Source organism: Centroberyx gerrardi, chromosome 1 (genome assembly GCF_048128805.1).
Source record: "Centroberyx gerrardi isolate f3 chromosome 1, fCenGer3.hap1.cur.20231027, whole genome shotgun sequence".
NCBI classification, from domain to species: domain Eukaryota; kingdom Metazoa; phylum Chordata; class Actinopteri; order Beryciformes; family Berycidae; genus Centroberyx; species Centroberyx gerrardi.
The window spans coordinates 7,684,801-7,756,889 of record NC_135997.1 but is presented as its reverse complement, the minus strand read 5'-3'; the positions used below and the strand labels follow the sequence as shown (position 1 = coordinate 7,756,889).

The window sequence follows — 72,089 nt, the reverse complement described above, 5'->3', positions numbered from 1 at the left end:
GCACTCAAGTATGACTCTTCTTCACTTTTTTTTGCTCCATGTTTTGCACTTACTTTATCACACGTGTATAAAGGATGGGATGTTGGAGAGTCATGAAAGTCAAGACATCCATATCTAAACTATACCACAATTCTTGGAGAAATGTACAGTAGGCCACAGTTTGGTGTGATCTTGTGCTGCGATTGGCCAAACAGCTGAAGAGAGACCCATCCAATGAAATACTGCAGATATGACACATTATATATGCTAGTTATCTTTTACATGTACATTGTAAGATTAACATGTTCTTGCCACACAGAAGATAGTGCGTTCACACATGACTGAAAGAATCCAAGGAATTTTGGTGATCTTTTCACAGGAATTTTCTAGACGTGTGTCATTCCTGCTGCACTTTGTCCAAACTTTACTGAAGACTCTACCTTGGTCATAGCGTGAGCATGCAAAGAATGACAATTAAAGCACTTTTTTTCCACATTTATATCACATACTCAATCACATAAATTGTAACAGTGATCCAATCTTTAACAAGTGGTTTATACACAAATGCTCGTTACAGCTTTTTGCAATCTTGTGACTTTCTCAACTTGTTTCTTTTATAATATGACTGAGATTAGAAGTAATCTGGTGGCTAATCCCAGGAACAGAAAATTGCTGATAAAAGAGCACATCAATTAGAATCACAAAAAACAGTTTAATCGTCAGGTAGGTTACGGTACATTTTAGTTCATGCTATCCATCCTGGCAAAAACTGTCTCTGTTTGTTGGGTTTTGATATGCAAGATGTGAAATTAAATTGCAGTTCTGGAAAATAATAATTTGAGGGTTAGTGTTAGGGTTAGTCTTGACGTTATATAATCATACATACATAGGCTACAAGTTATTACACAAAGTATAACAGATGTTATCAAATGGTATGAAATAAAGACAATTAACTTTATACACTTCATCAAACGATCCGTTTTTTTGCTTAGCTATTTTTAATAGTTTGCAATAATTTGAAAGAATACTCAATTTCTTTCTTCAAGGCACAACTTTCTGCAGGTTGGCTGCATTCTCGCGCAATGAATCACGGGAGATTTGGTGTGCTACCTGCACTTAAGAAAAGTAACTTCAGTCGCTGTTCATTTTCTTTTTCCTTTTTGCTAAATTACGACCCTTTTTACCGTAATGTAGGAGATTTTCAGCAAGTTGTAGCCCAGTATTATCGGAGAAAATTGTATATTTCTTTGACAATATCTCGACTGTAGCGGATCAGGACGTGCCGTCACTGAACTTGAGCTCTGTAGGCGCCATCTTTGCTAGCTGTTATGGTCTTACGTGTCGCCGCTGGTGACCCATCTCCTCTCGTTATATAATCTCTGCCTCTACTTGAAGGCAGACCTCGTTTTTTCACCTGTTCTTCTTTTGTGTTTGGCAGGAGTACAGCGCCAGACTGCGCCCAACAGGAGCCAAATCAATTACCAGACAGTCCCACCACACCTAGTGCTGTCTGAGTCAGGGATGAACTGCAGGGTAAATACACCTAGACTTGGGTTACTCACCTTTATAGGCTGATATCAATCTTTATGGCCTTAGTAAGGTTAAATACTGTAACAGTGGTGTAAGTTATATGAGGATAGTATCTTTTGAGGAGAAAAGCACAAATACATGTGTTTAATGTTACTGATTTGTGTTTATGTTTGCCTTATGGTGATCAACAACTGCAGGTCGTAGGCTATATTACCCACTTTTATTAACCATTACTTAACTGGTCTGAGTTTGGGAACTGTAGGACCTGTTGGTTGTGGGCATGACAGGTGGATTTTAATTTTGTTTGTCTCTAAGTTTGAGGTGTATGGATAAAGGAAAGCTATATGAAATTGTTAAAACTGACCCTATGGGCTGGGATTTGGGGTAGGCTATGAGTGTTGGTAGGCTATGAGAAGTTGAAAGTTGTTATATTTGAAAAAAAAAAAAAAAAAAGAAAATCTAAAAATCTCCTCATGAAGGCTTTTCAAATAAATGCATAGATTCTCTTCTCATGTTTCCATCCAATTGCATAATCTAGATTTGAATTATAAAAGTATGTATACTTTTATGTATAGGCCTTCTTTTTATATTTATTGGTTCCTTTTAAGTCTGATTTCATTGCAGTATGCTGAGAGACTTAAGCTCTAAAACTATATTTGATGTTAAGATACCCCTGGAAAGAATCACCTCAATTTGTCTTTCAGTGTCAATCATGCCCACACAACCCAGTGAGTTTCAGAAATATAAAAGAGAAAGAAACAGTGTCAGAGATAAAGGATAGTTTACCCATCACACTCTGTCTGCTGCCCCTCCCTGCTGCTCTCAGCTGCTCTGAAGCAGGCAGAGAGACAGGCAGGCAGAGCGGAAGAGACAGACAGGCAGGCAGAGACAGACAGAGAGACAGGCAGACAGGCAGCTAGACGGTCTGGCTCCAAAGGATGGCTGGACATACACACACAGCCAGACATTCTGTCATAGCTTCACTTTCACTTCAGACACATTAAGTACCCCAGTGTCTTAAAGAGGAGCACACACACACAGACACACACACACACACACACACACTTGCATACACACACACCTTAATTGGTAAAGAAATGCACAACATCATTCATGTATACAAACCTGTGCAGACATACTTGTCTGATGCCAAACCCAAGGGCAGATAATTTTGAGTATCAATAATAGATGAGGTAATTTGTTGATAAAATCTTCATTTATGACTAATTGATGACAGCAGAACTGGACAACTCAAACAATTTGAAGCTGTGGCTCAAATAATTGTCTTCATCTCTTGAGTGTTATGTGTGGTGATCAGACTGGTTCCTTTTATTGTCACCATAATGGGTTTTTACTGCCATCTTCTGATGAAAAGGTAGCAAGACATGTAATATCTGTCTGTTTCTTATCTTTGTGTGTACATGAGCCTCATTCAAGAGGGAGTAAGAGCAGGGAATGTTGAGGAAGAAATGCATTCCAATGTCTTCAACAATATGGATTCTTCAATTCAACACCCACTAAAATAAAAGTCTAATTATGAGTTTGCATGTTTGTGTCAGCGCATACACGCATGTATGTGTGCACACATGCTTGTAAAACGTATTGGCATTTCATGAGCCTGAATGCACATACCATATGCGTTTGTGTGCACATGTTGGCGCAAGTACTCGATCAAGTTTTTGCGTGTGTGTGTGTGTGTGTGTGTGCACGTGCAACCTCTTGGGAAAGAATGACTGTAATGGTGCATGACCACTGGCATAGCTAGTAAACTGAGTCACGTAATAGGTTCATCTCCAGTGAGCATGGCTTGCCAGATAGAGCCAGAGTGTGAGTGACAGCTCCATTTAATCTGCGGAGGATCAGGTTTCACTGGAGGTTCATGACCGTCTCTGATCCAGCACCCCCCGCAGAGAGCATCTGATCATGTGTGGTCCCGTGGGAGCATGTAGAGTAGGGTGGAGAAACACACACACACGCGCACACACTCACACACACACACACACACAGACATTAAAAGTGTTGGCCCGAGGAAGGGAGATGCTGATAAATGAGACATTGTAGCTTAGCCAAACAGAAGAGCCTCAGGGGAAGATTTTCTACCCCTGCTCACTGTACACACCATCCCCACCACACACACACACACACACACACACACACACTCACACATTCACACACACACCACATGTTAACATTAGCATGTTTAGAGAGGTTGAATGTGTTTGTTTACATTCCGCTGGCCCCGTGATGAAACCTATTCAAAGCAGATGGACCTTGGAGGAGATCGTTGCTCTGTGATGGAGCCTGGTTTAAAACAGCTCAGATACTGTATTTAAAAAAAAAGATGAGTCTACAGAATAATAGTTTTATTATATCATATTATATATTCATATGGAATATTCTAAAGCTGATCCAACTGTATTCCATTATAATGATAATATGATTTGTTTCTGATTTTTTTTATTTAACAGTTTGTGTATGGGTGCATATGGGTACTTTTCTTTTCTTCCCCTGTTTTTAGGAAAACACAATCCTGCTATTCCTCTTTATCTGAAAATGACCAAATGTCATTGCAAAATAGAGAAAAGGTGGAATAATTTGAGATGAGATGTACCAATAACAACACAGGACAATAATACAATAACAATACAGGACTCTCATTTCCAAACAACATTAGTCAGATCGCATATATCTTTTTGTTTATGCCCCCCACACTATGATCAGTTGCAACCATTTTTAAAGGCTCATGGAATTTGATAACAACACGAGCAATATTAGTGTTCCTCTCACTCATATTGTTCGAGTGCAACAACACAATGGTAGCCCAGGGACATTATTTGCATATTGTCAAGGGGTGTGTGAATAGGGCTTAGGAGAATGAGAAATTATATCAGCCACAGAGAAAAGCAATGGTCTGTGACCAAATGCTAGATCTTCTATGCATATGTTATCTGAGATTGAGGGGTTTTATTATCATATAAATGCAAATGGAAGACTAGTATGCAGGATATAATGTGCAATTATGGTTCAAATAGGAATTTTACTCCATCTAATCAGCTTTAGTGTTCTGTAAAGTATGATGTGCAGTGGACAGTATCATACAAATCCTACACAGTAGTATGATTTTGTACATCGGTTACCTGATGGACATAATTCATTTTACATGGCATGTAATCAATAATAGTCACGGCTCATCATCGTGGATCATCAACTTCAGAAAAACAGAATTGATCAAATCTAATTATTTGGTTTGTAATGTGATAGCATTAATAATGTTTATTTTTGTCCTTAAAGACTGTGTTAACTTGCACTGTTCCCCTCAACCACAAGGGAGAACATTTGGTAAGTTTTAATGTTTGGTAACTGTAATAATGCAATAATACCACTGGGAGGCGCTACATAACTGTTTTACAAAAAAACTTTAAAAATTATGCAACTTCAAGGTCTATCAGGACACAGTCTGCAGAATGTGTGAAGCTAAGCATTCATCAGGAATAGACAGATGTGTGCAGTGTTTACTGAAACATCTTGATGTGAGGGGCGATGGTAGCCCAAAGATTACAGAAGTCTGTCTTAAGACTGGAAGGTTGCCAGTTTGAATGGATCAACTGGATCGACTGGAAAAATCTGGGTAGGGAAAGTGAATGAGTAACGCTCTCCCTTCCATCCACACCTACCATTAAGATATCCTTGAGCAAGGCACTTAATCCCCAACTGCTCCAGTGGAGCTGCACACTGGCCACCAGTAGAAAACTGGGCAGTTCCCAGCTGTGTGTGAGTGTAACTGTCTGACTGTGAAGCAGAAGGAAACAGCTAGGCTCAGCAAAACCTTCCCTGGATATATAAAAGAGCAACAACACTATATATGTTTAACCTTTACTTATCTACACTATATATATATATATATATATGTATATATATATATATCGAGGGCTTGGAGCCAAAGGGGCGTAAGTGCGTTATAGTAGATTTTACAGGAGAGCCAAAACAATTTTTGATCAAACTTGGATCAGCTGCCGTTACCACATACTAAGCACAATATTTTAACTTTTTCTGTTATCAGATTGAGCATTACTATAAAAACAATATTGCTACAGTTTAAGTTGAATTATATTTGTTAACTTTTTTAAAAATGGCAAAAGAGTGAAATACGCCTTTTTGGCACAAACATTGTCCCAATACAGCCATGCAGAATATGGGCGTATGTACGGTAAGTAAACAATTGTAAAACACATTCATTTTAATACAAATCTAGCAATTACACTTCAATCAACACTGAAATATAAAACAAGATCAGAATGAATATCTTTATCTTGAAGTAATGCTCAGCAACTTTCACCAAGGCCTTTAAAATTGTAGGCTACATGGAACATATCAAATTGATTGATACATTTTTTCTGTTAAAAACTTTTAATAAACCTTTTTAATAAACCTCTTTAGACATAAGAAACAACTTTTGATTCTAAACTACTACTTTTTTTTCCTTTTGCTAGTATAATACATTTTTGTATGTGTCCCAGGACACATCACTTATTGATGTGTCCCGGGACACATTCAAAGACCTGTAAAACTCCTCATAACTCTGAGGGAGAACTTCAGCTACCAGCAGTCTTACTACCAGAGCTCATCTTGACCAGTTCACACTCCTAACATTATAAAATAACATTTTGAATCTATAGGCCTAAGTATTTCATGGCAATATTAACATATTTACATTCATCTAGTATTGACCTAGAATATGAATTAGGATATGAATAGGATACTAAAAATGATGTGATCATGCTGCCATGCTAGCATTACTTACGTCAGCATGCATTTTGAGTTGACCTAAGTGCTGTTAGAATCCTCTACCCACAATGCTTGTTCAGTGTCAAAAGTGGGGTTTTGCTTGGTGGCAAAAGGGCGTAAGTGCAGTTATGCCCTTTTGGCAGCAAACAAAACCCTATGTTTACTGTTATGGCTTTCAGTTTTTGTTTAATTAAAACGTATGGGTCATGATTTCAGTTGTGTCCTTTTGGCACTGAAAAGATCTCACTGAGACTTTTCAATTGATATATAATACTCATATTCACCCAAAATCGCATTTACGCCCCTTTGGCTCCAAGCCCTCGACATATATATACATATATATATATATATATAATATGAGTGTAACTGTATGAATTTACACTTATATACTGTATATGTACTGTATATTGTGTTGTTCTTTAACTTTAATTTATCCAGGGAAGGTTTGCTTGCTGCTTCTTTTCACCATCATTCTGCTTCACAGTCATGCAGATACAGTTACATACATACAGTTACAGTCACAGTTGTTAGAGGTTAACTCTGAAGCAACTGCATTAATACACTTTGGATAACAGCCTCAGTCTTTCAACTGTTGTGTTTAACTAGAGTCATACATTTTAAGCACATTAACACTCTGTTGTTGTTACAGGAGTTCAAAGGTGTTTTCAGATAATAACCAACCTATTAATAATGTAAATGGGATGTTGCAATAATTAATCTGCACAGCTCTAAAGTCGATTATACTGTTGTTATATTAATACAATGTGTGAAGGCCAACCAATGTGATGGAAATCAACATGAAAACTTTAGTTAAATAATTGTTTGCAGTTTGGGATCTACAAAACAGGATCAAAACCGCTCGGCCTTGTTTGGCCCTGATAATGGTGTAGTCCTGTAAACAAGACTTGACTTGCTCTCCTCTGTTTCAATGACACAGTTCAAGTGATGGTGGTGGTTGTGGTGTTAGTTTAAATGGTAGCCTTCTGTTGAGGAAAATGCATAATGACTGGGTGAAATGAATTGATGATGGGTAGATAGGAATTCATGCTACTTTATTATGCTTCAGGTAAGTGGGTCTGCTCCCCAATGGGCTTACTCATACATCTCCTCCCTTCACATGAGCTTCACATGTTCAAAAATGATGTGAGGAAAACCTCTCTTGACTGTCTTTCTGTAATGAAAGCTATGTACATTAACACTAGACTCCTTAGTGAAAATGCTGTTCAACTAATGTCAGGCAGGTGTGAGAAGGGTTTGATTATTTCTACATAACAGCTAGAAATAGGGTCAGGTCAGGGTTAGGGTTGGGTTTAAAAATGAGGTCAGGATTAAGAGATGCATCAAATAGGCAAGTGACACTTTACTGAACATCTATTTCTTGTCACCTGATTTGGGAAATTCTTGGACCCTTATTGTATACTACATCAGGTTTTAACACATCACCCCAGTTTTGTACAGGCGTTCTAATAGAGCAAAAGTTTTTAAATGATACCAAATGACAATCTCATATGTGGCACAGGCCAAGTGGTCTCTGCTACTCCCCTCATGACTTCACCTCAATATCCTGTCTGCTATCAATGAGATTACGCCGGCATGCTAACAACAGGAAATTTGCTCTCACAGGGATTGACCAACAGCCATTTATGGTGGCTCATGACTCATGAGTAAGATATGACTATACGACGGTTCTGACTGCACTGTGAGACCAGCTTGTATTTTATGATCATGTCTTGGTAGTAACAAGAATTTATCACTGGGATTGTCATTTGGCATGACTCAAAGCTCAAGTGGAGATAGGTTTTGTAAAGTTTGTACTACAGTTAAATTATGGTCTGCATGACTGTACAGGAGAAGGGAGTTTGCCTACCTGTGCTGTGACTCAAGAGTTTATATTTGCCCCACAGCACACACAACACAGCGGAGCAGTCGCATCAGCAGAGTCACACCGTCCTGATGAGCAACAAACACATGACTTTGTTGTGTCAAGTGTTAGGTCTGTTACTACAGGATACACACCGTGACCCATGTTCCTTCTTTCAGGGTTGTAGTGCTGACTGAGGATCACTGATAAAGTCTTCTGACCCATTTCGCTATTTGAAAAACAAAACTCATTTGAAATCAGCAATTCTGACGCTTGCCAAAACTCGGCAGATACGTGAGTGAATTGTGTTTTCCATCTCAACATATTGGTCTCAAAATGTTTCATAATAATTTCATGATAAGCCCATCATGCTAAGACTGACTCCATATAAAAGGAAGGCAGACTACCCTCAGAAGCTAAGAAAAACAGCCGTGTTTTTAACTTGATAACAACACATTTTGTAGTTTATCCAGTGGGTTTTGAAAGGTTTTCATTTGTCCGAGGCTCATATAATTTACTCAACCCACAGAGAAGCATGCAATCTTTCAATTTATGTTAAATCGTGAAAATCACCAAAATCACCAAAATAAATTATGAGATTTTCATCCGACAACAACGATATCTTTATCATTTGGAATCCACTTTTATCCAAAGCACCATGCATACAGTATGTTATTTTAACACTACCTAGTTGTATGTATGTATCTACTATATTTATGCCAGCTGCCACTGAGAGGTTTGCTGAGTGGCAGGCAATTACAGTCAAAAGAAAAATATGTCTCTTCCTGTTATTCATAGCAGAGTGAATTGTGCAACAGCCAAGTTTCTAAAGATTCGTCACCAAGGATTGATGAAGTGAGAATTGCTTCCTTTGCTCAAGTGGATTATCTAATATAAACAATAGCCACATATCATCCTCTGCATCTACAGGAAGAATTTTGCTTATAATGGAGAACAAGAGTGTGTTTGTGGGGGGAGGGCAAACAAACTAAGGTTATTCGAGAAACAGTATGTGAAAGAGAGAAAGAGAAAGAAAAAAGATAAAGAGAAAGAAAAATTAATCAGAGTAAGAGCAGAGTGAGAGAAAGAGAGTGCAGAGGAGAGAGAGAGAGAGAGAGTGTGTCATCCAGAGAGTACTGAGGCGAGAAAGGAGGGGCTGACTGCATGGAGGAGGGGTGTGTGTGTGTGTGTGTGTGTGTGTGTGTGTGTGTGTGGGTGGGTGATGTCGAGCCTCCGGTACACCATGTGCTCTCACAGTCAGCGGAGGAGCTGTCAGGAGCTGTTGAGCGATTGATGGCTTTCTCAGAGAGAAAACACAGTGTCATGCGATTTGCCAAGGAGATCCGTGAAAACACTTTTATATAGTTCCCACCAGTCTGCCCTGAGCTCTGTTCACTGATAAAAACGCCTGAAAACACCCACTTGTGTCTTACAGGTAAGGTCATGAAAACACACGCAAGCATTTGCAAGCAATCACACATATACACACAGAAATATTGAGCTAGGGTTTATAAGAATATAAAGCTTGAATGCGAATATTGAACCTGTTGCCAAGGCAGACTATTAAAAGGTTTCCTTGTCTGAGAGTGTGTAACTTAAAGATCGGCTAGAAACAGTCTTCTCCACTAAAATAGCAAAAAGAGTTCACAACCTTTTGAAATACAGCTTGTTAACACAGTGAATCTTTTATTTTTTTGATAAACACACCACTTTTAAAATGTGATATGTTCATCCAACCTAATCTTAATTTCCCCTTCAATGTTAGCAACATTGGCCTTCTGTGCTCTTATCTTATCACACCCTTACAAACCTTACACCCACCGGTGTCTATTCTTCTTGCCCCCTCATTCTCCATTGGGACGACAGCTGACATCACACACACCCACACCCACCCACACACACACAGACAAACAAACGCTGGACCAAGTCCCCTGAGGTCGGGTCCAGCACAATGTCATTATCACCCATCGGATTGCACGTGGTCATCGCCCATTCAGTCCTGCTGACGTGCCTTTTGTGCTCTGTAATTCTTCTCACAGAGACCCCCCCCCCCCCCCCATAGTTCCCCTTCCACCACCCCCACCACCCCCCCGGGCCTACTGCAGCCCATCTGTAATCCCATCCCCCAATCTGCACCCCCATATCCGCCCCGTCTCGGCCTGCACTTCTCCAAAACAAACCAGCTGTCTTGGCCGGTCGTGTCCCCGGGGGCGTAAACAGGTGCCGAGAGGCTCGAGGGCCGCGGGGCCTCAGCATGTGACACATGGCAGCACGCTCTTCCTCTCCTCCAACCTGCCAACACACCACTGCAGAGAGAGAGAGAGAGAGAGAGAGAGCTTGGTGTGGTTTACAGCTGCACTAGACTTGATTGTTACCACAGACTTTGTTGATGGCTAATAATACAAAAAACCACTACATGTAAAACTCATCCTTAGGGGCAAGACACCACCACACAGTAAATATTTGTTTTAATACAGATTAAAAAATGCACTGTATCCAATTGGGTGCTTCATTTCAACAATTGTCCAAAAAAAAAAAAAAACACTGATAATTTCCAAATGCAGTTATGGAAAAGACTCACATGACTTTTTCATTTCAAGACAAAACTTCCTGTGCAGTTGTGAAATGAATTCAAACAAAACTGAAACCATAGCTGCATGGTACCGGCTGGGACACCATTTTAAATCTATTTATGAAAGATCTTTTGATTGTATGAAGCATGAAGGAAGAACCTCGCCCCGCCTTTAGCGGATATAAAAATATACATTGCTGTCTCACCAAAATAGATAAAAGGAAAGGGGTCTGTCCTGCTGAGCCTGAAGCCAGCTGTATTTTTAGCACAAGCTACACACTGTGCACAGAGAAGGGGGGGCTGCTGGACAGAGGTCAATACGCCGGTACACACATACCAAAATGGTAACCACAGGTCGACGTTACTATTCTCAGATAACTGTGAACTGTCAATGGAGGCATTGATTAAAGGTTTGCACTTCTTGGAAAATAGGATACGGATACGATTGGCCAAATGGACAATAGTCTTTTTAAAAAATAGGAGATAATGGAGAGTGAAATTGAGTTTACAGTTAGGTTAAGACCATTTAAACTTGCTTTTCAGTTGCTATTGTAATGCATTCTTCATCATCGATCTAAAATCAACACACAATTCAGCCCAGTAAATGGAAACAAGCACAAAAAGACAGGGACTTCTTCCTTTTTGACATGTTGCTTTCAGGAATTTCATGAATTTTATTGCCATTGCACACCACTGCGGTTTGAATTTCTAAATGGAAACCCAGCAAGTGCACCTACTGTTTTTGTGCAGAGTATTCACATGTTTTACAACTCTTTCAAGTGCTTGCAAATAGGGCACTCAAGTTTTGGAAACCGTCCTTGAAGTCTTTCTTTTGAAGCCGGAGAACAAAGGCAGCCACACACACACACACCAAACTGTCCGACTATCACTCTCTCAGCGGAGAGCTCAGCTGTGCTACACACTCCATTATACATCTGGTACTTTGACTCCTTTTGCCATGCACCCGTCTCTCTGCTCCTTGACACTGTGTGTGTGTGTGTGTGTGTGTGTGTGTGTGTGTGGGAGGGAGGGAGGGGGGTTGTGCGTGCATGTGTGCAGATGTCTGTGATTGTGATTGTGTTTTCCAGTTAAGGACTGAGCCGTGCTGCACACAAAAACTGACATCTTGTTGAGCTATACGTTCATACTTCTTGGGCTGACAAGCTGAGGCAAGTTGGCTATGTGTGTGCTTGCCTTTATCACCTTCCTACTTACAGCAGCTCCTAAGTTATTTCCCAGTGGCGGAGACGCAGACCCCAGTAGTAGCAATTACTGGAAAGTCTTCTGCAGGAGGAGCTCAGTGTAACCCCATAAGTCTTTGTCTAATATACACATAGGCCCACAGGAATGTATCCTTATGCAATACCAATGGCATGAATTCCCTTGGATATGTAATCAAGAATGTGTGGATTTCCATTTCAGTCCAATAATAGATGCTGTGGAAAAGAAAAAAATAGTAGATATGATCCCTAAAGTAAAAAAACTCAGCCCTCATCATCCTGTGGAGGGCAATAATAACATAAGGAAATAAGGACATCATGACCCTCACTGGACTGCCCATAATTATATTGTGCAGATAAACTGAAACAGATGGATGGTTTTATTCGGGGGAGGTTTCAAGGTGGTTCGCAAAGAATAGGCTAAATCAAGTTTCCATGTTTGTGAAAATGTAGCCTACTGTTTTTCTCAATTTATGGGCAGCAGAACTATCTTTTTCAGATGGATTAGGTAGCAGAATGTTCCAAACAAAAGGTCAGTACCACAAGAGCAAGGAGTTGATTTCATAAAGCCTTCAAGGATCTTGGCACTCAATTGCATGTTTTTTTTCCAGCAATAAACTGTATTCCTCAGTGTTACATAACTACATCAAGAGATCTGAGCGTGTGTGTGTGTGTGTGTGTGTGTGTGTGTGTGTGTGTGTGTGTGTGTGTGTGTGTGTGTGTGTGTGTGTGTGTGTGTTTGTGTGTGTGTCAGCCCATTTATGCACAGCAGCATGCAATTTAAATAGCATGCCAGGCAAAAGGCAGGGATTGTGCAATGTAAACGCAGCACATTTGGCCAGCTGCTCAGACTGGCCTTTCACAGGTCTGCTGTGCAGTCTGAAGTCTGAATGGAGACTCTCAGCAGAGGCTCCTGCATTTGCATTTGATGCAGACTTCTAGCAGACTTCAGTCGGCGGACCTAGCACGGCGGATGACTCTGAACTTAACCAAACTTTGTTGATCGAAGACTACAACAACCGGCGAAAAACATTAAGAAAAGTACCAATAATTGCTGTTCATCCTTCGTTCGAGCCATAAACGTTATTTGGGTTTAAGTTGGATTCAGTGTATTTGAAATTATTCCGGGCAGAAGAAGTGCAGACGGAACTAGGTTTCTTGGCGGAGTATTACCAAATCTACAGTGCAACAGACTACCGGCGCACAGTGCGTTCACTGCTGAGCTCGAGCGAGACAGACTGTGCGCTAAAACTGGAGCGATTAACTCTGGGATGCTTCTGTGTAACCGACGAGTTTATCAATCAACTGTTTGTTTATAAACAGCATTCCCTCCCTCTGCCTCTTGGACTGTTTTAAAATATCAATTTTGCCTGTGTTTTGCAAACCGACGGACTTTTCCATACTGGAAGGACTTTACTGAACTCAAGATGTCAATTTTGCCTTTCACTCCCCCCATTGTCAAAAGACTTTTGGGCTGGAAGAAGGGAGAGCAGAACGGTCAAGAGGAGAAATGGTGTGAAAAAGCAGTGAAGAGCCTGGTGAAGAAGTTGAAGAAAACGGGACAACTGGACGAACTGGAGAAAGCCATTACCACTCAAAATATAAACACGAAATGCATCACCATACCAAGGTAACGCCAGAGTTTGAGTGCAGTGTTTATGTTCTCTGTGTCGGCGCGACATTGACAAGAAATCACTGGAGTGTGTAGCGTTTACATTTTGCCAGCATCCAGCTAAGCTAGATAGTTCATTCGCAGTCTATTCTGGCATTTTTATTACAGCGTTGTAACTCAAAATGAAATTTCACAGTTCACCCGACGGTGAACCAGTTCTTGCTAACTGTAGCTTGCTCAACTGACATATTTTTGGCATCCTTACTCAAGTCAGAAGTTGTCATTCCAGCTGGCCAACAGCCTTTCCCCTTCTTGCCCTCCTTGCAGTGATAACCAGCCAAATAAGATTTCTAACTGGTTTGCTCCACATCTTTCTTGTCGTGGCTAAGGTTATGTTTAACAAGCTAACGTTAGTCAACGGGGAAGGCTAGCAAATCATTGCTCAAATATACGCTTTACTTAGCTGACCTCAGCCAATTAAGCCATTTCTATCCATTTCTTGTCACTAAGTTTGACTGGTTGCTTAACGTTACTTGCTTGAATTTAATTGATTCATTCACTAGAAAAGGGGTGCATTCTGTGCATTGACTAACGCTAGCCATTGCTGCACAGCGACGCACATGCAATACAAAAACACAAATGGAGTCCAAGTTATATAACTTGGCCTTAATCTGGGACGCTTTCTAGCGTTGTGTGTTAGTGTTTGTGCGTAGGCGAGGCAGTGGAACTGGGCTCTTTTCTCTCCTTACCATGCCCTGTTATGCAGTGCAATTACTTGCATATCGACACACGGTAATCAACACTGGCATTCAACATAAAATTGCAGCCCATAGTTGAAATCGTTCAGTGCGGTGGTCAGCAGTCTCTCTCCTCCCATGATGAATTGCTGTACTGTCAAGACAGGTGAAAGCCTGCCAAGGTACTGTTTGTAAACACAGACCATGCCTGTACTGCCAAAAATTTAATTTAGTGGACAGTTTTATATTCCTGTGGTTGTGTATCTATTTGGTAATGTGAGATGGTGTCCTCCACCTCAACACACTCAAAAATGTGAATTGGGCAGTTGTTGCTGTTTTATAGTTTTCCTATATATATATATATATATATGTATATTACAGTGTTACTCATATTATGCTCACAACTTTTTTGTGGTGGACAGTTTATCCTCTACAATTTTGTGAATAGCAAGCAACAAATCAAAGGCCCCAAACCTTTTCCTGTGTCCTTAAAATCTCACTTCCATGTGTTGGCACTAGATTTAACAGTATAGCTACTGCATGTCAGATGAAATCAAATCCAACATGCGGCGCTCCCACATTCTTGAATGCCACAAGTGTTGTGCATAGTGTGCACAGGCCTGGGCCGGCATTCAGAGTTAAGCCTACCCGGAAAGTTAAATGTTTGCCACACTCCAGTTTCATATTTCCACCGCTAATGCAGAGGGGAAGAGGCGGAGTGCATTAAGATGACCCCAGATCAGAGTTGGCTGTCAGTGTGGGCTAACAGTGTCCCCGGAGAGCTGCCCTTGTGGTACCTGCGGCCCTGTTTCTATTAATTTCCTCATGTTCTGGCTGGCTGACAGCAGCTGCCTGCGTGTTCAGGCCTGTCCATGGGGAGGTCAGCTCCGCTATCTCTCTGACACATGAACTCCCCACTGATTCTCATCACTACCCCACTTGATGACTGTTGCCATGATGCTGAGCGCTGTAGGAAGCAGGCACTGTTCAATGAGTCAATGCATGCAATTGGCATACGGAATAACAGGTCAAGTGTCTGTTGAGGTAATTTAAAGTAGGATTTTTGACATTGGAAAAGGGGTGAAAAGGGTGATTGATTGTCCTAGTGAGATTCTGCAGCCATCATAATTGCTGATTCATATATCACTCTTGAAGGTGCTATATGGTATGAAATAGTATAGTATGAAAAGGCTAGTGTATCTTTGTAAATGTATTTAAGTTGTTTCTAGGTTTTATTCAATCACAACACTCTGTAAGTTGCCTTTGGAAGTGAAACTTCTTGCTCTGATCTAACCTGTAATCTAGTCCTCAATAAGAGATAAAACACAGCCATACCACTGTTCAGAGCCAGGCTGGTTCAGTCAGGGCAGATTGTAAAACTGAGATGCCTAGTAGTTGTGGATAAGCCCACTGTGGATTTAGAAGGGCCTTGACTTGTTAGATAACATTGAAAATGGATTTAACAGCAACAATCTCTGGTAAGAAGCCATGGTATCACAGGGAATTATATTGCGTGTTGGGTTTGGGTGAGTCACAGTTGTTTTTGTGTGTGTGTGGGTGGGAGGGGGGGGTGTCTTGGTATGTTTACTTTGCAGATAAAGGCCCGTATCCCATGAAAAAACATAGTCACAGTCACTTTGAGTTTAATTCTCATTTTTATTTGGAAACAAAGGGCTTAGCCTATATGTCAGGCTTTGCCTATTGGTGGGGCAAGGCTACTGCTTTACTTGCCTCTTAGTTCACTGTGGTTTTGACAATGAGTAATTTTACTTTTTGAACAATAAGCAAAGTGCATGCCAAGGCTCCTGGCCAATTCCAAGCCTTAGTCATTCAACAACGAGCAATTGTGGCTTTGTGGTATTGCCCTGCCTTCCCTCTCTCTTTCTCTCGCTCGCGCTGCCTCCATTTTTTTTCAGAGGCAAAGGATGACACGAACTTTGGTATGAAAAGCTTTCTGAGTTGTGCACTTGCTTCAGTTACAAACATTGGTGTGTTAAGTGCGTCAAGTTAGGAGAATGTGCCTCTTTCAGATGTTCAAGAGGTGGTTGTGAAGTGCTGTTGCCTGCACTAGTTGAAGGTGACAAGATGACTAATAAATTACTTCCCTCCTGTTGTTGTGAGCCAAGTTTAATGAGACTCTCAAGCCAAGTCCATCTCAGTTATGCCTATTCAGGGATATATGTCAGTTGGCTATATTTAAGCAGAATTCTTAAAAACATTTCATTTAGCGAGTTCAGTATCGTTGTTCAGGCAATGTCTCTTACTACTATTAAGTATAAACTAATGAGGCAAGCACTGGCCAACTTGCTACTGCAACATTAGCTGACTGTTAAACTCCCATTTGATTATCACTGTAGTTATGCTACTTATACTTATTCATAGTTTTCTACGTCACCACACGGCCATTTTGGTAGGAAAATAACAGGTGATTGTAATAAATTTACAGGTGGTTATAATCAAATGACAGCCACAGCCAATGAGCTGTAAATGTGGTGAAGAAGCATATTGCTAGGAAATGCATGTGACATCATGGGAATAGATACATATGGAGCAAATTTTACATACAGCAAATTACAAATGGGTTACCTTCTCAGCATACAGTATTAGGTCCATCATTCTTGGAATCGATTGAGTAGAGGAATAACGAACATTTCATGCACAAGCTGGACAGGAAACTTCACCTCTCTATTCAGTTCATGATGACACAGACACAGTGTGACTTGAAGGAGCACCAACTGTTAAAACCAAAGGTGACCAATAACTACATAAAGTCATTGTAGTTCACTGGCATGATTTCAGTGCTTGACAGCATTCAATTTGTGTTGTTTTTTTTGTGAACTACTTCAATGAGAAATGCCAGGTTTGAGCGCCAGCTTACATCACAGCACTCAAATACATATAGAACAGAAATGTACTTCAATGTAGCTGGAGAGGCCACTAAAATATAATCAATATATGGGAAACCCTGAGATTGATATCTTTATGACTGCTGACATGCACACTGTATCCTAATAGAAGATACTTGGGTTATGAATTTTCGGACATAATTGGGAATAGTAGTATAAAAAATTACGGCCCTCACTAAGAAAGTTGTTTTGTGAGTGTTGAAGAGTTTATAGAGCTTATAACAATATAGGATTCTCTTAGCAATCCGCTACTGGGGGAACAGCGGTGGTATGATGAAACAGACCGTCCAATGTGTGTGTATATGTACGAGTGTGTGTGTGTGTGTGTGTTCACAGAGCCCGGGGCAGTGGATTCCTCACACCTAGCTGCTCCTCACTCCTCTCAGACTGCTTGAAGAAGTCTTGACTCTGGGTCCGGGCCAGAGCCGGGGAACGCTCTCATCTTGTCCACACACATCCCGCTGGCAGCAAGGCTGCAGTCTGATTCACACTGCTGCATGTCAGAACAGGAAGAAGGCAGAGAAGGAGACACGAACACACAAAAAAGATGGGATAGAACAAGAAAGACGGAGGGAAAGGAAAGGAGGGGGATAGATGGGAGACAGGGAGAAAGCGGAGTACTGGGACGGGGGCACCGAAACAAGAGAGAGGGCAGAGAAAGCCAGCGTCTGATAGATGGGGAAGACAGAGGGCTGATGACGAGCTGGGGATTCCCAGTGTAGTGTCTGGTGCTGAAGGGGAGGCCCTGTCATGATAGTGGGAGACCAGCATTAATGAGGGAGCATGACAGATAAATTATAGACTGTGGGAGGCACAATAGAAAGAGAAGAAGGCGACAAAAAGGGGAAAAGATTAGAGCTGGGAGTGAAACTTGAGAGGAGCGAAATGAGAGAGAGGGGTGAAAAAGAAAGCAAGGGTCTCGATGATGAAGAAGCAGAGAATATTTGGCAAGAAATGGTGTGTTTGATTCTCTGGCTTGTCAGAAGGAGACTGTGGTTAGTGTGGCTTGTATGCAAAGAAAATACTCTGGCTGATAACAGAGATAGAACTGGTTTGTTTTCCAGACACACCGGCCCTGTGGGGAGACGTTTTTTTACAACATCAATAGAAGCGCGTGTGTCTGCGTGTGTATAGATGGCAGACATCATGAAACACACACACACAGCAGCTTCTGTGTGAAGAAAATATTGTGTACACCTGCACTGCTTCTTCCTCCACCTGCTTGAACGCTCTTGAACCACACACGCACACACACACACACACACACACACACAGCCGTCCTGAACATCCTGTCATTTAGCATAGTATAGTTACAGACGCAGCAGCTGTGTGTGCATCCTGTGTTTATCAGTTCATATTGTTTGTCTGAATGTTGCGTGTGTGTGCGTGTGTGGTCATGCTTATCACGAGTGTGCTTGTGATATATTCAGACTCATTTTGCCAGTTTACCCATCAAAAAAGTCTGTCATCACCCTTACACACACACAGACTCTCACTCACTCACTCAGGCCTTTTCAAGGAGGTACACACATCTGAGTCATTCGAGACAGCATTGTTGTACAGCGATGCGATACAAGCCAGGTCACTGAGAGTTTATGTGTGTTGTCTGTCTGTCTGTGTGTGGTTTGCTGCTCTAATGACGGTAATAAATTGCCCTCTATAGTCTGGTGCTGCTGGATTTTTTTTCACTGTTTGATTTGTCTGACAGAAAGAGGATACTGCTGTGACTCAAGTCAGGTGGCGTGTGTGACTTTTGCGTGCGTTATGGCTCTCACTTTATTGGAACCGAACGGTAAACAAGAAACAAGTTTGAAGTTCTTCAGACCCTGTCCTCTTCAACGATTGAATGAATCAAAACTCATTGGCTTGTTTGATAATCGTTTGGTAGGACGCACCAAACAGCTACCAGAGCACCACATTGGAAATACATTTTGGAAACTTTATGTGTTATGATTGATTCTTTTTTAATTAATGCATGACTGATGGCTGTGCATTATTTTTGATTATCAAACAAACAAACAAACAAATACCATGCGTGACAGAGCCCCTCCTAAAACTGTTTACTGAATGCAGCTTACAGATCATCAACATCATGAATGTATTCACTGCATTCACTAAACCTGTGTAGTATGTGGTTAGATTCAAAATGATGTGTTAGATTTGTTGGGATATACTGGAATATTCAACATTTTGATTGATTTTCATAGGTGGACAGAGAACCTATGATATCAAAACGGACTTTATGTCATCATACATGCTTCTGTGTGTGTGTGTGTGCGTGTGTGTGTGTGTGTGTGTGTGTGTGGTTAGTCAGCCCAGAGGAATGCTCTCCCTGCCTGCTGGGGCCTTGAGGAGGGCGTGGGCTGCTGTTTGGTTTGCGGTTTGCTCCAGGGGTGGAGGGGGTTAGAGTGCCAGAGAGACAGCGCTGCCTCGGCTTGGCCCTGGCCGTCTCACTATCTGCGGGGGAGTGAGCGTGCGCACACGCACACACAGACACACTCACACACACGCAGACCCGTACACCAGACAACAAGCCTGCCTTTGTGCTCCACACTGGCCACTACCACCACTACTGCTACGAGTGCTAGACTACAGCTGGATATGTGTGGGAAAACAAGTTGACGTTAAGGAGGAGGTTGAAGCAGAGGATGAGAGATTACTATTAAGCCGTCAGTACAAGTGAAAGTCTGTTAATGCAGGAAGCAAATGATCGATGGCTAAGAGGGCTGGATGTTGTCAGACAACGTTGTGGAATAGAAAGTTAAGTGCAACATTACGGATGACCCAGTGGCCCAGGTTTGCTAAAAAAGTCTCAGCAAACTAATAAGTACATGAGCAATTTGAAAATAACTGAATGAGTAAAGTGCTGTAATAGGAGAATCATTACCCTGCACTACTCAGGACCAGCACACAGGCTACATTTTGGTTAAAGAGCCTGAAAATCATCTGTAGAGCATTTGTTTTATTAGGCTATCTGAAACATTTGTCATCGCAACTGCTCTTAAGGCAAGAGCAGAACACCACTCCAGGCAAAATATGAAAACCAAAACTTTAGTCTAGCTCAGGGGTTCCCAAATGTTTTCATGTCAGGGACCCCCAGTGTAGAAACACATTAGACCACGGACCCCAAATTGGTAAGATTTTGTCCTGAGGAACCCCATCTGAGACGAGTTTTACAGTTAGCTGTGATTTAGTGTAGAATTACACGATTGTACTGTCGGTGGGGAAGGGGCAGTGAAACCTATGGTCAAAATAGTCATCCTAATACAGAAGTCTCTCATTGCGCTAACTTATGATGAGTCAAGTAATAGTTAATAATTAAACTATTCCTCATTTTGCTGGTGACCGCCTGAAACCCCCTCAAGGACCCCCGGAGGCCCCTGGACCCCACTTTAGGAACCACTGGTCAAGTTGGATGAGATTTTATCCCCTGACAGCAATCAATCCTAAAGGGAAATGCCATTTAGTTTCAACTGTCTGTTATTACAAAGCCTTGAGAGAGATTGATGTGTATTAATGAACATTCGCTACTGTCTCCGATAGCAACAAGAGAGAAGAGTTTGTCCTTGTTCACAGAAAATTTGTTGGTAAGGACAGGAGAACGTGACTGTATAGTAGAGTACAGGATGATTTTCTGCTGATCTGTCGACGATAGTAGACTTTTACAACATTTAACAGTCTCAGGTGTCATTTGAGAAAATATAGCCTACTCATTTTTGTCAACTCAACTTTTTACATCTGGTCATCAGTTTTCCCCAGCCCTCTAATTATTTTGGCCTATATTTCAGCTCTCTGACCATCAGCTCAGAAAATAATCAGTGCAATACACTGACGTATGTTGTGGGCCTGACCATGAGACCATGAGTTACAGAGCAGATGACCTGAAAATGATGACCTGGGTTCCAAAAATCATAGAAACTCTGGTTCTCATGCCTGGAAAACTTATGTAAAATGACAAATGTCCCACAATTAGTACGATAAAATAAATAAATACCCAAAGTTTCCTGGAAATTTGTTTTCAATCTTTTTTTTTTTTAACTGGTTAAGTGTCTAATGGCAAGCTTGGTTGCTGGTAGATTTAGCTACAATTAATAAAACAACAAATTGCCTGATTACATGAGTCCCAAGTGATCCGGGATATTCATATTAGCTATTCAACAAAAACAATTAGCATTGAAACATAAACACTTGGAGCTTTGGTGAAGGAAATGCCGTGGAATATGATATCCAAAGATCCCCGATTATTACTAGTTTGTGCCGGTACACCTACCTAACGTCTGACCTACTGTAGGAAAAAAAACTAACATTGAACCGTTGAGGGAAATCTGTTGATGTCTCACACCTGGACTATTTTTCAATCTTCATTTATCATTTTTGACCTAAAAGAGAGGCAGGTGCTTCAGTTCATTGACTATTAGCAATAAAACTAATGACTCCCAGTCCTCCACCCTCTAACCAGTTTTCTGAATCCAGACTCTGTTATGGGTAGTTTAGCCTTGCTGGTTGTCTGGCCGCTGGTTTCTTATTTCACATTAGACCCTCCTTCACTGGTCCAAACACACTCTCCAGCCCTATGATATCACCTGTGGTCCGCAGTCAAACTTGCTTTTCTCTCACACTCTATTCTGGGTTCTCTCCTTCCACCACCACCCATCCCCCCACCCGTCTTTGTAAGAAAGAGAGAAGTCTGATGGCTTTTCCAGAGAGAGTGGGAAGTGTGTGTGTGTGTGTGTGTGTGAGCGCACGTGTATGGAATATGTTCCTCTGTGTAGGTTGCACCGCTGCTGGAATACACTCACAAGTCATTAAACAAGATTTAAAACCGATCCACACAAAGTCCAAATTTTTGTGTGAAAAAGTTGCTAGCCCACAATGACAAAATGTGTGTGAGCAAAAAAAAGTATTCAAAACCAAATCTGCATGTGAAAATATAATTGACCAAACCCAGTGATGTGTTGATACACCTACAAAGTTAATAGACAGTTACTTGGTAGGAGCTATCAGCCTTGACTCTGCATCACCCTGTATTGACAGGTCTGGGCTACCTGACAGAAACCATTGTTAAGCTTTCCATTTGCTCACACAGCCCCTTTGCAGCCCCAAGTTTGCACAGCCCATTCGCACGCAACTCACACCATAATGATTTTTGATTGGCAAAACTTGTGCGTTCCCCCTCTTTCTTTCTCTCCATGTTTCACGTAGGCCTGTACAGTTCAGATTAAATTCTAGTCATTTACTTTTCTGTTGCTTTCCACATTAGAATTGTGCCTTGTGTCATAGGTGAATTCTAGTCAGTTTATTTTCACATCTGAATTATTGTGTATACATTTAACTCAACATTAAGTCACATTGATTGTAGACCACACTAACCCTAACCCAACAATTACGTTTTTAGTAGAAGTCATAATTTAATAACCAAAAACACTTTAACACTGTTTAAAAAAACAGCTATTAGCAATTTACGTGGAATTTTTGGGCCTGTTTTGTTTTGTTTATGTATTTTTCCAAACAGATGACGAGACATTACTGTGATTTCCAGCGCAACTACAATGGCGTTTGATAGCATGAAAAATTTCAGCTCTTCAAAACATCAACGGTAAACGTCAGGTTTCTGTGACAGTCACTCGGAATCAAAGGTCGAGGGTTTCTTTCTAGACTCACTATTTTGCACCGACGTTCAACAATCATACAAGGAGAAATCCATTGTAGAAGAGGCAGAGAGACCAATTTCTCCACCAACACTCGTCTCATTAGACCACAATGCAACGCAGCCACAAGACATGTTGTGCTTTGAGTAAAGCCAAAAACACACTGGCAGCGTTAAACGCGCGTTTTCAAGTGTACCAATTGTTTGCAATGGCCAAACGTGCACTCAAGGCGTCCTGTGGAGCGCCAAACTGCTTTCACGCGTCGGCCCGAACTGGTTTGACTTTGGGAGAGTCAAAAGAGAACCAGCATGGCTGTTATTTTTTGTGGTTTTAGGAGCTACCGTGCAAAAGGAAAAATGTTTTTTTCCAGGAGGCGATATTCTCAACTTCATAATTATCTAAATAGGCATGTCTGTGTTATGATGCATATTTTTTTTTTTTATTAGTTTCTAATTTGCAGTCATATATCACAGGCTGTTTTCCTTCATTAGGACCCTTTGGCAGCTTGTCAAGTTGGCTAGTTTGTAATGTTTTATAGAATACAGCCTATAATATGTAATTTTGTAATTTATGTCACGCTAAAATATTACCCACATCGCAGTGGTGAAGTGCAGATGCCGGTTCCTTGGTGTTGACACTTCATGTCTGCAGCGCGCCATTTAAGCATCAAATGACGCACGTCAAAAGTTGCGTCCAGTACATTAAGGGCAACTGGAAAAACATGCTCTCTTGCCTTTACTGTGCTATTGCTAGTGCTCCTTCCCACCTACACGTATAACCAACAGTTGAATGCAAGTTCATGCTCATTCTCTGGGGGTCGTTGAAAGTCATTCTGGGAAATGTAGAAAATCAGTAACTGAAGTAGAAGTAGACGAGGCAGGTTGAGGGAAATTGGGTTCACCAAAAAGGTAAATTACATCACAAAATAACCCCTGGAATGCATTGAACATCACGGATTGATGATATATATCAGTGTGTCCGAGGGTGGATTTCTCTTTTTAATAAAGTAGCAAATGAAGTGACAAGTTGATGGAAGTGTTTTGACTGTTGGATGTGTCGGTACTGAAAGACGGCGTTCCTCCGCTTAACGCCAGTAGACTGCACCCCGTTGGTCATAGATAGATAGACCGGCCACAGACTTTTATGAAAAGCACAAAGGCCCATTCCAGCCCCCTCTCTCCCCTCCCATCTCACTCGATGCTGGGACGGAGGCAGGGCAGTCGGGATAGTGGGACAGAGGGACAGACGGTGGGGGAGAGGGGGTTTTTCGGGGGCCCAGTCACAGACACTCTGAGCTGCCCTGAGCTATTGAGACAGTCTGTCAGCCCTATTGTCCGGCAGCACCCTCCTCTTTCTTTATCCCTCACCCACTTTGCCCTCCCCCTCTCCGTACTGTTATAAGACAGATTCGGATGTTTACATACACTTGTCTACCACAGGCACTTAACTTTTCCATTTGAGATGTTTTTTGTATGGCTTTTAATAATTTGATTCAAAGACGAGGAAGTCTAACTTTCTAAATAAAGCTCATATAGACGAAAGCCTATTGAACAACATTGGTAGATTGTAAAAAAAAAAAAAAAAAAAAGGACTATAAAAGGCAACAGTGATCATTGACATGTTTTAGTGAGCTCAAACTTTTATTTGAACTCAAAGCTTGGCAGTGAGTTGTAAAAAGTCCATGCCAGAAGGTCTGTGCCCATAGAGAGAGAGAGAGTGTGTGTGTGTGTGTGTGTGTGTGTGTGTCTGCTCGGACCATAGCCAGCTTGAACACACACACATTGTGTATGTTTGTGTCTCAGAGTGCAACTGGGCATGCCTCAGAGTGTTTGTTTTGCCCCCCCTCTCCCCTCCCCTCCACACAGATCAGTGAAGCTCAGCCTCGTCTGTCTGAGTCTGTTTTATGAGTCACACGCACGCATACACACACACACACACGCACACACTCGCACACACATCCAGATTTTGGATTCCCTCTCTCCTTCACCCTCACTCACACACCCCACCATCAGACACCTCCTTTACACCGATGACTACCCTCTAAATGTGGAAATCCTCCACACACCACAACCCTCGGACGTACAGATATTTTATCCCTCGCGCTCTCACACACCGTACACACAAACACACACGGACATGCATAGTTGGTTGGGCATAAGGGTCAGGTTGAGCTTCTGCTTCGGGTCATGGAACACAATGATGTCCACTCAATTTCCCCTGTGGCAAAAAAATCAATACCAATTTGTCCCATTCATTTTGGACATCCATTCTGCTCTGACTGTCTCTTGACAGCAGAACTTCGGGGCTTTGGCTGTTGTCCTGAATCAGGAAAAGACTCAAGATGGGCTGGAACTGGAAATGAATAGCCTCAGGGAGCCAAGTAGGCATCCAGAGTTTTAACTAGCCTTACATGAGGTTAGTTATCTAGGGATGGGAAGAAAAATCAATCCAGCGTAGTATAGTGGAGGGAAGTGGGGATGTTTCAATTCAGTTTTGATTCTTTGGGTAATTTTTTTTTCATCAGTTACCCAAGACATTTTCTATTGTGATGTTAAAAATACAGCTATTATTTAGGCTAACACATCTTCAAATAATGTTTGTCATGACTGTAGGTAAATATGCAAATTGTGGTCTATAAACTGGAATAAGTTGTCTATTTAACTTCATATTCAAATGTTTGAGAGATTTGAGACACAGTTATCGACAATGAGTAATCCCATATAGCCTACTATATAGCCTACTGCATTACTGGATATAATCTTGGTTATCTGTAAGTCAGCCTTCTCTGTCCATAGATTATCCAGTATGGATTAATTTGGGAGGATCACTGGTCAGCAGCACTGTATAGATTTGTGCCTTTTTGAAAGGCAGATTTTACAGACTCTTGCAAAATATAGCCTAAATAGTTCACATTTTCAGAAAAACAATACTGGTGGTGGTGGAAATCTCTAAAATTAAAAAAATGAGGCTACTCCTTCGTCATCAGTATTGATTCAAAATACTCAGTAGAGTTTGGGCCTTTACCGACAGTAAAAAGTCTGTGACAATCTGTGTTAACCAGATTTTGTGTCTGTGCTGCTCTGGGGAGGAGCTGAAGGGGAAACTGCTGGCCTGGATTCTTGGAGGGCTTGGCGTGGAACAGTCCTGCAGAACCAACCCGTTTGGCTTCGTCTATTCCCAACACACACACACACACACACACACACACACACACACCAGCCCAGCAGGGTATTTGGGGTCAGAGTTCTTCCCCCTCTGCCTCCCCCTGCCACATAGCTGAAGCGCCCAGTGCTCCAAATAATCATAAAGCGTTTTGCAGAATCCGAGGCTGACTGTTTAGGCAGCGCTACTGGTCTCTTCTAAACAACATTAAGGCTAAACAGGACAACATCCAAGCCTAGTTTAGCCACTGCAGGCTGGGGCTTAGTGGCATGGTAGGAATGGTTTTTGCTGCCAGGGGGGCGTTTCTCATCAAAGTTTCACTCCTCAACGCTGTCATAAATCTCTCCAATAAAGCGGGTCGTTCTGATTGAGGAGGATACAGTGTGTGTCTGGACTTGTCTCTGCATTTCATGTGCACTGTGTTTTGTCTATAGCTGCTGTGCTTGTTTTGTCTTGCTTCTTATGCTGTAGAAAAGATAAAAAGCAAAATAAGTCTCATGGTATTATCATATGAGAGAGTATACTGGCATGGCCTATGAATATTTTAGAATTCAACGATCAATCTGCTGGCTGCCCAAGGACTGGTGTTGTTGGTCATTGTTACTGCAATCCTATGCATCATTTTGTACTGAGTGTTGATTCACAGTTGAAATCTATTTCGCAGTTGCCTTCACCTCTTGAATGAATCATTTTGGCTCAGTCCCAATCCAAATATTGTATAGCAGCTTCCTCCTTACTGTAACCCTTTCCCTCATAAATACTGACTGGAAGGGGCTTTGGAAAAGGCAAGGACAGTAAGTAGGACACAGAGTAGCTAGTAATGACATAGGGGTTTGTTCATTCTGTTTCTGCCCACGCAAAGTCTAGCTCCACCAAACACCCACTCAGCAGCAGGGACCTAACGCACATACCAGCGACATCAACTCAGCTCAGTCAGGCCATATGACACATCTGTTGTCCAAGAGTTTTTTTGTTCCTCTCTTTTTCTCCTCCAAAAGAAAAACGTATCCCAGTTGTGCCTGTCTGAGCAGCCAAATCTTTCAATATTAATTCTTATGTTTCGCTCAGCACCAAGATCAAAAGCTGACAAGTGGGCGAGGTATTGTCATTTCTCCTGATCTGAGAAATCTGAGAGCTCTAAGTTATCTCTAGCTTCACGCACTCTTTGGTCAGACACTCAACATTGTGTCATCACAGCTGTGAGTTTACTTACCATATCCGGACAATTATTTTTTATCTGGTGTGCCTAGCCATGATATGATAGATATCATGGCTAGAAACCCACAAATTCACACACAGTTTTTTTTCTTCTTCACCTTCTGAGCTTTACCCGCTTTCCTCAAGTGAGAGCGTGCTTCTTGAACTGTATGCTTGCATGCACATACATACTCAGACACCATTTACAAATTAAAGCCCCCCCCCTATCTCTCGCTCTCTTTAAAATACCAAGACAGTGAATGAAAGCCTCTGTCATGAAAAATTAAAACGCCATGCTTTGCCTGCTGGATGCACAATGGTTGACCCAGATGGGGTTCTACTGGGCTTTCACCAGTTGGACAGAAGGCCTTGTTTTTATGTGGGCACTGACATTTGTCCTTCTAAAGGGCTTTAGCCTAAGCCTTTGACCCTTACTCTCTACGTGTGTGTGTGTGTGTGTGTGTGTGTGAGAGAGAGAGAGAGGGAGAGAGAGAGAGAATACACACATGGTCATTGGCTCTTGCATAAGATGAGTGTTTTTTGTTTTTTCTCTTTCACGGGTCATTGGGCCCAGAGATTACAGGGAACAAACCCATGTCAATCTCTAGTGTCTAACCACCACTCATTACTATCTTGTGGCCTAAATCATTATGCTACCCACTGTATTGTATACCAGATGAGTATATTACTTAGTGTGATGGGATTGAATCTGTTTATATGTTCTCTACTCCCACCTCGCACGTGTTCTCACTTCTCACGCACTGCAGGGCTGTTTGCAATATGCAGCTTCGCTTTTTTAACTTCCTGTTTTACACACAGTAATCTCATTGCTGCTGTTTATTATTAGACATCACCTCATAGCCAATCCATATACAGCTGGGGCCCCAACAATAAGAGGTAGTGTCAAAGCCCAGGCTTAAACAGTAACAACAACAACATGTCTGATAATGAAAATTGTGTATTGTGAGTTGTAGTATGCAAAATCTTACAATATATAGGTAGGCTCAACAAAGACAGTTTTCTTTTAATTGTGCTGGACTGATTGTATGAAAATACTTCAGCTGTCAGCTTGTGAAACAAAAAGTTCTGGGTTACTGGGCAGACAACATCAACACCTCTATCCCTTCTTTACCTCCTCCTCATCCTCTCTGCCTCTTCCTCTCCTCCCGTCTCCAGGTCTCTGGATGGCCGGCTGCAGGTGTCCCACAGAAAAGGTCTGCCGCACGTCATCTACTGCCGTCTGTGGCGTTGGCCCGACCTGCAGTCCCACCATGAGCTGCGGGCGGTGGAGCTGTGCGAGTACGCCTTCCACACCAAGAAGGACGAGGTCTGCGTCAACCCCTACCACTACCAGAGAGTCGAGACGCCAGGTATGACAGCGTGGATGGGGTCTATCTCTTCTTGAGTACGATTTATGGTTGTAAAGTAAATGAAAAGTAAGTAAAGTAAATTAGATAAGATTTGCAGTTCAGTAGGTTGCAGTAGGTTTAGAGGTGTCCAGATTCATTTTACTTTTCCTGTCTCTGATACTATATTCTGATGACTTCTGTTTGTGTGTATGTCCATCATGCAGTACTCCCACCAGTGCTGGTGCCCAGACACACAGAGATCCCCAGCGAGTTTCCACCTCTGGACGACTACAGCCATTCAATCCCTGAAAACACCAACTTCCCCGCTGGCATTGAGCCACAGAGCAACTACATACCAGGTACCAGCATGCCTTCAAACCAGACTCCCCCCAAGCCTCTAAAGATGTCTCTACACAGAGCATTTATATCAGGTTATTGGTGGATCTGACCTGGGTTTAATTTCTGTGTAAAGATGTCAAACTGGTGAAAAGGGGTTTAAAAAAAACAGGTCTGACCCACCTCACCACCTGAGAAGAAAAGCCAGACCTGACCTGGCATTTGTTCTGTGTAGATTTAGGCAGGAGAAATGCCTGCACAAATGCCATGCTAACCATCTCGCACCACAACAAGCCTGCATCGCCTGTGCGTAAGGTGCGCATGGAAGTTGGGCTATCAGCGAAAACTGTGGCAAAACTGTTGCCGGCTACTTGAGGTGAAGAAGAACCGCCAAAAATCAAAATCTACCAGATGTATAAAGGGTCTAGTTTTAAAACTATATTTCACAAAAATCATCCATGAGATAAAGTTTATTGTTGCACAGGATGCACAAGTTCCCACAGATCCCCCTCCCGCAGTGTAAAGATGATCATACTGGGTAAGAGGTGGATAAAGAATGCTTGTGGAAATTGATTGGCATTTTTAGCCGGATCAGCTGTGTAAAGCTGTGTAAAGACAGCTTAAGAGTGCTCAGTCTGACAAGTCTTCAAAGTTCTCTGGTGAGTGACGAAGAAATCAGGTCTTGACAAATTCAGAGTCGCTGAAGACTTCATAGAGCAGCCCTATAAGCTTTGTTACTCCAGGTGAGTTGGACAAATAGTTGCTCAAGAGGTTTGGCACAGTCTTCACACAGTCTGCCATGTCACAGCTGCCTCTCTGTCTTCTCCTCATCTCCCCTCTCCTCTCCCCTCTTCCCATCTCCCGTAACAAATGGGATGCCTCAGCAGACGAGTTTAGAAAATGCCACACATTCTGAAGTTAGAGGGATGATGGTCATTCCATCCTGTCTGGCATCCGCGGCGGCCAACCGTGGAGGGGCAAACACTGTGCCTCATGCATAAGAGCTGCTACTAGCTAACCGACTTCTACATTCAGAAGTTGAGCACTGTCTCAGCCTCTGCTTGTACTGCATATATCATCTCATTTGTAAATTCCGAGAACAGTGAATCGAGAAAGATCGAGTGAGACTGTACAGAGTTCAGAGTATTTGATTGGCTAATTATGTCTACCAGGAATTCTCCCAGGAAAGAAGTTAGTGGAGGTGCTAAGTGTCTCAGAGGGAGAGAGGACCAGCAGCAGTGCAAATCATAAATAATCACAAATGAGGAGCTTTGCTAAATCAAGCAAAGCTGGGTAATTGGTGTGATGTGCAGTTTCATATTTGATAAGCCAGTAGAGTCATCTAATGCCACCAGTGATGGCCACATACTCCATGGGAATGGACAGATCAAATGCATCCAGGCTTGGGTCATTTGGAATAAGTACAAAAACCGAAAGAAATCCCTATTGAATTTGCTAGAAACATACACACACACACACAGACAAATATTGCTGGCTATTTGTACATCTCAGTTCAATTAAGAAAAGTGCCATTTCATTAAAATAGCGCATACTTGTAGTTTTTAAAGTTGCGAAGACAACAGAAGCCAAGTAATGCAAAGTCTTCATGTAGCGATTGAGGTTTAGCCTGCTTATGAGTATGGGACAAAGGTGTCGCGGCCATACCTTGCTTTATTCTCTGCCTGTGCGTCCCACAGTATACAAAACATCCAAGTAAAATCAAGGGGTTTTATACAAAAGCTCACAAACAAAGAGTGTTTTAGGAGTTATTGGAGATTTCCCTACTGGAAAAAAAACTTTAATTAAACTTTGCTGGTTTTGTCCACATCACTGCCTTGAGGAAAATCACTGTGAACAAACATGTGATGGGTAGGCCCAACCAATCATTATTAACCTGTTTCCTAATCTTAGTCGCATACCACACACCATTCGGAGCATCAGTTAACTAGGCTTGAACAACAGCCTAACACACATTAAACATGGCCGTTGCTGGGTGAACTAGAGCCTCTGTGTCTTTTTTGTTTTTTCTGGAGGTCGTCTCAGTCTGATGTTTCATGGATAAAAAAATGTATACAATTTTGTGACATTAGAGTCACTTGGGAATTCAGCAGGAGCGCTACACCTTTGTTTTAAATCTTTGGGGTAAAATGCTGTATACCTAATATACTTGATTCAAAGCTTATTTTATTTGTCAACTAACTGTCAGTGTTCTGTGTGTTTTTGTGTCAGAAACGCCACCGCCAGGCTACCTCAGTGAGGATGGAGAGACCAGCGATCACCAGATGAACCACAGCATGGACACAGGCTCCCCCAACCTGTCGCCGAACCCTGTTTCACCCACACACAGCAACTTAGGTGAGGACTCTGTGTGTATATGTGTGTGTGTGTGTGTGTGTGTGTGTGTGTGTGTGTGGTGTGTACTTTTTTGTCTCTCTGCCTTACCTAACAGACAACCGGTCCACCGCCACATCTCCCCAATGGGAATTCCCTTTCTGAAGTGCTCTCCATTTTTGTATCAGAGGAAGTATCAGAGGAAGACACACCAGACAGCCCGCGCTAACATCAATAATAATATCCTATGGTTATTCTATCAGGACGGAAAAACACCAGGGGGCTCGGCGGCCAAGGTACTGGTGAAATAACAAATTCACACCAGTTTCACTTGGCTCTGCCGTCCAGCACTGTACGGGACCTCAAAGCCAAGGACAAAATGTTGAAGTTGTTAGAGGAGAGAGATGTTGAGCGGAAAAAAAGAGCAAATTACCAGAACCGGTTGAATTTACTGAAAACGATCATGGATAAGCCTGTAATTTGACCATTTTGGCTCCGGCGTCCCACCAGTGAGGGTTGAGTTTCCACATATTGTCTGGTAGGAGCTTCTGGGAAATGGTGTATGGGTTTGACATTTTGTGACGTAAGGTCAGCCTACTGTCCTCTCCGGTTGTTTTTTTCCCCCTCTACATCCACCCCCCCACCCCCCACCCCCCTTCTCCCCACTCATTTCCCCCATTTTCCCTCTTCCTCGTCATCCTCGATGTTTTCTCTCCTTCCATTCTGTCTTCTGTATTCTGTGTATTTCTCTACCCCTTAGCCACGTCTTACTCATCTGTATTCTATATTATATTATATCTAATCCTGGGCCCTATCTCCTGTCACTTGTATTTTTCCTTTCTCTTTTCTTTTATCTCATCCTGTCATCGTTCAACCATTTAATTCTATTTTGTCTTGCATAATAAAATCTACTCACAGTCCCTCTATCAGCTATTATACTCCTCTCTCTATTCTCTATCCACTTTGCATCTCAGTTTGATTCCAACAAACTTAACAGAGTCTCCCACCTCAAGGCGACCCAGTGAACCCAACGCGTCTCTCCCTCTGTCTCTCTGTCAGACCTTCAGCCGGTGACGTACTGCGAGCCAGCCTTTTGGTGCTCCATTTCCTACTATGAGCTGAACCAGCGGGTAGGGGAGACCTTCCACGCCTCGCAGCCCTCGCTGACCGTGGACGGCTTCACGGACCCGTCCAACTCGGAGCGCTTCTGCCTGGGCCTGTTGTCCAACGTAAACCGCAACGCCGCCGTGGAGCTGACGCGCAGACACATCGGTAGGGCTCACGACTGCCTCCGCTGTGACAGCCATTCATTCATAATCATGTACTCACTTGCTCCCTTACCCACTTTCTCTACACTCTTCTGTACTACGCTACATATGCGTTAACTGCTCACCTCTTCAGTGTGGTATGATTTTAATCTGAGGGGTGTATTTTTCTGTCTGTTGTTCCCTCAAGGCCGGGGAGTGCGGCTGTATTACATCGGAGGAGAGGTGTTCGCCGAGTGTCTCAGTGACAGCGCCATCTTTGTCCAGAGCCCCAACTGTAACCAACGCTACGGCTGGCACCCTGCCACCGTCTGCAAGATCCCCCCAGGTGTGTGTCTGGCTGAGAGAGAGAGAAACTGAGGGACAGAAAGAGAGAGGGAGAAACAGATGGAGGGAGAGAGAGAGAGAACCAGAGGGAGAATGAGAGAAACAGAAGGAGAGAGAAACCAAAGGAGAGAGATGCAGATGGAGAAATGGAGATAGATGCAGAGGGAGAAACGGAGGGAGAGAGAAATGGATGGAGAGAGATAGAGCGAAAAATGGAGAGACGCAGAGGGAGAAACTGAGAAAGAGGGAAAAGGGGAGGGGGAGAGAGGGAGGCAGAGGGCGAGGAACAGCGAGGGAGAGAAACACAAAAAGACAGAGAGAAAGGGAGAGAAACACAAGGTATGGAAGAGAAAGATAGAGGTCAATATACACAAACACAAATTGGTTTGAACATTCCTGTACATACCTTTTTACACATGAACATTAAAGGCAAACCCAGGAGTGTGATCTCACCTATGAAAGCTGACTATTGGTTGCGATTGGTCGTCTAATGGTGGTGCCTTTATTGGTCGCTCCAGGCTGTAACCTGAAGATCTTCAACAACCAGGAGTTTGCCGCCCTGCTGGCCCAATCGGTCAACCAGGGCTTTGAGGCGGTCTACCAGCTCACCAGGATGTGCACCATCCGCATGAGCTTCGTCAAGGGCTGGGGAGCCGAGTACAGGTAAGCTCACCAACTTCTTAACAAGACTAGGTCAAAACCTAGTATATGGCTGGACCGTGTATGGGTGTGCCACGTGCCACGGCCAACCAATGGTGTAACTAACTCCGCTGTAGACTGTTAATACAGAATAATAGTCCATACATCCATACCGATCTCCATTCCAGCGCGCCCCGTCTCCTCTCTCCGCCGCTGTCCTCTCCACCGCGCCCACGGCCCGCATTGATCCTCCCGATCCAAGCGCCAGTCGCTCTGGTACCCATCGGTGCCGAAAACGGTTTGCTGGACACCCGGTGACGCATCAGCGTCGGGACCCCCGCCGAAATCTCGGCCGGATCACCGGGAACAAATCGGCACCCAGCTATCGGCACTGGCCGGGACCGTGCCCCTGGGAAACTCTGGGAAGCGTCAGCCCTTGGCGCGCCGAAACCTCCATGCTTGTCTGTGTCTCTCTCCGCCGACGGAACAGAGGGCTGTCAGGTGGACTGAGCTCGCGCATATGCATCGAAATAAACGACGATATAATATAATTGTATAGATTCTACTTAAGCTGCAGTTAGCTTCAGCTTACATGCATGATATTGGTCAGCCTGCTTACTGTGTGGGAGAAACGGGCTCCTGATCTCAGCGGAGAAACAAGATGGCGGAGAAAACGAAACTTACATTTCTGGCTCTATGATGTGCCACGTGCCACGGCTGACCAATGGTGTAACTTCATCACTCAGTCAGTCACTCAGTCACTCAGTCAGTCAGTCAGTGAGTGAGTGACAGACATTGGCGTTTATAGGGCTGGCCCCGCTGTTGCGGTCCAGCCAAAAATGCTAAACAGATCGCACACACAACTTGTATACAAACAACTTGTCACATTGAGGAGAGTCAACGGTTTTCCGAAAATGTACTCCTGTCAGCTACACTATCAGCTCTGTTGTCCAGAGGTCAAGTCTTGAGCAAACTGTATGTAAACACAGACAATAGATACCAACACAGACTGTGAATCACGTCCCACAAGCCAGCCGCCCCCGCTCCCAGGCATCTGCATGCGCTCGGCAGCGTATGACGTAGCCTAGACCTCATCAATAGAAACAGCCCCGGCTCGGCACACCAGACTATTTTTAAACAAACACACATGTGCTCTGTCAAAGGGAGATGTCAGACTTTCCCTCTTCTACTCCCTCCCTCTTTTCCACACAGTCTGACTCAACTGATAGTAAGAGAGGAGGAGAGGGAATAAAGGCCTGAGGGCGTCTGCAGGGGGAGCCCGTGATTGGCTGAAAGTTCGCTTTGCAGTGGAGGTTTCCACAAGGGAGAAACTTTTGTACTGTGTGTGTGCGCGTGTGTGTGTGTGTGTGTGTGTGTGTGTGTGTGTGTGTGTGTGTGTGTGTGTGTGTGTGTGTGTGTGTGTGTGTGTGTGTGCGCGAGCGAGAGACAGAGACACGGAGACTGTGTGAGAGAGAGAGAGAGAGCAAGTGAGATAGAATGAGTGATGAGATCCAGAGACTATTCACCAGTCCTGTCCAGACCAGATGCTGGCATGTGCAGACACTTAGGAACTGGCTTCAGGTTACCAGACCAGCCAAGTCCCATTCCTCTTCCTCCACCCACACCTCGCTCTCTGTTTCTCTCTTTTACACACGCCGACTATCAGTTCTTTTCTTACTCTTTGGTTCTTTGTACCGCCTGCATCTTTTCTTGTGACTTTTCCCATCCGATATAGAAGCTTCCTCAGGCATTCGCTTTGATTTTTCTTACCCCAGGGCTCAAGATTAAGAATTGGCCCAGCAGCCAACAATGAAAATAGACACACTATCATAAAATGTATGATACTGACAGTGAATGTACAGCATTACTGGAAAATAAATAACAAAAAGTAAATAATTTACTGTTAATAAATTTGAAATTAATGATCTGTCACAACTTTAGAATTCCAAAGTATAAATTGACCCATATTGCACTTATTGTATTCATAGAAGAGCTCATAACTAACTGATAGAAGCTTTTCTGAAGTTATATCATGTAGTAACAAAAACAACATAAAGCATAGGGGGAAATCATGTGGCTGGTAAGTCTCTCCATTCATCCTTCTTGCCAATACATAAATCAGACCTGATAAGGTGTTGTCAGCTAGCTGCTTTAACAACACACAAGTTACATGCTGCCTGCTCTTGTTATGGGCATTGACTGTGTGTTTACATTAACTGTTGGTTTATTTAAAAATGAGCCCACTCAATCTGCCTTACTTGGACACAAAACGTAGGGGTTGATTTGTCATTTTCAACCCAAGGGAATGGTCAGTCTTCAGTACCTGCTGCCCTGTCCGCTCCACACAACTCTCTGACTAACTGAGCTGGTGTCTGATCTGATTGGTCAGAAGAAAGCACAACACAGAGGAGAGTGGGCCAGTGGCAGAGCAGAGAGGCAAAAGAAACAGGCTTATCACTGGGTGAGAAAGAGGTGAAACCAGAAACCTTTTTCGGGCATCGGCCCATCTTAACATAGCATTCAGACTGCACTTCTGTCTGTATGGTGTCTTCAGCATGTTGGTCTTTCACCAGTCACTAGAGGCTTTTCAAGTTGTCACTTAACTCCACCTACACTCGTATATTATATTACTTTCAACACCTTTTGCATCTCCTCTCCTCTCGTCTCCTCTCCTCTCCTCTCCTCTCCTCTCCTCTCCTCTCCTCCCCTCTTCTCTCCTCTCCTCTCCTCTCCTCTCCTCTCCTCTCCTCTCCTCTGTGGGAATAGAAATAAAGGTTTTTAAATAAAGGCCGTAGGGAATCACGGAAGAGCCAAAGGATATGGAGATCAAGAGCCTCAGTGTCTAGAAAAGTTTTTTTTTACACTTTCTGTTCAAAGCTCTTCTTTTTCAAGTGCTTCAAGGCCTGGAACAAAGGAAATAATTTATTCTTTGAAAAACTATTTTTGAAAATTGAGGAGAAAGCTTAACGTCTCTTTCTACATTTTAATATTTTTCATCAGATTTTATTTTAAATGCATGTTTTAAAAACTATTGCTTAGGGATGTAATGTAAGTTGTGCAACAAAATTTCATAACACAAAAATTGGATATGCATCGTGGAGTTGAAAAAATGTTTGCGATTTCAGCTGCAGTCTAATATCTAAGAAATGAAATCAGAATGGTCTTTTCCCTTAACATTGAACACTAAAAAGCATCTTCATCAAGTTTTAAATCTGCTGTGGCAGCATTTTGGGTTTCCAATTCCAGTGGAGTAAAACGGAAAAAAGAGTGACAAGATAAAGACTGTTTGCACGTGTTGTAAAAGAGCTATGCCTTACACCACAGGTAACACTCTTCAGGCTTATTTGGGGATGAAATTGATCTTACGTTTTATTTGAACTGGCATTAAAAGGTCTTAAAAGTTTTAGTTTAGCTTGCAGAAACCGGTAGTCACCCTGCTTATGGTTTGCACTTTTGTTTTTGTTTTCCTTCAGATATATACAACGGGATTTTCTCAGTCATAATTGTCTTAACTCAGATTTTGTTCAAAATATTGTGATAGTATTGAACCATGAACACAGTATTTAACCAAACCACCGGATGTATTGTTACATCCCTACTATTGCATAACACTTTACTAAAAGCCTTTTTAGCAACGCATCAGTGATATTTATACATCAGTAACAAATTCCTTTCTCATCACAGGTTGACCATGTCTTGTATCTTAACATAAGTGTTTTTAGCAGTTGAAGTTGCTGCAGTAACTGTGATTTTCCTGAAATGTCATAGTTCAAACCACTCACTGCACTAACTTTGACACACAAAGAGATGTTTTATAGGTAAAGAATGCAGGAAAGAGGGTGTGTGTGTGTTTGTGTGTGTACTCTGTGTGTGTGTGTGTGTCTGTGTGTGTGCGTGTATACTGTGTGTGTGTGTGTGTGTGTGTGTGTGTGTATGTGTACCATGTGTATGACTGACTCTACTACATGCTCTGTCTCAACCACGTTAAGCCAAGGCCTGCTGGCGGCTCCAGATTGTCTGCCTGAAAGATGAAAATAGAGTAGTTTTACATTGCTTAAACTTGACTTTGTTGGTTTATTCATACAAACTCTGTTGTAAATTGTTTTCAGTCTAACTCTGATCTATTTCTGCTGTGTGTATTGAAAGCTCTGTCCTCCTGTGTCTCTCCCAGGCGACAGACGGTGACCAGCACCCCCTGCTGGATCGAGCTGCACCTCAACGGCCCCCTGCAGTGGCTGGACAAGGTGCTCACACAGATGGGTTCCCCCAGCATCCGCTGCTCCAGTGTGTCCTAGGGAAACCCTTCCTCCACCCTTTTCCTGCTCACCTCATCTCCTATCGATGAACTGACTAAAAAACACACAGACTGGATACAGACAAGAACGGCTCTGTGTAGAAAGATGATGAGCCCCCCGACTCAGCCAATCCTCAATCTGCAACTTACTCCTTCCTCCCCACCAGCTGTTGGTAGCACTTTTTATATACATGTTGTTTGTGGCAAAAGGGGACAAGTGCATTAAAAGCAGTACCATGTTAGCATGGTCTCCACATTGTGTCCATATCTATTTTGATGGCAATTTTTTTTATGTTTGATATTGTTGGCATCTAAGTGCCAAACTGGCTGTAGAATGGGAGTAGGGGTTTTAAAAAAAAAAAAAATCAAGAGATTCTCCTTTTCTTTCCTCTTTTGTTGAAAATTCATTTTCATGTTTTTTTTGTACAGATGCTAAAAATTAGTAGATGAGCAGATTTTCAAAAGTATGAATTTTAATGTCTTTTTTAAGCGTTAAGGATAAATTTGTATAGCATGTGTAAGATCATGTTAAACCCATTTCAGTTGATATTGTTTCTGTGTTTGGGCATTTGATAGGTTATGAAGATATTTACAAATGTGACCCAGTGAGATGGATTGAAAATGCATGAATTAATGGAGATGTTCAACTACCACTTGTAAGCACTGTGTGAAGGAATATACTGTAAGCCTAGTAAGACTATTAGTTGAGGTTTTCATACAACTCTTAATCGTTTTATACAGCCCTTATTACCCCAAAAGCCCTCTTTCAGTGTACAGTGCATAGGACACAGTGTTTGTTGGGAGGCAAACACACTTCAGATGAAACTTCAGATCGCTGTAAACCATACATGGAGCATAGTTAACTAGAGCAGAGTCTCTCCTATAAGTATTTGACCTGTCGACCAGCGCCCACCTCTATTTGTATCATTATTACTGATTAGAAGAGCGCGGTCATCCCCCCACCCACCCACCCACCCAAACCTAATCCGTCTCGTTGGAAGCCGGCCAGATCTCCCGCCTGCCAGTGGCACAGTTGTTTGGGACGTAGATTTAAATCGTGGGCCAGATGTCTCTAAGCAGTCTGACGCTTCAGTGAAGTTCTCAGAAAGGAGTTGGGATCTCTTGAAACCCTTATATCAGTAGTTATGCATCAGAAAACATGCTAATTTACACAGTAACATCGGACATCATTAGGAAGATGATGCGCTGGTTTAAAATCTTGGCAACTGTATTAGATAATGTTGACAGACTGCAGCTCTTAGGTTGGGGTTATGGTTCATAGGTGGACTAGTCATCATGTGAAATTGATATCCTGTAGTAAGTACAGGAAAGCTTTGCCAATTTACAATACACTTTTGCAGTGTGGTAGTGTGAAATAATAACCATACAGTAGGCATTTACACACACCTGTAGACCCAAGTTCAAGTTTGTTTCTATAGGCCTTTATCACATGCATGTCTCAGAGGAATTTACAGAGAATGAGCCTTTAGATCTAACTGATCAACCATCAACCACAGAACAGATTGATATAGGACAAACATCAGGAAAAGCACAAAGGCAGATTACATACTATCCTGGAATATTCTGGAAAATTGTTAATTGAGCACACAGCATACAGTTGTTGCATACAGACAGCTTCGAAGTGAACAGAGTGCAGGAGCCTTTGCTATTTAAATGTTCAGCCCCAGCAGTCCATAACACTACTCTTATTTTCAGCCATCGCTGATATTGTCTTTTTACACACTCAGGACCGGCAAGACAAGCTGAATTATGTACAGAAATCAGTGGAAAGGAAAGATGCATGCTTATCTTCCCGGACTCTTTAGACCTCAGAGTCTATTTTGCTACCAATTATTTTTGTAGGACTATAAGGGGATAATGTGTTGTTGATGGCATCGTCTGCTCACAGTGTTCTGTATTACAATACAGAAAATACTGCTGGCAGGTCTGGGGATGCTCGTCTTGTATTTTTCTACCCGTGAAGATGAGGCAGTTTTAATACAGAGCACAGCTTTTTTTACAAAGGGAAATGTTTAGATAGATAGAGGTATGTACATAACGGTAGCTCCTCAGAATATAATGTCCCTATTTTTTTAAGTGTCTGTGTGCACGCTTACATGTAGTACATACATGTGTTAATATGTGACCCTTTGTAATGTCGATGGTTTTGGCAGCAGGAGAACAGTAGAGAGGAGGCCCGACTTTTTAAAAAAAGGTAGAAAGACCTATTGCTGAAATTGAAAAGTGAAGTCTTAGCTTTGGTCCCATTACCGGTCACCCTTCCTGCTGTGGAAGTGGATTGATTTCCTTCAGGTGCCACCAAGTTCATAACACCAGTCAGTGTCACAGTGGGTAAATATGGACGATGTTTTGACTCTTTTAACCCTAACCCTTACAGTACTTATTTACATTAACCCAGCTTCTGATCATAATGCTAGCCCAGTGGTGCTAATCTTTAACATTGTAGGGACTCAAGAGAACTGTACAGATAGGAAATTGTACATTTAAAGATGGTTGAATTTATCACTGTTTAACTATGATGACTCAAACCCTCAAAATATAGTGCCGCTTTGTTTCAGAAAAAGTAGTATCTACCAATCTGAAACAAGTTTGCTCTTTTTGAGCTGTCCAAGTGTCCAAGATAGCAACAATCCTAATCCCAATGGGCCTTTTAATCCCATGGTCAATGTATTTACCCAGTAGGGAATATTTTGCAAGCAAATTTGTCCTTTTTTTTATACACTATTCAAATTATAGTGCTTGTGTTTTTCTCTCGGTTAAATTGTTTACTGTAATCGGTATTAGTTGTGATTTGTGCTTTTGTGCTCTGAATTGGTCTTCTAGATGTCTTTTGTACAAAATTATATCCTTATTTTTTCTCTGCCTATGAAATGTTGATGTGATGCATTGTATTTTTGTTTGTTATCGTTGGTCTATGAATAAAATATATATCTTGTGGTGATACTGAGGGCCAGATGTCAAGTACTAAACTAAGGCTGGACAGCAATGATCTCAAATGTCAAAGCAATTCACTTAGTTAAGCATATGGGATTAGTTATGGAAATAATTTATCTTACAGTTTACTAACTTGATTTTAATGTAACTGTGAACAAATTTAGGTATCATGAAATGAAGACCATAGACTTACTAGAGGCATTTCTCACAGGCCTCTACATTAAAGGGTGTGCTTTGGAGGCACTTCAAGTTTCAGAGTCTTCCGCGTGCTTCCCTTTGTAGCTTGGGGATTTCCTAGTCTATGGTGGATAATTTGGCTCTGTCCTCAGAAGCAGACAGAAACAGTACACCTAATTACAGGCTCAAAGCAGACGCTCTCTTGTTTCTTCACTTATTGCTGCGTTACGGACTAATGCGAACCATACCCATTTCTGCTGTCGCAGAGGCACAGTCTGGGTTGGACCATGAAGGCAGGCTTTGTTCAGACGCCCTTAAGGTAAAGAGGACCGAGGAACCTGCCAGGCTCCAGAAACCACTTCGCCGTGGTGACACATAGTTTGGGTGCACAAGAAAATCAATTTTAGAAGGGGGAGGGGGGGCAGGACCTGAGCCAAATGGAGTTTCCCTCTGCTGCTGGCTCACTCTTTGATATCTGTGGAGTCTGGATGAAAAGCAATTAATGGAGTAAGAAGAGTGTGTATCATGGACTTTTGGGGCATTTTTGTACTGTATGAGATAGTTTTAGCCTGCGTCGTACTACAGTGTGATGGGATTAAAGCTAAAGCAGCAACCGGTGCGTTCTCAGCTTTACACTGCATCCCCATTTCTAGGAGCTGAGATCTGCCTGAGCACCATTCCAGACAATGGTGGCCTTTAATAATTAACTCTGTGGTTTGAAGGCGAGTCAAACACAGGGCAACTATGAATCATTGATTGAGACTGTGTGTGTCTGTGTGTGCATCAAAACTGTGATGACACATTCTGGAGCTCCTCCAATTAAACCGGATGAGAGGCAGATTTTTTTTTTCTCAGAACACTGAGACAGAACTCAAGTTAATTTTCTGAAGATAAATTCATATATTCTCATTTAGAGCTGTTGCTATAGAATAAAGCTAATCAGGTCGATCCTTATATTGTGAATAGAGGAGTGTCTGATGTTTGCATCCTTCATAGTTAATATTGCATTTACAGAGATCTATTTGAAAAACTGATGAAAATGTTTTAATACTGTTTTTCAAAACAAAACAGCACTTAAAAACACTAATTTGATTTTGTGCTCTAAGTAGGACTAGACCTTAATCCAAAACAAAAAGGTAGCCTCGCCACAAAAGGCAAGCTGAGGCATAATTAGGGGAACATAATAAACAAGACATCTTTTATTTTGAAGCTGGTATTTTTTGGAAACATTGACACAAACTTGAAATAGAAATATAATGGAAAAAATAATAATACCACCAAAAATGCTGAACTGAATGAACCCTGTCCATTATTTTGTACAATAAACAATGTTTACAGTCTTAGGTGCCGTGAGATAGCTTTCTTCAAAAACTCAGGGAATGGTCCTGTCTGAGCGAGCAACAGTCAAAGTCATGTATAAATCATGGCCTCTTAAGACTTGTTCCATAAAGACAAGAGCCAGGCGTCTCTCAAGACATTTCAAAGGGCTGGGGGGGGGGGTCTATCTCGGTTAAGTGCACTTTGCACTATAATCATTTTACCTTTTAATTATTTTCATCTACAAATTTCTCTATCAAATCCCTCATGATCTCCTACAGTATCCTCTGAATAGACCCATCCCGGCATTCAGTAATGTGCAGCATCAGGAGCAGTATCAGGAGCAGTAGTAGGAGCTGTAAATGTAATGCAATGTGCAATGAGCCTGGAAAGTAAACACTAGTTTGTTGGCCTGCTGTTATGATTTGGTTGAATCACATAGTGGGAGCCAAAGTGATAACAGCCATCATCCACATGCAAGGCCTGTATTACACACAGCTCGGCTCATGTCACCAAGGAGCTGCCTCCAGAATAGTCTTTATAATTTCAGTTAAAAAATAAATGAATCCATTTTTTACAATATAACTGACTCAGAGAAGCTTCTTGATCTTTTTGCAACAGCTGTATTTTTAAAGCATCCTCTCCAGTGTCGGTTGATGGCATAGGATTTGTTGCAATATTTTCATTCTGTAATTTCCTTCCTGGTTGTACTAGTGAGCTGGTCATCCAGCAGGCTCACTGAACTGAAGACAAACAGTCAGCTGGCTCTGTCTTAGCTTAACACTGCCATCTGCTGGCTACAAGGCTTACTGATGGAGATGACTCACAGTAACAGTGAGCTCCATAAGTAAAGAGACAGCAAGCGTAATGTTGTGGCTCCATACCCTTATTATTTTTTCTAATGTGAAATGACACAATCAGTATCAGTTTTAAAGTGCAGATTGTCAGCTTTAACGTGAGAGGATATTCAAGTGAAGAACTGCAGCCTCTTTTGTGCATGCTACACATGTTTCAGGGTGACAAAAGTAGGAAAGCTAAAGATTATATTCAATAAAAGTGATCAGGTTTCAGGTGTAGCAAAATCTTATCAGTTGTCAATGACTTGTAGAAGACATAAACATCACCAGACACCAGATATTTACTCAGTATATGTCTTCTTGCCAGCATTTTTGCATTAGTGTTCCCTAAGAATATATTGCAATGAGTGTGCATTTTAGTAGTATTTTTAGTTAAATTGAAGGAAGCTGAAGAAGAATAAAGTTCAGTATTAAATTTCCAGAGGCCTATAAGACATTTGCCCTGGGACCTGCAACCAACTGCATTATGATACTGTGAATAATATATTAGGCAGCAAATTCAAAGGTTGCACATGTATCAAACTCCCAAGTAGCCACTTTGCTGCTGAATGACCTTTTTCGAAGCTGAAATTACTCTACAGTATTCAAGTTAATATACTTCTACAACAACAATGCAATTTGGACCAATAGCAGCCTTCTGCAGCCCCTTGTGTGCATTTATCACTCTGACCCAAAAATTGACAGGAGAATTATTGTCATTTGCCTGTGTGTGTCTGTCCCCAGTTAGCAGCCACACAGCCTACATGATTACAGCTAATTGTGATTAAATGAACATGGCTGCATGCAGGGGAATGAAAGGCCAGATCTATGCATTGACAGAAACAGTGGAAACGTGGCCCATGTTGTCTATTGAATTGATCCGACTGAGCCGAGTGAGAGTGAGAACAAAGATGAACAGATGAGCGCAGGCAGCCTGTCTCCACATGAAGGTCATCCCTGTGCAGGTGTTGACAGCGAGAACATTTTGTTGGTAAACAAATCCATCTTCGCAAAGGTCGCCATTCGTTTTGTGGCATTCTCTCTCTCTCTCTCTCTCTCTCTCTCTCTCTCTCTCTCTCTCTCTCACTCTTTGTCCCTCCTCTCTCTCTCTCTCTTTCACTCTGTCTCTTCGTCTCTCTCCGCTCTCTCCCTGCCCCTTCCTGCTCTCTGTTTACTTCTCTGGCTCCGTCTTGAGTTTATTTTCCTGAGGAATGCCTGTCACTATTTGGTCACAGCTCCGTCTGCCAGGCGGCAAAAAGCGCAGATTGCAGCATTATCAGCATTCAGTAGCCACCAACCTGATTGCGGTGCCACGGGTGGCTACGTTACAGCTGTCTCCGGACAGCAGCAGGTACCTGGTCCTGCATGCCAACCAACATGGGCATCCACTTCTCCAACTGGCTGCCGCTGGCCCTCTGCCCGCATGTCACCCACACACAGCAGCCACTGCGCTCGCCAACACTCGTCCAACCCCCCCCCACCCCCCCACCCCCCCGTCAGCTGTACCACCCATGCAGGAGAAGAAACTGTCACACTGTCTCAACTGAGTAGACATTTTGCTCGACAACATTCATAAGCACCTGGCCAACACTTATGTTCAGTGCAAAAAGCATGCATCTAAAATGTTTTGAAAGCAAGCAGAATGTAGAAGAATGTGTGGTGTAGCTAGGCCCAGCCAAATAGTTTAATTTTGCTCCTTGAAGCAATTTTCCGCTGCTTGGCACAGTTTTTTTTTTTATTTGTCTCCATCAATATGTGCTCGCTCTCACAGCCGTCCAAAACGAAGCATTGTACATACACCTATTGAATGCAGCATCCGACTTAAATGTGTATTGGAATTCTTTTTGTTGAATCCTGATAATAATAATGATAAAGATCAAAGCAAGAGCGGTGCATGAATAAATCAACACTGCGCCCTGAAGAACAGGTGAAAGTACAATAGCGAGAGCAATAGAGAGTGAGAACGGAAAGTGGTGGGGAAAAAAAGAGGCAGTGAGGGAAACATATTTACTGACATCCATGGGCTGTCACCGCTCTGATTAATGGTGGTTGGTATCCCTGCCTGGTGAAAAGGTGTTGTTGGGGTGTAGAAAAAGCCCAGGCGCTGACCCAGAACTAATAGCATTCGACTTGAACAAGCTGTCCAACCTGAGAGAGTGAGCGCTGCTGTTGCTGGTACAGCACCGGGCTGGAAAGAAGAGGAAATAAGAAAAGTTAGCTGTGGGAAGCAAGGTAGATAGGTTCACATCATGACCTGTGAACTTTGGACACCTGGCCTGACTCCATATGTGGTTTCACTGACACTTTGTTTTGTATGACGAGGTTATGTGAAAGTGGATAGGGCAGCTTTGAACGGTTTCGGGGAGATTTGCAGCACAACATGAAAGAATATCATAAGTTTAAGAGGGAGATCACCCACTTTATTGTTCAAAGTTGCGAAGTTGTGAAGCTACACAATGCATGCTGGTATTTTGTCCTTGCATGCACAGCCCTTTCATACCCACAGCTCACCTACCACACACGAAAATCACACCTTCACGATGAGTTTTCGCACACGTTTCCCTGCAAAAAAAAAAAAAAAAAAAAAAACACGCCACGGAAAGGTCTTGCTTCAACTAATCTGCCCAGTGTTTGCCAGGAACATCATCCTGCCGAGGTTGTTTTCGCTGAGGGCAACAGCCAGCCCAACAGCTGGGACATAATGAAGCTTTCAGGCACTTGTTCTCCCATCATGTAGCGCCAGCCCCTGTCTGCTTCCACCAGATGTTCCATGTTTTCCCTCCAAAAGGCTCGGCTGCCAAACGGGGACGCTCACTTGCTCGCTACAGCAAAGCGGAGGCCAAGCTAGCTCCATATTCAATTCATGATTATAGGGTGGTAGTTGGGTTAATTGCTTGTTTCGTGTTTATTGGGTGAGGTCCTGTCACTTGGTTGTCATCTTTTGTGTAGCCGAGGAAATCAGTTTGACAGTAACTAGAGATGCTGTTATCACTGGTCTAGAGTCAGTTTGGTAGTGAGCGCAAATGCTGTTATTAATCCATCGGTAAGGGTCTGGGGTCAATTTGGTAGTGAATAGAGATGTTATTATTTGTTTATTTTCAAAGTCAGGTTGGTTGATAACAAGGATGATATCAGTTTATTGTTGTGGCAAAGACATGATGTATTATCAAGGATGAGAAATGGAAATGTACTGTCATCTGTCTTCAAAGCAAGATGTCAGCTACCACAGGTTCTTCTCCAAGTAACCAAACACAAGGCGGTGTACAAGATACCGGTCCAACGTTATGTGTCTACATGACTCAGCGCTGATCACAAGCTGCTGAACCAGCCCACTTTGTCGAGTCGGAAGATTCAGCAATCTCTTCAGCGCTACAACTGTTGTTATAAATCAGTGCTGCTGAATCAGAGCTACAGATGAGCAGACCACAACAGACGCTGGTTACACACTCTGGTTTCCCAGTCGGTGTCACATGATAGAGAGTAAAGCGAGCGGCAGTTTGTCTCGGTGTCTATGTGGTGGAAACGTTGTAGAGAAGGGAGTCGACTGGAGAAAAGTCATTCTTCTTCTCCTGGCGGAAAGGGAACCAGAAGCCCCGTCAAGCAGGCTGAGACGCCATTGGACAGTGAGATCTGATGCACTGATGAGACAAGCGTTGTAGGTCAAGAGAGTGAGACGTTCACTTTCACTTTGTCAGTCTTCATTTATATGAGGCAAACAGTTCTCAAGTCGAAACTGTCATCTGTTTGGTAAGCCTCTTTAGGATCCAGGAACACAGATCGCTTTTTAATTAATGTTCACTGCGTGTGAGTGTGTGTATGTGTTTGTGAGTGTGTGTGTGTGTGTGTGTGTGTGTGTGTGTGTGTGTGTGTGTGTATGTGTGTGTGGGAGAGAGAGAGAGAGAGAGAGAGATAGTGTGAGTTTGTGTGTTTGTGTGTATGTGTGTTATGTTGTGAAGCATTCTCTGTTAATTACAACATCTAATCTACCCCTTGCCAGTAGAATCATGTTGTAGGCTAATTGAATTAATTGAGACTAGATGTTTTTTTACATATGTAATTAATTTAAATTAATATAATTTATGCTTCGCTCATTCCTGTTACACTGAAGAGGGACACAGTCAAGCCCTACATTCTTTTTGGGAAACTGAAGAAATCTCTATAGGCTATCCTGTCACTGATCAATGCACATTTAGATGTTTAACATCTGGCAAGCCACTGGAAATTGGCTTCTATGGCAACATTGCGTTGCCATCATCCTCCCATCATTAGCTTTCACCATTGCCCCAGGGTTCATAATGTCGTTAGCTTACATGGAGATGCAGTAAAGTGATGTTACATGACGTTTCTTAACTCCTTTTATTGAAGTAGCCTGCCATGCAACCTGCTTGTCCTATTCAATGGACACCACAGGGAAAGAAGACATGATGAGAGTGTAGGCTTGATGACATGAGGTTTAACATTTCTTGCGTCAAACATCATTTAATTTGGGGATTAGGCAAATAAAAGTCATTACACAAGCTAGCTGTGAGAAGCTGTCTGGAAGTGGTGTAATTTCGAGTATTCATGGGAAATGGGCTATAAAGGATTTGGTTATAGGCCAATTGGCCTACACCGCCTTTTATACATTTTCAATTTCTTCTTTCCAGCCAGGCTTGATAAGTTGCACTTTTTGCTCTCATTTTTTATGAAACACAGTCGGCTTTGCTTGGAAAATCAAACTTCCGCCATTCCTCCATAGTTTTAATCAAATGTGCAGTCAAAATGATTAGCTACAATGACTGAAATTATTTAGTTGTAATTACAAACAGATGGGAGGCTTTATTTGCACTTAAGGCGACTGTGAGCATGGGAAATGCAGTGTGAACAAGAATAATTAAGAAGTTGAAGTCTTGTTTTTTTTTCCAAGTTGTGTTTAAATAATCAACACTATCATGTAAATTTGTTTTAATTTAACTATATAGTTATATGCACGCTTTCCAAGCAGCAGCTATCACCTTCAAGCCTTGAGGTTGTGAAAGCACAGGGATTTTTTTATTTACTGAGACCTCAATTTGTTTGTTTCCTGGAGAGGAACAGTGTGCAACGGCTGCGCTGCCTCATGCTGAGATTCTTCACGCCACCTGGGGGCTCATTGGGGAGATAGTAACTCATCAAGTGAATCGGACAGTACTTTCTGCCTCGGTCCTGCATTTCTCTTGATGATATCGTTAAAGGAAAATAACACCGGTTTTGACCCATGGGTCCCATGTCATTCTTACTTTGAAGAGAGAGAATTAACAAGCTGCTGTTCCTGCATTACTGGAGCAACTTTGTCAGAAAAAAAGGCTTCATCCAAAGATTTAGAAAGAGGTTTTCATCAAATGTGGTTGGTGTTCCCAGTGTTTTTCAAGGTACGTTTGCAGGTACACTAGATTCTTATGGCAGTGAATAATCTAAATCTAAAATGGTAAAACGGTAAGAGCCAATAATGAGGACAATGATCACACCTTTTTCCTTAACTCCAAACATCTCATTGCCTGCCTGTGCCTCTTTTTGTATCGCTAATTTGGAATATGTGTTTGCATGTGATGGAGCAAAAAGAAGCCGATGTGCACATAGTTCTGTTCCAACACTTGAGCTAATGTATTTCTTCTAGGCCTAATTATTTTCAGAAATCTTGAATTTCTTCCTTACGCAGCTTTGCTTCCCAGTCCCTTGAACTGGCTGGCTCACTGAGCAGGACCCCATCAATTCAGAACAGTAGGGTCTCACCATTTGCAGTTCACTCAATATACAACAGAGGTCACTAGAAGCTGGTCTTGCGTGAAGCTGGCAGATACCCTACATTAGTATTGGCGTGTCACACTGAGCGCTAAGGACTAAAGTTCCCAAAATATGCTGCAGTTGTGAAAGTCTTTCTTTAAGCTACCATTAACAAACAGCTTGTATCTTATTTCCACCCTATCTGATTCAGCAAACCTGCAAGCATAGGCGTGCTTTATTTATGCTGGTGGATTTTATGCATGACAGTTTTGCTGAAGGGAAAAAAGTTCCTCCTCCCCGTCTTCCCCATGTTTCCCCTATTGATTTTGGTGCCGCTTTGATGTGAATCTGCGCCAGAAGTGTCACTTAGATAAATCACTGTTAGCCCAAGCTGGCATAGCTTGGCACTGGTGACAGAAGGGAGAATTCCACGCGGATCAAATAAATACAGATGTGAAGTAATTAGTTGTATTCCCAAGGAGCCCATTGTGGGCATGTTAAAGATGCTAGGGATCGGCTGGCTTTCCCACTAGCAGCTTTTATCAATTTAAACAGGAGCAGAAACTAGGTGGGTCACAACCCATGTGGCTTTTATTGAGTCAACTGTCCAATGTTCAGGCTGGTAGTTTACACAATCCTTTTTCTCAATTTGGATAGGGGGTGACTTTTGTGATAATTAACAAACTGGCCTTTTCTTTTAGATACACATTTATAGAAATGCTTTTTACCTGTACCTTTCTCCAAAGTTGGGTATCAATAATAATAAACTCTCTTTAAAATGAACATCAATTGGAGGGAGAGGCTAGTAAAATACAACACTAAGCACTTGATATACAGTATTTACATTATGGAAAATGTGTGAGTAGCTACATAAACATTACATGTACCCCTAATACTGACAGGCTAAAAGCTTTCTTACATTGTTCAAGCCTCCCCCATAAACACTTTAACAACAGCTATTTGCATTACTAATCTTGCCTTTGAAGTTGGCATCCATCACATTATTCATTTATTTAACCTTTATTTAACCAGGCAAGCCAGCTAAGAACAAATTCTTATTTACAATGACGGCCTGGCAAGAGGGAAAAGGCCTCTTGATGGGGAGTTGGAGGACAAAAAACAAAACAAAACAGGGGGACAAGGCAGTTCGCAGAAGAGCACAGAAACAGAAGAGAACAGAAAACATACTAAACACATTAAAGTAGCACAGGTATAAGCTGGTCAGACACACATACAGACTTGGAGACAACACATACTGTATATTTTGCCACACATCTCATCTGTGGGCATTCTGCAACAGCCATGTTGCATCTCTCCCAGTTGAAAAGTAAATCCGACAATATGTTGATGGTCCAGAGTAAATAGAGTCTGCAGCACATTGCACCATTCTGAGTGATACATGAAATTAGGGCCTCCAACAATTAATGTAAAACATGCTTTCATCTTCACTCTAAAAACACATTTGAAATTGAACCCTGCTTTAAGAGCATTATCCTATAACAAAAGGAGTGTACATTTGCCACATAATACTGCCATTACAAGTAATGCCACATCCTTGTGAAATTGAAACCCACTTTTTTGCTCTCGCAATTACAGACCCCTTCAGAAGCGGACGTATTTATGCCCAGCAGTTAGCGATGCATTGATTTAATATGTTTCTAATCAGGACATACAGCTTCAGGGCCTAAAATGTTAATTTTTCCTGCTGCTTACAAAGTAGCCTTTGATTTTCTGTCACGGCAGTAATTACTGTGTTTTGCCACTAGATAGGGGGAGAGCATTGTGTCGTCTAATTATGAGGTAATCATTGCAGAAGTGCCAGCATGTTGTTTTCACCTTTTTGTTAATACTTTTTTAATTTTATTTTTACAGCTTCTGGCTATTCGCTTCCCTTCTAATTCACAGTGTGACACTGTTAACACTGTGTGTGTGTGTGTGTGCTTGTATGTGTGTGTGTGTGTGGGTGTATTTGGAGTAGAGAACGTAGTAGCCTAGTGACTGTAATTGTTGTGGTATGGGTGCTGTTAATTACTGGAGTAAACGGTTGAACCACGGCCAGGGCCCTTTGTGGCTGCAGAGTGGCGGGCGGCAGCAGAGAGAGACAGAGGGCTGGAAAATTGTTTTTACCATCTGGGGACCAAGGGAGAGAGAGAGAGACGCAGAGAGGAGAAAGGGGGAACAGCGGCAGACAGAAAGGCCCAATTGGTGGCCAGAGCCTAAGGGTCCGGGGGTCCATATGGAAGGCAGCACTTTGCCTTGCGCTTTATTGCACACCTTGCTGTTTTAATCAATGGCAAGCCTGTTCACAGAGCCTAGAGCAGCAGTGGTTGTTTCTCATTGTCTCACTGCTACTTCCACTCTCCCTGCTCCACTACACCCCACCACTTCTTATCAAATCTCTGAAGCACTGCGCGGCACTTGTGAGCCTCTCTAGGAGCCTCAGAAGTGGATGGCTGTGGTGGAGACGTTTGTGTTATGCGTGAGGTAAAAGGTCCTGTTTTGTAATGGTGATTTGATACGCATTTGGCTGCTGCCAAATTGTAGCACTCCTGCCTGTGCACTTCTAATTTACTAGCAAAGCAGGGATAAGAAACTGGACACCTGCTGTGTTTCGAATCGTTTCTTAAAATGGAGGACTGCAGCAATACCATTCCATCTGAATTCCATTTGAGTGTTGAAAGTAATGGGATTACAAAAGGCGTGTTAACACCCAGACGCTGTAGCTTGTGCTAATAACACCATAAAAGTGCCAGCCAGCAGCGGTCTGACTCGGTTCTTCTCGTAACCCCGCCCCGGTTGGAGGCAGCACTGATAATCGCCCCCCTCAGACCGAGCACTATCAGGCTGTTGAGGAGTGAGGAATGCAGGAAGCTGTGTGTTTGATTTTCTCACTGAACTCTTGGAGGAACATCAATATTTCATTAAATTAGACCCACTTTGTTGAGAATACGCCAGTCATAAACTGAGGTATGGCTACACAAAGGATCAAGATCACAGAAATATCACGTGATTTCTGTTTAAAGGAAAAATTCACCCATAAACACTTACACACTGGTTAAAAATAAATAACAATTGGCAATGTACCCTGCATTTTTGGGCCCATTTTGTTGTTTGGTGGTGTATTTTTCTTATTCCCCAGATACATATTTCAGCTATCTAAAACATCAGGTTTTAGTGTGAATCAAAGAGCAAGGGCTTCTTTCTAGACTCACTATTTTGCACCGACGTTCAACAATCACTCAGGGAGAAATCCATCGTAGAAGAGGCAGAGATACCAATTTCTCCACTGGCAGCAGCCTCAATAGACCAGAATGCAATGCAGCCACAAGACGTGTTTTGAGTAAAGGGGGGCGACTCGCTTTTCTTTGACTCTCTTGCTCTGACTATGCTATCACTATCACTATCACTATCACTATCATTATCACTCTCTCCACCTTCACATATAACCCACAACTGAATAGAACAAGTTCAGGCATGTTCTCTGGGGGTTGTCAAAAGGCATTCTGGGAAATGTAGGAAATACTGCTGACTGAAGTGGAAGTAGACGAGGCAGGTTGAGGGAAAGTGGGTATTACCAAATAAGTAAATTACAACACTTCAGCACAAAATAACTCCTGGAATGCATTGAACATCACAGATTGATGATATATAACAGTGGAAGAGTATCTGAGGGTGGATTTTTCTTTTAAGGTTGTTTTTTCAGCCACTGAAATTCCATTGGAATAGTAAAATTCTGCATGATGTCTACTTTCCAGAAATCATACCACAAGTCTCCACTGTTTCTCCTCCGACCAATTTGACAGTAAAGCAGCTGTTTCGTCCGTTATATTTCAGCCTTCGCCATTACTTGGATTTGTGATTAAATTCAGCAAAGTGCTGCCGATTGCTGAATTGTCCAGCCACTCTCAATTACCGTCTAGGGAGGGTACCTGAGAAAGCTTAACACAGCAATTAACAACTTAATTAAGTGCCACAGCCATTGTGGCACTTCTGGAGCCAGGCAACAAGGGGCGTATTGATTGCAGGGGATTGCCAGTTGGTCCCCAATTGATCGCCCAATTGATTGGCTTGGATAGGCATTCGTCAATGACTCAATAAAGGTGTTTGTGTGTGTGTGTGTGTGTGTGTGTGTGTGTGTGCGCGTGTGTGTGCATGTGCGTGGTGTGTTTTGTCTCAGAGGAAGTAGCCGTCACGCTGCTGTGTGACACACTGATAATGACCTGCCAGACTGGCTGCGTGGCCTCTCCCTGTCCCCCTGGGTTTGACACACACGTCTGGTGTCAATCACTCTCTCTCTCTCACACACACACACACACAAAGACACATACACACACACATGCACACACACACACACACACACAAACAGAGGCCCCAGGACTGCGCTTGAATCCTAAGTAACATCTGCAGTCTATTCATTCTAAATACACCTGACAGGGACACAGTGATATACACACAAACGAGCAAACACACACACACACACACACACACACACACACACACACACACGCACACACACACTGAATACATTGTGTACATTGAACGCTAGCACAAATTTATGCTTTAACATCTCCTACACAGATAAAATTACATTAAACTGCAATGTGTCCATTTTTTTGAAACAGTAAGACTTGCTAATGTGGTTTCATAGTTTAATTATAGTCAGTTATTGTCATTTTATGGTAAATTATGGCAGAATGTTTTTATATATTTATTTGTCTGCATACTTTTATATAGGCCCTCACTCTTATGTAAATTCTGCTTTTATTCAGTTTTTAACTGTGAGCAAGAATATAATAAATTCAACTTCAACCTCAGAAAAAAGTTACATAGGAACACATACTATGTACACATGAACACAGACAAAATTATAGCGTACACACACATACACACACGCACATCAATGCACACACACAAGCACCCACACACACACAGACACAGAGACAGACACAGACATAGACAAACAGAATGACAGACACACACACACACACACACACACACAAACAGCACACCCAGTGCTCCCCTGGGAGCAGTTAGGATGCGGGGCAGGTCTGGATATAGGAGGGGAGTGAAGTGGTGGTAAGACGTCAAATAAACTGTCATCTCTTATTGTGTCAATGAAGTAATTCCCTTTTAAAGGCTTGACCCCTCACCCGGGAGGAGCTCGGCCAATTGCAGAGTGCAGTGGAGGAGCCATGAGGTGATAACAAATGACAGGACAGGGGGTGGGGGGTGGGGGGTGGGGGGTGGAGGGGCTCGAGATGGGGATCATCCTGGATCAGTTTCACCTCTTCACCAGGTAGAGGTTGTTTCCACATCAACAGAGGGAATTCAAGGATTTTGGAAATAATAATATTGAGATTCTAACAGTAATGTTTCAATTTTAATACCATGATCGTGAACCTGCAGATCATGAAATGTTATTCCTGAGGCTGGATGTTGAATGTTGAACCATCAGATCTAAATTAATTGCCATTTTTCATTTCGTAGTTTTTCAGTTTGTTGTTTGATTTGAGTAATGTCTCACAGTAAACCAGATCACTCTTCCACTCTGCCCGCGTTCACCCTCTGACCCAATAGTTCCCTCTTCTGCCACTAGGGGGCAGTGTTACATGGACTGACCTGAGAGCTGATCTCAATGAGACACTCCAACTTAGCTGGCAGAAGTATTCAGCAATGATCAGATGTGAAGTTGCCAAATATATTCACAACTTTGAAGATGGTGATATGATATACAGTTTCACAACAGGGGGAATGGCAGTGGATTCTGAGGATTTAGCCACAACTATGGCTGCTTGTATGTGTGCGGTGTGTGCTTGTGTGTGTGTGTGTGTGTGTGTGCGTGTGCGTGTGCGTGTGCGTGTGCGTGTGCGTGTGCGTGTGTGTCAAAGTGCTTGACAAGCTCAGCTCTCCCTGCGCCTGCTGTGGTTCTGAGGTGGTCAACTTATGACCTGTAATTACATTGCTACTTTGCTCTCACATCTCACAGGAGCAGGTTGGTCTAGGACACTTCAATTACCTCACTTCAATACCTCTGCTGCTCTCACATGCCCAGCAAAATAATAATGATAGTCCAGGGAGTGGATTGATTAAAATGTAACTTCACGTGCAACAGAAAATGTTGGCAATAGGAAGCCAGTAGAGACAGAAAAAAAAACAATGTTAGATTAATGTATTTTCTTCAAAATCCCATGCAAGTATTTATGTAAATAGTGATGGACATGGTGCATTTTCACCAGGAAATAAAAAAAGAAATCAAATCTGTGGCCTAGGCTTGTAACCAGACTCTTATTAATTTCCCTATGCAGAAATTTCAATACTTAAACAAGGAGCGCATGAGCAAACAGCACAGCAAGGCCAACAACAATGCCAGAGAAAGGCAGTGGATCCACACCTACAAACACAGACAGGCACATATTCTTTGAAAATGGGTCTGCATTAATTTGCATTCAAACCTGTTGTAAAAGAGAGAAGAGAAAAAGATCTATCTTTTGGAGCGTATTTGAAGGTTGGCTCCAGGTCGCATATGTTTGCCCTTGTATAGCTCTGGCACATTGTGGTGTAACGGAGCCTCAGCTGCAGGATTGCGGTTTTTAATGAAAAAGTGGGGGGGGGCGGCACGTCCAGGTAAGACCCCTGGAGGTTGTATTTCAGAGGGCTTTGTTATGGCCCACAATGAGGTAGTGTGGACACACACACACACACACACACACACACACACACGCATACACCAACACACAGATTTAACTAGACAATGATAGCTATAGTAATAGCTTATAATACACACCCGTATTTCCATGTAAAACCAAATGATGCAAGTATCCTTGATATTTTTAAAGAACAGCCATTAGATGTTGAATGTCTCAAAACTTTCCTCAAGTATTAGAGGAAAAATCTGAGGTTATTATATGGTCCATCAAATGCAGCTTTTAAAATTCAACAAAATCTTGGTAACAGGCTGCCAGAAATGTTACATTTATTTGTGATTCTTTCAAGACTAGACCTGTTCAATCTTGTTTCTATCAGTTGAGAAATATCTCTACATTTAGGTAATTTTTATAATTTCATGCTTTTTCTCATCTGTAACTAATTTTGAATCCGTAGATACTGTAGGCTTTAAACCTGAGCGAAGTGGTGATATCATAATTTACAATTTAGCCTCTTTACATTGGCTTCCAGTTGATTTTATAATTGGTTTTAAGATTTTATTGATAGCTTGTACAGCAATAAATGTTTCAGCCTCAGCTTAAAAGACAGAGCTTTTAAAAACACCATGAAATGAAAAACATTTTTTAAATTTGTTAAGCAATGTATTTAACAATAAGCTAGTGCAAGGACATGAAACAGTCCAAAGAATTCCCTAAAAATACGCCCATGAGAATTTTACACTAAAAACAGCCCACAGTCGTTTTTCCTCACTCTTCCTGTAAAAGCTCTTTGAATGGCAGCTTACTCAACCTGCTCTCAGGGGTGTAACATTTTACTGACATCTCTGTTAGTTCATCTTTAACATGATAACATGCTAGGAAAGAAAAGACACTCTTGTCCCAGCTATTTACAGCAATTTACCAATACACGGGATCTGATGTAACTATTGTTTGTGCTATCAAATGAATGAATGCGAATGAATATGCAGAAAAATGGCTTGAATTTTGGAGGAAAGGGGGGTGAGAGTGGGTATGTCATTGTGTTATCCAGTGGGCACCTCCCATCACAGACGTGTCATTGAATTATACCCACAACACCTCCAGAAGGCTGAGCGGTAAATTGTGTCGTCCCAGAACCAACCTCCTCTGTCTGCTGTCAGCTCTGGTTAGACCAACACACACCTGCGCTGCACTGCACTGCTCACACTGCACGGACACTTGGACTTACGCTTAGCCGACAACATCTCACCCAATAATTTCTAACCTCGCTATCAGTCTCACAATAGGCTAATAGGACAGCTGACCCTTCTGGCTTGAAATTGTTTGCTCAGCAGTTTAGAAACCGCATTGTATCTCTGAACAGAGGCTGATGGGACAACTGGCCCTGCTGGCATGAAAGTTCAGAAACTGCGGTGTACCAACAAGCACAAGCCAAAAGGACAACTGACACACTTGACTCAGCAGTTCAGAAACTGCACTGTATCAGAAATCACTGGCTAAAGGGATCGCTAACCACTCTGATGTAAAACCACTCAGCAGTTCAGAAGTGAATAAGGCCAAAATAATTTCACCATAAGCAGTGGCCAGTGGATGACTGATTAGCCGCTTCGGCTACCAAGGCTCCATCAAGATAACTTGCAGTGCAGGTGAGAATAAAACGTCTTTGACTATAATTATGTTTTATCACTGTAGTTTCTTTGTTTTTATTGACACCTCAAATACTGTTGCTGCCTTTGATTACTTGGCTAGCACTCACTCAATGTTCAAGCCGCATTAATCTGACTTTGCGTAACGCTGATTTCCATTTCATTTCCTTAAATGCCTATGTATAAAGCTTAGTCTTAGATCTACAGACAAAGCTCTTCTGACCATTCCAAAATCTAGATTAAAGACAAAGGGTGATCAAGCATTTGCAATCTGGGGAAATCTGATTAGCTGAGCTAACCCGAGGAAAATGATAAGCAAATTGTATTGTCTTTCATGACACTCTATTGCTCTCAATATGCTATATAGTTGCATCATGAATTTGTTTTTTGAGAGTCTAATATGGTTGAGTGGGACTTAAATCAGCAGTTTCAGTTGGCTTGTTAAGTTCATTTTAAACGTGTACTTAGTGGACTTTTAAGCCTACCTTGTTATTGTTTTTTATGTATTCTTGTTTTGTTATGGCTGCAATACTGTTACATAGTCTTGTGCTATTTCTGTTCTACTGAGTAGACCAGGCAATGCAAATCTTCCCTTTATTATAGCTGATTTCTTGTTAATATGTTTGTTTTGTCCCTGTTATTTTACAGCACATTGTCAGAAAAGTGCTAAACAAATCTAGATATTAGCAAATACAGTTATTTAAAACTGCAGTTTTTTTTTAGCCTACAATGCATGTCTGTATTCTACAGGAGCTGCTTAAATCTCCCACTTAAGAGAACTAGATTTTTATGAGTCCTTTCCATCCTACTGCCATCTCACATTTCTTTTGAAGTCAGCAGAGAGAAGTACATCTCTATAAAACATAAGTGCACTACACTGGTGCTATAGAGGGATTTGTCTCTTTAAGACACAATAAAAATGCTGTTCAGCCACTATTGGTTGTTAGGAGCACAGGGTCAGACAGCAGGCAGAGGGCTAAAGATCTAACTGCGCTGGCAGTCTGGGGAATCTCAGCTGACATGAAGGACCAACACAGTCCAACCCCACCGCCACTTTCTATTGACAAACTATCAGACATGTTGCCTCCCATATATTAGCCTTCATTTTGCTGCCGATGGTTCATATGATTAACCACCACCTGGCAATAATATCTATACCATGCCACTTAACAATAATGTAATAATGGGAACCTTTATTCATCCTTATTGGAAAATTCTCCCCCTCTCCAGAGGTCAGAGGTCAAGGTCCCTGGAGCTGGTAGAGATTCAGTGTCTTGCTCAAGGACACTTCAGCAGGATGGATGCTTGTCGGTAGAGGGGTTTGAACCTGCGTCCTCTGGCTGAAGGATGGTCTTTCATTTCATTTCACTTCATTATAGCGACACAATTTGAAGCAATTAGCAATTAGCTCCTGTGATGATTAAATTTAGCATTCAAATATTAAGTCTGTAATGTTGGACTTGATCTGATACAATGTATTGAATAGATTTATTCTGTTTGGGTCTCTGTATTACAGGAAATATAGAATCAGAGTTTTACATACAACACACATCTTAAATGTTATACTATGGGAATAACCAGAATTTTAGTAAATATAGAAGGATGCACACATTTATGCAATGAAGACAATAGAAACCAACACTATTATCAAAACTATCAAAAATAAATAAAGTCGTATACACTTTACTTCAAAGCAAAATGGCCAATTGTTCAGACATTGGAAGATAAAAACAATGTTGTTCGTAAGGGCATTTGAAAGTTTGTCTAAGCTTCTACATTTGTTTTATTATCAAATCTCTCAATTAATGACAATTTTGCGTCCCAGCATTTTTTTTTTTTTTGTATTTAAACAATAATCACATTTCCCCAACATTGATTGCAAGCTCTTAAACTGTTGTTTAAATGCTTTAAATGCTGTTGTTTAAATTACCTTTAATCCTATGTTTATTCTGTAGCCTACCGCTGCTGGAGTGAACATGCGGTTCAGATTGGTTGGAAGGGGATCCGAAAAAACTGACCATCTCTCTAACTTAAATCCAATACCAAGACTTGGGCATTTCATCACAAAAACCTATTTCTTCAACCCTTTGTAAGCAGGTGTATACCTGCTTACAAAGGGTTGAAGAAAAGAAAGTTTTTGGTTTTCCTTCCAGATGCCTTTAATGAAGGTTCTTTCCTTTTCTGACAGAAAGGCTGTTGGCAAAGCAAATATCTTTCCTTAAGTTGACAGTGAATAAAGCCACTCTTTCTGATTTGTTAACTTTAGAAGTGAAGAATAAGAATAATACGCTCCAAGGTTTCCATTCACTTCACATCTCTTTACCTTTGCAAAATTCTTTAAAGTCATGTAACAGGCACATAATACACCATCTTTCTCATAGGTGTAAGCGCCATTTTTCGGATAATAAATAATTAAATGAAGTCATTATGCAAGAGTAGCCTATGCTTTTGTGGGCACAATGACAATCTTTACACAGTGTGCAAACACGTTTATACTGTACAGTGTTACATCCTTTAATCATGTTGTTGCTGGTTTGGCACAGCAATAATTTTTGAAATACAACATAATAAATCACATCTGCATTGTACAAAACATTTCCCAAAAGAACATTCCACCATTAAAACACACACACACACACACACATTTCCAAAAAACTAATTACAGTAGGCTAGTAATGATTACTACTGAGTACCAAAACATAATGTTGTTTTTTTCTTTAATTGTTTGTTACTTTCACTATTCAGTTCATTGTGTATATGTGACGTGTGACCACTGACCATGATGACAGCAGGGTTTCTTTCATATAGCAAAGGTCACAGGCATCACTTACAGAGGGAGAAGGACCCCCAAACACTCGTTAAGTCATTTACCTCATTCCCTATCAATTATTGACATGCAGTTGTCAGTTGAAAAGCCAGCCAGACTTTCCGTTGATCTGTTTGATGAATATTTCAGCTGACAAACAGGCCACCTGACACTCTGCACCAAAGCAATGTGTGGTTAGAGAGAGGTCACTGTTTTTGGCCACAGTCACGCACGTATGCACGCAACACGCATACAGTTACCATGTTGTTGTTGTTACTATTCTCTTCTGTTTGTTGGTTATTATTATGATTATTATGATTATTATGCTAATTATGATTATGGTTATGATTGTGATTATGATTATTGTTTTTGTTGTTGTTGTAATAGGTTATAACCACCAACATTTGTTGCCCCCGGATTGTGTATTCATCACAATTCTTTCGCCAATTCTGACTCTAACTGACTTTAAATCTGTAATTTAAAACAGGAAAATTACTTAAACTCTGACATACAATTCTGAAAAAAGAAAAAAAAAAGAAAAAAGAAAAATGATCCTTGATTGATTTCTTGATTTTGACTTTAGTTGTTATATATTGTATATTAGGCTGCAAATTTCAGTCTGCCGAGCTTGTCACTTTACTAATATTCGATCAGAATACATATGAGGCTGATATATCAATAATCTATAATGATATATCAATAATACCCAGGAGAGCGTTCTTTACTATGGTTATGGGCACAACAATGATGCAGTAGGTGTGAGGTCAGCCATGATTACAGTGAAGAATGCCTTCAAGTGTATTATGGCTTTTAATGTTTACCAAGGTGTGTGTACTACCTGAAAAGTCTTCCTCAACATATCATAGTATACATACATAAGAATATAAAACAAGCGAAAACAACGCTAAATAACTCCATGGTTTCCACACAAGTTGACAGAGGAACGAATAAACGCCCAGCAATGCTTTATGGGAATTATCAGCAGAGTTGGAATGCGTCTCTGACCAATCAAATTGCTTGGCTGAAACTTCCTATTGTGTAATGTGTGTTGACAACAATAAACGTGATAAGAAAGTGAAATATTTTAAGGATTCCAAGCATTTTTCTGTGCCTAATGTATCACATGAAAAACAACAGCAAGTATAGTCACATCTCCCATTCAATAAAGTCACTTGACCACAGCATGAAGGACCAAATGGAGCTGTGGTGAACTGGTGACGTGTTATTTATGTCAGGCTCAGTTCACAAGCAGCCTCTATGGAGAAGACACACCCCATAAATTTTTCTATGGCCCCTATGAGTGGGTCAGGAAGGCACCAATATTTCCTCTTTATTAGAAACAACAGAAACAACACGCGGCCATAAAGGGGATCTCTGAGGTGAATCTCAAACATGGAGAGCGTGCTGGTCCAACACACTGATGACACCCACACCACCGCAAATTCATTCATTGCAAATAGGAGAGTCTGTTACTGCTGCGTTACTGCGTTGGGTTTGCATTGCAGATGCATTGCATCACACTCCGAGTGTTGCATGCGTTGGATTTATCCTACTTTTCTGTTATAAATGCACCATAACAAAATATTAAACACTAGGTAGAAACAAGCTAGTTACTCACCCCACATCCCAAGATCATCTGCAATATTATTCCAAGCCCTTGGCATTTAAATCTCTGAATATATCTAGAGATGGGTCATATAATTCAGGAAATCCCGAAACCACGGTAATGAGACGCTCATCCGTCATTGTTGGACCACTCTGTCAAATGCAGATGAACCTTGTCTGTACGTAAAGACAACGCAAACAAACGTATGTTATCAGCGTGCTCACGGCGTAAGAGTTGAGGGGTAGTCACACAATCCATTTCCTCATAACTCTCACACCACTGCCTCACAAACTCCCCATGTTTCATCACAGGTCAACTTGGAGATGAACTTTAAAGGAAGATGTAACAAATGGCAGCAGCTTCTCAGGCAATTCATATTAGCTGAAGTGCCATAACCCTCTACATATCCTGACCTCAATTTGGAGTGTGTGTGTGTTGAAGGCCCATCTGAGGGAGATGGTATCGATCTGAGCAGGGACTCTGGCAGCATCAATAAACAATAGGCTTCAGGCTTCAAGGCTAAGGAGACACATCTCTATTTCAACTGAAGGGTTCGCATCTGGATACCTGAGTTGGGCCCCGGCCCTGGAGGGGTGTGGGGCCCACAACATGTTTTCCCTGCTAAACTCACAGAGGGTCCAGCTCCTTTGTGAAGGCAAAGCTACTGATATTTAAAGCCTGAAGTCACAACAAGCACACAAATTTTCAGTTTAAACAATTACTATTATTGTTGAGGAACACAGTAAATAGAAGGCTCCCAAGTAATGGTCAATGTGTGTCTCTGTGTTAGAACAATCGATGCTGCGATACTGCACAAACAGTATTTCAAGATATTCTACATCAGCATTACTGTATAGGAAGACAGTGCAGACCTTGGCTCATTAATCAACAAACTTGTTAGGCAGGACTGTATAGGCAATAGACAAAAAAGTTGACAAAATGTACTTTTATTCTGATATACTGATTATTCTGATACTTGTAATTGTAAGTCACTTTGGACAAAAACGTCTGCTAAATGACACAAGATAATGTAATGAAATGTAATGCAATATACAACCAATCCACTGGACATAGCCTAATACTAATACTAATAAATAATATAATTATAGTAACCACAATAATAAACTTTATTCAGGTTAGCCCTGTTCAAGGATCTCTTTTACAAGAGGCTGCTGGGCAAGCCTGCAGCTGCACATTTAGTTACACAGAAAAAAAGCAATAAATAAGAATAAAACTTTAATAGAAAGTAATGGTCAATCTTAGAATTGTGCCGCTGTCTTGTTTACTTGTTTTTCCCTCTTTGCCGAGAAAGTTAAATAAGTGTGCCTCATATATTTAGAGTCAAACTGAGCTCACTCTGCGCTAAGCAGCTTGTCAATAGCGAGAAAAGAGGCACAGGCGAGAGAGGAGGCCTGATAAAATGGCTTTTAATTACCAGACAGTGAATGCTGGCCTTCCCTTTCCACTTTCTCCTCCCAGCTAAGTCAGGAGTTTGATTTCTGATAATGTGGATTGCTGACTGGGCTTCATCCTAGTTGCCCCTAAAGCAGAAGGCCCTAACGTCAAGTCCTGGGAGAGCATGTTTGACAAAGTGCCATATAGATCCCTTGCTTTTCATCAGAGGGCAGTGCTGCTGGAGGCATTAATCAGAGTGCTTGATAGCCTGGCTTTGTTTTCCCCTTTACTCTCCTTCTGTAACAATTAGGCAAAGTAATAATTTCAGGCATTACATGGAAATCAATGGGTCTTTTACCTAGCAGTAAGTGATGACAGAAGTTCAGGATGGGTTGATGCAATGAACTTCTAACCTGTGTGTATGTGTGTGTTTATAGACAGATAGATAGATAGATAGAGAGAGAGAGAGAGAGAGAGAGAGAGAGCAAACATTTCCCGCCAGTACCACATAAACCACCACTCCCCAAAAACATTCTTCATATCATTATTATTACTGATTACCCATTTAACCCGCCCATCACATTTCCCCCCTCATAGGCCATGTCCTGGATCTGTAAACAGAAACAGGGCCAAACCCTTTGTAGCTAATTCAATGCTACAATATGATGGCTTTATCCTTTGAGGTATTCCTCATCTAAGCTTTCACCCATTGTTGATTTAGACGGAGCAGAGTTTGTGAAGGATAGGCATTCAATATTTTATCTGCCCACTGAGCTTTTGAGTGCTGCTCTTACCTTAAAAAACAGACGCGGTAGCAGTTGATAGAGAAGTTCAGCCTTAGGGCAGTCAGGGGTTGAGACTTTTGTTTTAGCTAGGGATGGGAGCCAGTGAAACCCAACCTATAGCAATGGCTGGCACAGCGGCGTCTCATTGATATTGTTTTCTAGTGCTGCATGTCCAGCCAGGTCTGGGCCACAGGGAGACAGAAGGAGCTTTAACAGCTGCTTATCATTACACATAACCCCGGTCAACAGACTTAGGTATCAGCTCTGTGAACACAGCGCTGTAAATTAACAGAAAATGAGACTTCACTTTGCCCAGGGATCAATGTCTTGTTCTTGGAACTGCAATCAGAGCTGTTTGGTGAGCGGGCAGAGAGACTGATTCGGGTCCTCAATGATAAGGCAGTAATCAACAAAGGTTTTAAGCGCCCTTTGTTGTACATTCAATTATACGCTAATGACTCATGCCGAGTGGAAATCTTTAAATACTAATGCTGTGTTAATCTAGGGTGAGGGAGGAAAAAAACTGACTTTACTGAATACTTTAAAAGCCATGGTCACGAAGGGACATGCTCCACTATACAGCCCCTTCCTCTCTTTAAAGAGAAGTTGTCATCACTGAATTGTCAAGGCTGGTAAGGAGTCTAGTCAATATTTCATCTCTGCATCTCTGTGTTTCTGAGAAAGCAAAGAACATTCAAATAATATCCAAGTATTGATTGAGCATTTATAATAGTGATCTGAGGTCGGGTTTAAAGGGATTTATTTAACCTTTAGATATATTCCCATTAATGTTAGCCTCAGAAAACGATTGTACGATATTCCAAACCTGAACTCACATCAATGTTACTGTTCAAGTAAGGCAAAAGCAAAAGCATTCCAAGGCAACTATAGAATTCTTCTTTTGATGGAGCAATCAATAAGCCTAATTCAGTATAAAAGGCTGACTTGTACAATAATTATATAGTGTGTGTTCAAGTATTGCCTTGATAAAAACTGTCAAATTGCAGGTTCCTTTGAAGTATTTCAGTCTAAGCTTTCTAGAACATTTATAATAGATGACATCTTGGTCTTCTCTGCGGTGAACATTGACAAACCCCCAAGATCTATTTTAAACATTTTAAAATACATTTTAAAATTTCCAGGTTTCCATTTAAATCAAGTGGATGATTTACCTTAATTTTAAAGTATTTTGATTGTTGGTCAAACAAGTCATTATGCATAACAAAACCGGCTAACTTAGTTATAACTGATAAATGCAATAAACGCTTACCAACTTAATAGGAAACCTGGGGCAAATCCAGCCACTCTCATGCCAAATATGAAAGCAATAGCTCAGACTGATGTCTCCTTTTGTCAGTAGGATAATAATTTCAAAGGACAGAAGGAAAAAATGTATTAAATGTTTTATTTTATTAATTAATTGATCTTTAATCTTTCAGCTCAAAACAGATGATTCACACATGGCATGGGCTTTTTAGTAGAGTAGTAGTAGTAGATATGAGAGCAGGCCAGATCTGCTGGTTCACTAGCTCAATGCAATGTCTAAATTTACATGAATTTCATAATTTCGCAACTGCCATACCTGAAGTAGCTTTCAATGCTACAAGGCTGCATGTTTGTTGTAGCCTACCTATGTCCCATGGTTATATTCATTCAAATACACCCGAATGTCATACAAACACTATCTTATAATCAAGACATTTACTTAACAGTGAAAGTGTTCTGTTGTAGCATTGTTTTCTGTAGTTTCAGTGCTAGAGATGTCACTTCTTACTTACAAATAAGGACTTTTATTTTGAAAAATGCTGACCGGATGTTGATTCGGAAATGCTGCTGGGCAGTTATGTTTTCCTTGAAACTAGCTGCATGGCTAAATCTGTCAGTTATCACTACCTAAAACTTTGCTTCAGACAGTAGGTACATTCAAATCTAAAGTAAAAGTTAAAGCTCACATGCCGTATGACCAGTCGAGACTTGTTTTTCGGCGGCATTAACTGAAACAGTTAGTTAAATCTCCGCTTAGACTGCATCAGAGTCTCTGTCTGTGCCTGAACTGAAACAGGATGCTAGCAAGTGTCGCTAGCAAACCACTGCAGGAAATTAGCTTGCTAGCTTAGACAGCCAGCCAAGTGTTATTATGAGTCTTAATATTTCCCTGTTATGCTTTTACTTGTTTTAAATAACCTCTGCGCAATGGACACCGAGGGAATAGTGATCCGTATAAAAACACCGTCTGGGGACATGGACTCATCCGTCGACTGTCCATCTCTATTGAACTTCAATGACTTACTGGTGAGTCTTCAAAACGCTAGCGAGCTAGCTACTCCTACTCCTACATAACGTTGGCTGTTTTTGGTTAATAACAATAGTCGGTAAACGACAGATGAATTCTGGATGAATATTAAGATGGGTAGCATGTGAGCCCACCTGTGGCAACCGCACTTAAGTTTTACAACAGTCTGATCCCACTTTATGTTTGGATATTTTTGAACATCATTCTATTATAATTAGGTACCCTAATGGTAAGGTAGTTAACTTTAGCTAGTTTCATACAACAGCTGCGCTATTGTGATTGTTAAATTGACTCTACAAAACATTTCCAGGTTGCTATCAGAGATGTCATGCCCGAAGCCACTATCACTGCCTTTGAGTGTAAGTTTCTGTCTCATATTTGTATTGCTTTACTACAGAAATAATGACCCATCATCTACTTTTTGACACATTTCATCATGTATCACAGGGTGCTATATGTCCCAACAATACTGTAAACTTATTAAATTGCTCCTCACTGTGTTACAAGTTGGTAACATTTTTTCTTACAATTTGATAGGTCTAACTAGTTACTAATTTAAATTTAGTATTAATATTACTGATACTAACACTAGTGACATTATTTGTTAGGAGCAATTGGACAGCTATTGTCAGCAGTTCTGCACTATAAGATCCTGTTTGTTTAATAAGATACACATAGCTAGATGGGCTAGGCAGGAAAAATACAGAAATCAACAAAGTGCATCCTGCCAACAGATGCCCATCAAAATAACATGAAGGTGTTTTTTACTCTGTGATACATCTTAATGAACAAAATGAAACCATCTATTGTGTACTCTTATCCTTTGTTCTGTCAAAATGCAAAATAGTGTAGTTGTGATGAAGTATTGGCAGGCAGTAATTGTTTCAACAGCCTTAACATTAAATAGCTTGTAGCAATAAAAACCAAACAAGGTCCGATGCACTTGATCTTGTCTCTCATGTCATGGCAGGAATCATTGGCTTACTAATTATGATTCAGACAAATCAGTAGTTAAGTCAGGTGAGTAAACAGGAACTAGGTTCTAAGGTGCCAGACCCCCATTCTGTTTGACGCTCATGTCTGGCCCATGTATGTAAAATACAAGAAATCACTAGTAATTATTACCTGACTTGCGCTTTCGCTTACAGAATGACTTGTCTCGACGTGTGACATGTAAACTAGCTTATGTATTGCATGCTGTGCTGAGGAAGTAACATTTCAATCACAGTAATTGCTGAATGAATATCACTTTTTATATTTGTTTTGAGATACATTTACAAACATGCTCCTTTGCATGTTAGTTACCCAACATTTTGCAATAATTTTGCTCTCTTTTCTCTAATTTTTCTCAAAGTAATGCATATATTTCCACAAAGAAGAGATTATGAGGGATGATTTGATTTGATGCTTCATAATAGGGAATTGGTTACAACAAAAGCTTTGTTAAGGGCTCAGCATTTTAAATATTACTGTAATAAACCTGACATTTTTGCATGATTAAAAATAACTGTGACTATACCCAGTTTCTATAAAATAACACATCCATTAATGTAGGCTAGTCTTACCTTTTTCAATTTTGCCTTTGATGTCGATAGTTGTCCTTTTGTGATGATTTTGTGATGATTTTGATAGGCGTTACAATACGAATTTGAAGATGCTTCTCTGTTTTTTTTTTTTTAGATGAAGATGAAGTGGGGGATAGAATCACTGTAAGAAGTGATGAAGAACTCAAAGCCATGTTGTCATATGTGAGTACATGAATGAATCAATGAATATTTTATTCTCATGTCATGTCACATTGGTGGCCCATCCCACATGGGAATACATAACAAAAACTTCCAGTTATACTCCACAAAGATGCAATGTCCTCAAAATACACTAAACACAAGAGAGAAAGAAGGAATGAAAGACAATTATATACAAACATTCCACACATACACATATACATAAACATGCACATATCTACATGTATATGCATACATAAAAGTATATGTAGATTCATACAAAAGAACAGCAAATGTTTCCCTTGTTCATTATACATTACTCTTTTACTTATTTCCCAAGCTTTCACCAAATAGTCAGCTAACCCAAATATCTGACAAGTATTGCTAATATTGCTATAGTACACATTTTAGAACCTCAGACTTCTCCGGTGAAAGCAATTTTTCTCACTGTGTGACCAGTGCCTGCTGAGTGAAATAATGGACCAAAACTTAAAGTCATGGTATCCCTTTGACTGTCTGTTGACACATAAGGAAATAACAGGATTTAAACAAGTGAAAACCAGTTCAGTGCTAGTTACATGCTTGTCAGCTGTGAGCCTCTTGGGAAAATCAAATCACCAATAATATGTCACTACTAAAACGTTACTGTTAACATACACTTAGCAAGGCCTACTACGGCAACGTAACATCTTCACCTAAGGTTTAAGCTCACTTACAACAAAGAAGTCCAATAGACAATATGCAAAAGCCAAATCAAACAGCCTTAAGTTGTCTCTTTGGAAACCAGAGATCTTGAAATAAATCTACTTATAGCTAGGGTTAGGGTTAAAGTGTAGAAGAAATTTGAATTGTAGAGAAATGTGAAATATAAAAACCTATCTTCCAGGGCAACTGCACTGAGAACAGCTGCAGCAGGAGCAGCAACTTATGAGCCATCAGCTGGCCTATAAAGTTTATTACCACAGGCATTTCGGACATACTTATTTCAACAAGGACCTAATGAAAATCCTACAATCCCTTAGCAACATCAGCACACATAGATGCTTGGCCTTCTGGCAGGCATAAAAATGGCTAAAGGAATGAAAAGAATTCAGCTACTCATGGAGGAGAATTTGAAAAAGCTTTAATAATAAACATGATTTGACTGCAATAGTCTTTGTCAAGGTTACAAGATTCAAGATTCAAGATTCAAGCATGCACAGTCAACACTAAATATATTTAGTAACATCCAAAATGGCCACCTCAGGGCCCATAGACCTGTCAGACACCAGTATTTAAGAAAAATAAAATAAAACAATTGCTATCACCTGGTGTAGGCCGCACCATAGGTATGGCATACAAATTGCTAAAAAGAGGCAGCTATGAATTTCACCATAGGATTGGCGTTGACTACTGCTTCTTGCTTCCACACATACAGTTTCAATGTATTCACTCACATTTCTGTGACCCATATAGAACCATACTGTCCTGTTCTTTTGCTTGTTTTCAGTACCCCCTCCCCAACACACACACACACACATACACACACACACACACACACACACACGCACGCTACCGCCCCAACTCCCCCTCCTAGCGAGGTACATTGTCATATTCCACCATACTTACTGTTCACGCCACGGACAGTAAGAGTAATGACTTATAATGGGTTTCTCTACGAGGTACACTGAAAGCTAAATGAACTGTCAATTTTTATTATTTATTATTCAGTACTTAAAGTTTTGCCTCATTAAAGAGCAGGCCCCCCTGGGCAGCAGAATTGTTCAAAATCTACTTTCATCTGTGGATGTCTTTTACCCCCCATCAGCTCACAATGATGCTGCTAGAGCCACAGGCGCAATTTACTCCCCTTGTTTTTTTGTCCATCTTTATCATATGTTCACTTCTGGTTGCGTTTTAATCATTAAGTAGCATAGGGTAGCAGGGTGATTGAGCAGAGAGAGACAGCTGTAGTGACAAGCTGTAGTGCAACAGGGATGGGAAAAGTATTGACCTCAGCCAGCTTCATGCTTCACATATCCAGTGGAGATGTTTTGAAGGTCTTTTATTGTTTTCCTTGCTTTGCCCTGAGTCCTGTTTCGATGGGATTAGTTTTCGAGAGAATGAGAGAAAAGTAATTGTTATCATAGGACATGTATAATGTCAATGACCCATTCAGAAAAGATAAAATATTTCAGTAATCTGTCTCTAAAATTAGAAATGAGCATGGCTAGTCACCCTTGCTTCATTCCTCATTTGTAAACAAACCTCATGGATGCCGACTCAGACTTGACTAGTTTGACCTGATCTGGTTATTTTACAGGGTAAGTAACCACAGATAAAAGAGGTCAAAATGTTTTTTCTTGTTGAAGGCACGTGCAGTCAGTGAAAGATACCGACACTGGCAGATTTAGATAGAGCTAAATTAACCGACATGCTCTCGTAATTATTACATTGCCCTGTCTCCTCTGTTAACATCTGAGTAAAGCTATAGCTTGTAGTAGTTCTACCACCCCTTTCATGCATGCAGCTTTTTGTAGAATGCTTTGTTTAAGGTCTTTATTTTTAGGTGTCATGTGGAACAGACCTAATAACATTTCTATAAAAGTTCCATATTGACTTACATGAGAACCAACTCATTACATGAGTAGATTAAGCAGGCACAGCTTAAGCATTTAACTTGTTGTTTTAGTGGGCAAAAATGTCTTCAATTTGTATGGATGCCGAAATTAGAAGTCCTCAGCCTCTGGGCATGAGAAGAAAGTTGTTCCCAGCTATCAGGGATGGTTAAAGATGTAGTATAACCAAATAACTAACATTGTCTCATTTTTGTTGTAGCTAAAACTGCCATAAAACAGTTAATACAAACCCTTGGTAAGGGGCACCATTTGAGTAATGTAATGCAACTCCTAACCAAATGCCTAACGCTGGGAAATAAAATACTCAATTGTGATGCTTAAGGTGAAAGCCAAAGATATTTTTTGCAACCGGGTGCTAATAATTATCAAATTACTTACCTTTTACTACCATGACAACACCACAGAATACACTGGCCTTATTTTTAACTCTGCCTGTCTGCCTTGGGGATTAGTTTTTGGTTGTGTAAACAAGCCAGACCTGTTACCAGTGCCACAAAAATAAATTCTGTATTCCAGAAGTTTAAGTACCATAGTATTAAAGTTAAGGTTGAAAATGTGCTCACTGTTTTGAAGCTGCATGCTTTTCTGTAAATGATTTCATTTAATTCTGTGCAATTTAGAGCCACATGCGAAGACTCATGCAAACACTGAATTTGGTGCAAAACGATCAGTGACCATAGTTATTGGCACGGGAGTGAAGACACAAAAATGAAATGCAGCAATTTGCTTTTAGTGACAGATTATTACAGTGCATCCATCAGTGCCCAAATTTTTGTTATTTGACATCAAGTAGTTTTGTAAAACATGTCATGTCAAAATATCAACCATACACTAAACTATATACATTAACCTTTTCCAGTATCTATCCACTTTTATTTGTCAGAAAGGACCACAATAACCGACTTTCTTCTAATTGTTTTTAACATAAATGCTAAAAAAAATACACAGAATCAAGTCTGACATGCTGCACTTTTGTTTCATTGTTATTTTTATTTCTTAATGCAAAATACCAGCTTATTGTCCCAGGACTTGTGCTTTATTCAGATGATATGATATGCCTCCCCCCTTCACGCACACACACACACGCACACACACTCCACACACAGACCTTTCAGTATCCACAACACTGCACTGCTTCGTCCACAGATTTGAAATGCCATTTGTACAATGAATCTTTTGGCAAACAAATCCAGGAGCCCCGTAATGGCTTTCTGCTCCTCATGGGACAGCCAAGTGTACTAAAAGCTGCTGATCATCTGGAAAATACTAGGCTCACCAAAATATAATTTACACAAGTAGGCTTCTTCAGATGTCTTATGCAAGGGTTATGCATTTCAGCAATCATTTGCATTCGTATTCAAAGGATTTTTTTTGTTGTTGTTTGCTGTGGTTGCCATTTGGCCTCCGCAGAGACCCCAGTGGGTTTTTGCCTTGGTGTTGTTAATTCCAGGTGAGTGGACAGCCATTATGTGAAATTAATAGGAATTAAGGGAAGCCAGCATGTTAGGTGAAAGGCAGGATAATTCATTAGGTTCTCTAGTGGTTGCTAAAGCCTAGGTCACACTAGGCGATTTTAATGCAGATTCTAAGCCCGATTGGAATCTGGGCTAGTCGGGTTTGGGGGCACTCGGGACCGACAGTCAGTGCAAACTATCCTGTAGTGTGAATGGGCTCAAGGCTGCTGACTCTGGCCCAACGTACATTTTTTCAAAAATGTTTGATTTTGTTGGGCTGAGTCCGGTTGGGCTCTTGCGTGTGTGCAGCGGTACAAGATTCACCAAGACTGAAATCTGAG

General features: G+C 41.5%; 2 protein-coding genes across 2 annotated transcripts in view; both read left to right on the top strand.

Annotated features, from left to right (window-relative positions):
- Positions 1-13,064: 13,064 nt before the first annotated feature.
- smad3a (SMAD family member 3a) lies at positions 13,065-40,928 on the top strand. The gene is made up of 8 exons (XM_078282870.1): positions 13,065-13,577; positions 28,386-28,579; positions 28,783-28,917; positions 31,124-31,249; positions 32,285-32,497; positions 32,681-32,818; positions 33,336-33,480; positions 37,628-40,928. Exons 1-8 carry the CDS (start codon positions 13,375-13,377, stop codon positions 37,749-37,751), a joined length of 1,278 nt encoding a protein of 425 aa, XP_078138996.1. The 5' UTR covers positions 13,065-13,374; the 3' UTR covers positions 37,752-40,928.
- Positions 40,929-65,533: 24,605 nt separating this feature from the next.
- map2k5 (mitogen-activated protein kinase kinase 5) overlaps positions 65,534-72,089 on the top strand; it is a 65,726-nt gene continuing 59,170 nt past the window's right edge. The window contains exons 1-3 of the mRNA XM_078282858.1: positions 65,534-65,951; positions 66,263-66,311; positions 67,633-67,700. Coding sequence (XP_078138984.1) covers positions 65,820-65,951; positions 66,263-66,311; positions 67,633-67,700 — 249 coding nt within the window. The 5' untranslated portion in view covers positions 65,534-65,819. The remainder of the gene's footprint in view (positions 65,952-66,262; positions 66,312-67,632; positions 67,701-72,089) is intronic.

Excerpts from the sequence above, each read along its gene's own strand:
- smad3a (XM_078282870.1), top strand. The coding sequence starts at position 13,375 with ATGTCAATTTTGCCTTTCACTCCCCCCATTGTCAAAAGACTTTTGGGC. Across the intron at positions 13,578-28,385 it reads AAATGCATCACCATACCAAG|GTCTCTGGATGGCCGGCTGC; the intron begins GTAACGCCAGAG and ends TCCCGTCTCCAG. Across the intron at positions 32,498-32,680 it reads GCTGACGCGCAGACACATCG|GCCGGGGAGTGCGGCTGTAT; the intron begins GTAGGGCTCACG and ends TGTTCCCTCAAG.